Raw genomic sequence first — 60,948 nt, 5'->3', positions numbered from 1 at the left:
CTTGTGCCTGGGATATTTTGTAAATAAAACCTTCGAAGCAACTGTTCATCGTCTCCAGCCTGTATTGAGATAACCAACATTCTCACTACCCGAAATGAATTGAACCCACGGAGGAAGAAAGAGCACCCTTCCTCCATTACTGGGTACAAATGAAGCATGCCTTACCTGGAAATGTCTCTCCACATGACTCATTTTGTTATTTGAGAACTTCTTGCGACAAAGCGAACATGTGGGGAAGACGCATTTGGGGAAATGCGACAAGCAGTCCTCAATGAAAATCCAAAAGGGTGTCTTTCCTCTTTCTTTCTCCACAATTTTATGAATGTTGATCGGAAAACCTTACATAATTTTGGAGCATTTTTATTAAATGCATCAAAAGCACTAAGAAAAAAAACAGGGTCAAAATCACTTGTATTTTTTTGTCCACAGAGACAATTGTTTTGAAATATTTAACAATTACACAATCATTGAACAGGTACAATATTTACCAACAAATAAATAAGCAAAAAAATCTGTGAAAATAACAATGACATTTAATTTTGTAAAAATATTTAACAATATACAAATATAAAAACAATCATATGAACTGTGCAATAGGGGAAAGGGGATACAAAATAATTCATTTTAAAGGTGACTCTTTTTCCCCATAGGTTCTTTGTTGGTTGGTTAACTTTCAGAATGCCTCTGCTTCTCCACCCCCTATGACACAACAAACAACACATTATATTTTATTATTCATCTATTTTACCTAAATACCAGTGACCAGGGAGTAAATCACGATGATTTTGGAATAGTATATAGAGGCTTCTTCAGTCCTACCCCCAGGAAGTTGGTGTGTTCGTGGATCAGCTTTCGGATGTACTCGATCCAGTCTAGTTTGGTCTTAATGGTGGACGCCTATTGATTTGGAAGACAGGCAAAAGTTAACGTGGTCTTTTGGACCACTTTTGAAAGCCAAATAAGCATCCCATATTCACTGGAATTTCTATCACTGTATGAGTTACAGTGGTACCTCGAGATACGACCTTAATTCGTTCCGGGACTGACCTCGTATGTCGATTTACTTGTAACTCAAATGAACATTTCCCATATAAATGAACTAAAAACAAATTAATTTGTTCCAACCCTCTGAAAAAACACCCAATACATGATATTGGATTGGAAAAACATTTTCATTTGTTCTAATTCGCCATCTATTAACAAAGTAACAAATAACTTGTGGTTTAATTGTACTAAAATGTGTTTAACAGTACTAAAATTTGACGGATTTCGCGGAGGCGAGAGAGAGACGGACGGACGGGGGGGGGGGGGGGTTGGGGGGCTTTTATGCACGTCAATGCGTTCGTAACATAACATAAACAAGTTTAAATGAACTTGGATTACGATGCAGACACCCTCAAAAATAAGTTTAATCTAGCCTTACACTTAACTTAATTCAAATTTTGTTTTAAATTTTGATACCTTTCTTCACCCGGGTTGGCTCTATTTGCCCCGCCTCCACCCTGGCTTTCAGATCCAACCTATGAGGGTTGTTTGCTTTAGTATTCCCTTCAAAATATTCCAAAAATGATGCACACAAATGTCCTCACAATAGAATGACGCAAGACCACTTGCCAACAAGAAGTAGTATATACGCCATTCGCACTGACTAACGGAAAAAACACTGAAAAAAATGTAACGCTCCGCCCAGTGCTCGTAGAGACATTACACGAGGGAGTTGAAATCAGAGAGACAGTGCCCATGATGTTCTTATTAGCAGCCTCTCGCATTCCACTGTATGCTCGAATATCAAAATTTGTCTCGTATATCAAGATAATTATTTGCCAGAAATTTTACTCCTATATCAAATTGCTTGTACCGTATTTTCACAACTATAAGGCGCACATAAGTCTTAAATTTTCTCCAAAATAGACAGGGCGCCTTATAATCCAGTGCGCTTTATATATGGACCAATACTAAGATTGTTATCACGATAAAATAAAATAAATCAGTCGATAGGGTAAACCATCCTCTACAGCTCTCACAACTACGAGCAGCCCCTGACTGCTATTTTCCCCGTAGAAAAAGTACTGCGCAGTGACTGCTGGGATATGTAGTTCTTTTGTCAATACACCCAATGTATTGTTGCCTGTATACATCGACATCAACACAGCTTTACGAAGGGTGGCAGGCAGCGCCTGGCTAGTTACACTAGCTACTAGAGCTAGCTACCATTTGCGAATGGATTGTGGCCTGTATACATCAACATCAACACAGCTTTATGAAGGGTGGCAGGCAGCGCCGGGCTAGTTACGCTAGCTACTAGCTAGCTACCATTTGCGAATGGATTGTGGCCTGTATACATCGACATCAACACAGCTTTACGAAGGGTGGCAGGCAGCGCCGGGCTAGTTACGCTAGCTACTAGCTAGTTACTATTTGCGAATGGATTGTGGCCTTTATACATCGACATCAACACAGCTCTACGAAGGGTGGCAGGCAGCGCCGGGCTAGTTACGTTAGCTACTAGCTAGCTACTATTTGCGAATGGATTGTGGCCTGTATACATCGACATCAACACAGCTTTACGAAGGGTGGCAGGCAGCGCCGGGCTAGTTACGCTAGCTACGCTGGACATCGGCATCAACACAGCTTTACGAAGGGTTGCAGGCAGCGCCGGGCTAGTTACGCTAGCTACTATTTGCGAATGGATTGTGGCCGCCTGGACGAACGTATAAAACTCAGCGTTTTCGATGGACAATTGTTCAATTCGGACACAGAAAATGAGGACTTTGATGGATATGTGGGTGATGACGCGAGTACATTGTAAAATGGCTAAATAAAGTTCAACCGAACTCAGTTTTGCTACTGTTGCCTTTTTAAAAACGTGTTTTTAGCATGTGGGTGTAGCGTGTATGTCTAAGCTGGTGTATGTTTTGCCATGGCTGGCTGCGTCTATAAAAACGGTGCGTCCTTTGTGTGTGTAAAATACAGAAATAGCACTCGTTATTGACACTGCGGCTAAAAATACGATGCGCCGTATAGTCGTGAAAATACGGTATGTTGGGGCACTCGTATGTCGAAGTACCACTCACTGTACTTGTTTTCTGTTTTAACGTATTTTCCCACCTATAAAACGCACCATTGCGCCACTCCCCTGGGATGCTTTGAATGGATTTACCGTAATGCATGGAATGCGCGGGGAGGCTATTTTTAGGGTGAACGTCCACTGGGTTGATCGCAATAAGTAGCGTGCCAGCAAGAAATAAAACCAGTCACTCAAGCGGCCAGGGCCATACACAAATTGAATTTAGTGCACAGAGAACGCGCACCAACCATTTTAGAGAAAATTTTAGACTTTTAAGTGCGCCATATAGGTGTGAAGATACAGCACTTTCAAAGAGAGAGAGGAGCATCTAACCTTGAGAACAATGATGCTGTCCAACGTGCAACTCATCGACAGTGCAAACTTGCCGGGGTCTCCCTCCACGTGCCCTATCACATTTAGTTTGAATATCTTAGGCGGCGGCGTGATTATAATTTTCCCAGATTTTTTTCACATGTAAAATGGCGTAAAGGACTACTCACATTAACTTTTCTCTTAAAAATGTATTTTCAGTTTCCCTTGGTGTCCTTTGCCACCTTGCAGAAAACCAAGGTCTTCTCCAAGAGAAAGAGGTGTCTTTTTGGGCCCATTTGGAAGGGTGACTTCGAATTCCACACCTTGAAGGACTCCTCTAGGAGCAGCTCCTCTTTGATGCTCTCGTCAAACCTTGAAGGAGGGTCAAGTAGGCAATATTAGAAAATGATACCTCCACGAAAACCAAATGTGTGGTCATCTTGCCTGTGTTCATTTACCATCCACCAAGGAGATGCATGGCATCGTTGGTTGTCTTGGAAATATTAAGCATCACCTCCAGGGCTTCTTGGAGCTCGCTTTTCCTCTCACGACATTCCAGGAGGTTCTAAATAAATTGAAAGAGCTTTAAGACATTGCTTCCACAGAATCTCAGTTCGCCAAGTTCCTTTATGCATGTGCAACTGAAGCAGACATGTTGTTCAAAATCTTGTTTTCATAATACGGTAAAGTTATTTAACTTATTAATATTATTGTTTAATCAGACACAATTGGAACTTGTGGTTTTGCTGATTGTCACATATTACGAGTATGTAAAGAATGCAATTCATGTGGTTTACGGAATCCCGTATTTTCTCGCATATAATTCGCCCCTAAATTTGCTTTAAAATCGTTGAATTTTAAAAAAAATCACATATAAACCGCCCCCTGATTCACAATTTTCACCTCCATATTCATGGTTTTAACTGGGAGTATGTGTTACTTTGAAGGGAAAATAAGAAAAAATACTCACACAGGTTATTTCTGAGATCCTGTATGAATCCAAAGGATTGTCTGATGGATTGCACATTCCGAAAAGGTTGTTGCCTGTACGTGGATGAAATAAGTCATTATCAGAGTGGGGACTTGGAAAAGCAATGTATTCATTCACATGCAGATTTTCAGAAAAATACCGTATTTACTCGTATGTAAGCAGCACCCTTAAAATTGCCTTAATGTTGAATTTTACAATTTACAAAGGCCCTGATTTACAATTTTTGCCTCCATATTCATGGTTTTAATAGGGAGTACAAATGTGTTACTTTGAAAGGAAAATCTTAAGAAAAATCATCGCAAGTGGTATGTCTGAGATACTCTTTTTAAAGCAGATTATTAGGGTCAATATCATAAGGAAGTTTTAATATGCCTGTCTTTGTAAATGCAAAATATCAAATTATTTTGTTTGAAAAAAGAACTAAGTCTATCTTGATGAGAACCCAATGCTTTTTAATGACAGAAATTACAATTTTCTTATCACAAGTTTAAGATGTTGTGGCGGACAAATTGCTTATGTCGAAACCGATTTTTTTCGATGGTTCATATTACTGCAATAGTTGTCACTTTTGAACAAGAAATAAAAAGAAAAAAATCTAAGCAGAATTTTGTTTTATTTCATAATCATAAATGTACAATTTCCTTTCAAAAAGGAAATAACGCAAGTACAACCAGCAAGTGTCCGCACCGGTATAATGTTCACCAAGTCTCTGGGTGGAAAAATAGCATGATAAACATTACACAGGTATCAAGGCTGATATTTTAACGATCGACCGCAAGACCTTGGATCAGCCTTAAATACTATTGTGACTACCTACTGAGGAGTCTAGGGTCCTTTGGAGTGTGTAGGACACTGCTGAGGACTTTCTACGACACTGTGGTGGCATCTACAGTGTTTTATGCAGTGGTCTGTTGGGGATGCGGGAGCACGGAGAGGGACAGGAACAGGCTGAATAAGCTGGTCAGGAGGGCCAGCTCTGTTCTGGGCTGTCCTATGGACTCTGTGGAGGAAGTGGGAGAGCGGAGAATGCTGACCAGGATGATGTCCATCAGGGACAGCACCTCCCACACCCTGCATGAGTCTGTGGAGTCCCTCCGAAGCTCCTTTAGCAATAGAATGCAGCACCCTCATTGCAGGAAGGAGCGCTTCTGCAGATCCTTCCTCCCATCAGCTGTCAGGCTCTTCAATAAAAAAATGGCTGAGTGTTAAGACCTACCGTATGCATGCATGTACATTTATGTGTATGTATGTATATATGTGCTAAGCAACACGCTTATTTATGTATTTATTCATTAACTTACTTATTACCTATCTATTTATGTCTAAAATGCCTTTCCTATTCCTGCATCCTCACCCTCTTGCTACTGTGACAACGAAATTTCCCAAATACGGGATGAATTTAGTTATCAAATGTGCTGACATGGTAAATGCTAAGAACACATCTGTTAAAGCTACTCCCGTCTGGCCAGTCAGAGCACATTTATAACTGGCAAGCACAAGTGAGTTTTTTCACTTTTTATGCAAGATAGTTTTTCTTCTTGAATTTCATTCATAGGTGTTCAAATAAATTTCGTTTTGCGTTTTATCGGTTTATCTTTTTCCTATTTTGAAATAAATTACAATATGGGCCGCATTGTCTTGCGTCATGGTGTTTGGTCTTTGTCACCTTGCAGGTTCATGCATGTCATTTTTTTATGCGCATATAAACTGTACCCTTGACTCAGTCATTTTTTGTCCGACAAATGCGGCTTATATGCGAGTAAATACGGTAATATAGGCACAAAAACAAATATGGATACATAAAAACGTTTTAAAGAAATTCATCCCGTAATGGTTGTTTTCTTATGGCAAAACAGAAAATAACCAACTAATAGTAAATGTTAATTTGCCAACATCTACTGGAAAAAAAAGAGTATATCAACACTAAGTGTTGTGCGCATATAAGGCATTCCCTTGATCTAGTCATCATTTTTTTTTGTTACAAATACAGCATATATGCGAGAAAATACAGTAATACTAAAATATTTCCAACATTTTTAGGCATGTCTTTACCAGGACCGGATATCTGAAGATTCTCAGCACAGGCTTAACAAGGTAGGAGTTGATCGTGTTTGGGAGTTGAGGTTTCTGCTGAATATTCTGTTCAACACACAGAGAAAAGACTCTAAGATCATGAAAATGTGTCCTGAAGTCAAGTTTGACATTTAACTTACATCAAAATAGTTCAGAGAATGTTGAGTTTAGAGGATCGTGGATGGTTCTTGCAATAATCCACATACAACTGAAACTTCACAGCCTACAAACAGGATACATTTTTACTTTTTACGGAATCATTATGGGTCAAATGTCAGCGGGATAGTGGTTATGGATAAAGCAATAAATACCCATGTGACAAAGCAGCGTCCAACCTCCTCAGGCATGTGTTCATATTTCTCCAGTTCTTTGAGAAAGATGCTGAAAAAGAGATGGTTAATAAATACGTTTTAAAAAGTGAATGGCGTAGATCAACATCAAAGATTTATGAGTCTCATTTTATTAAATTAGAACGTGCATAAAAACGTTGCCTTACGTAAGCCAATGTTTTAAGAATTTACCAAGAGCAGCCTCATTTATTAAGATTTTTCAACTCTTTAAAAAACAAACACTCGAAACTTTGACATAAAAGGCTTTAGGTTTCATTTTTTGTGAAAAGTCACATTGTTTACTTGTGGTGGAATTCATATAGGTCCAGCAGGTTTCCAAAGATGGTGTTGCATTTTGCTGATTCCTGCAGGGCTCCTATAGTTGGTACGTATCTCCGATGTGAAAATCTGCCAATGGCACACAATTCACATGGTTAGAGATTGTCTAAAATAAAATGGATGGAAACAGAAAAGAAACTCACGTCAATGCGCTACACCAGGTCTTGCACGCATGTCTGCTTGAATCAGCTTTGCCACAATGAACATGCTAAAAATGAAAAAAGGCATGAATGTGCCAGCGACTGATCAAGCAAAGTAGGCATGGGTGAGAGGACATTTATAATTGAAAATAAGGGATATTATTGGCATTTACATCTTCCATTCAGAAACAAATAACAAAATAAATAATGATAAATAAATAAAAAATCCTACTTGTTAAATGATACTACAAAATTCACAAATGGATAATGAGCCACATACCTTTTTTTGGAAGCAGATTTTTTTTCTGTGTTTATCTTGAGTGTCGAGAATGACATCCATTTCGAATTTCACTGCGGTTAAGCCAGCGGACATTTGCGTTTTCGTGGTCAAATGAGCGGACGCTCAAAATAGCCCCCCACTGAATCCAAGCATTACGGTAATTCAATTCAAAACAGAAGAGCAGCGGCTAACTTCGTGTGCTTGTAGTGCTTTTAAACCTTTAAAAATACTCTCAACAGTCAAAAAACTGCACCATATAACTCCAGCATTTTCATTATTTAAATATGAAATAAAGTGTCAGGCTTAAAAAATACTTTACAAGTACAATATTATGTGAATCCCCCCTTTTTTGTCCATTTCATCATCCATATCACGCATCCTCGAAATGGTTGCGAGGGTTGCTATATGCGTACTTTGTTCAAGGTTGCAGGTCCCATTTTTGTGGTACTGAAAATCAAGATTTTTTTTCCGTAATTTCCAGGCAAGGTGGGTCAATCCTAGTAGACCTCCATGACTAATAACATACATAAAATAATGCAATTTCACGGATTAAATTAGGAGAAAATTGGAATTAAAATGCGTAGTAAAGGGTTGCGGGGGTTGCTATATGCATAGTTTGTTCAAGGTTGCTGGTCCCATTTTTGTGGTACTTTCCAGGCAACGTGGATCAATCCTAGTAGCAAACCAGGTGGCCAAGGCATGAGAGGCTGTTTATGATTTTAGCGCAATGTCTTTTTTGCCGCATCTGTTTTGTGTATACAGATATCTAGCTTAAGAAGCTTAAGATGGCGGCGCGCACTGACGCAGCGGCTTTATGCTCTCCAGTTCGGTGTCGTTCGTTATCTTACAGTCGCCAGGATTTAATCACTATCCGAAGGATATGCGATACATCCGATTTCTCAACAAACTCTCCGCGATCTCCGTGGCTAGCCAGCCCACCAAAAGCACGTCGAAGGCGGCGAAGGGACAGAAAACAGAAGCGTGGATGCCGGGCGGGCCTTGCTGCTAAGCTGAAACAACAACCACACCAAGCACCGCTTCCTAGTATCTTTTTGACCAACGCCCGATCCATCACCCACAAAATGGATGAGTTGGAACTTCGTATTGCTACCAACAGCTTTGTTAGAAACTGTAATATTATTATCATCACAGAAACGTGGCTACACCCGCATATCCCCGACGCTGCGGTATCGCTAGCTAGCCGAACGCTTTTTCGGAACGACCGTTCAAAAGAATTAACAGGCAAAAGCAAAGGAGGAGGACTGTGCATGTTTATACATAATGAATGGTGTTGTGACAATAGGATCATTGACACTCACTCTTCCCCGGATTTAGAGTTATTGGCAATACGGTGTAGGCCCTATTATCTACCGAGAGAGCTAACTGTCGTCATAGTAACGGCTATCTATATACCTCCGAATGCAAACGTTAACACGGCACTTAAGCTCCTGCTAACGGCTGTAAACAAACAACAGCTTGACCACCCCGATGGAGTTTTTATTGTCGCTGGTGATTTCAACAAGGCGTGTTTAAAGACTGTTTTACCTAAGTTTATTCAATACGTAAATTGTAATACTAGAGGAGACAAAACTCTTGACCATGTCTATTCTATCATCAAACATGCTTATAAAGCCACTTCCCTCCCTCACCTAGCTGGATCAGATCACCTCTGCCTATCTCTCACCCCCGCTTACACTCCACTCCGGAGGCAAACAACACCACAAATAAAGATAATAAAAACTTGGCCCGACGACGCACTCTCTCAGCTGCAGGACTGTTTTTCCCGCACCAACTGGGAACTTTTTGTACACGACAACCTCCAGGACTACACGGACTCTGTACTTTCTTACATAAAAAACTGCATTGACAACGTCACTCTAGATAAACAAATACGGGTTTTTCCTAACCAAAAACCCTGGATGACCAATGAGACACAGGCACTCATCAAATGCCGTAACTCCGCCTTTAGATCAGGGGACAAGATAAAATATAGAGCTGCCAGAGCTGAGCTGAAAAGAGGCATTAAAAAGGCCAAGGCAGCATATACCAAGAAAATTGAGGAGCACTTCACAGAAAATAACCCAAAGAAGATGTGGCAAGGAATACGACATATTACCAACTACAATAACAATAATATGTCTGTTAATGCAGATGCCTCACTAGCGGAGAAATTGAACCGTTTCTTTGCCCGCTTTGAGACTGACAAATCAGACCCAGTCTCAACACCCCCACCACCACCCTGCAGCAATTCACTCACGTTCCGGGAACAGGAAGTGAGACTGGTAATGCGGTCTGTAAACACCAGGAAGGCTGCTGGCCCAGACGGAGTACCTGGGAAGGTGCTCAAAGCCTGTGCTGACCAGCTGGCTGGAGTCTTCACAAACATTTTCTATTGTTCCCTGCAACAATCCATCATTCCATCTTGTCTGAAATCTGCCACCATCATCCCTGTCCCCAAAAAGCCAACCATTGGCAGCATGAATGATTATAGGCCTGTTGCCCTCACGGATGTGATCATGAAGTGCTTTGAAAAGTTGGTAGCCCGCCATATCAGGAATACAATCCCTCCCTCAATTGACCCTCACCAGTTTGCTTATAGAGCAAACAGGTCCACTGATGATGCTATTGCCATTGCTCTTCATACAGCACTGAGCCACCTGGAACACCATGGGAACTACGTGAGGATGCTCTTCATTGACTATAGCTCAGCCTTCAACACCATAAAACCGGACATTCTGACTGACAAACTCTCCCACCTTGGACTATCCTCTTCAATCTGCTGCTGGATAAAGAACTTCTTGACCAACCGACCACAGACTGTTAGACTTGGTCCCCACCTCTCTTCCTCCATTACACTAAGCACTGGCTCCCCTCAAGGCTGTGTACTGAGTCCTCTTCTGTACTCCCTGTACACATACGACTGTACACCCACCCACCAGTCTAACGCCATCATCAAATTCGCTGACGACACCACTGTGGTCGGACTCATCTCAGGAGGGGATGAGTCGGCTTACAGAGATGAGGTCAACAATTTGTCTTCGTGGTGCTCGGTGAACAATCTCACACTGAAAACCACGAAAACTAAAGAAATAATACTGGACTTTCGCAAACACGGCACAGATCTGGCCCCACTCCTCATAAATGGAGTATGTGTAGACAGGGTCCAGTCCTTTAAATTCCTGGGGGTCCACGTCACGGATAAGCTCTCATGGTCTACAAACATCACGGCAGTGGTGAAGAAGGCTCAGAAACGACTCCATTTCCTCAGGGTACTTAGGAAGAACAACTTGGCCACCAAGCTTCTGATAACCTTCTATAAAACCACTGTAGAGAGCATCCTGGCGTACGGCATCACAGTGTGGTACGCTGGAAGCACGGCGGCAGACATAAAGGCCATGCAGAAAGTGATTAACACTGCCCAGAGGATTGTCGGCTGCTCTCTGCCCTCACTGGAAGACATTGCCAGCCCTCGTTACCTCAGCAGAGCCAAGAACATCATAGGGGACCCTTACCACCCTGGTCACAATCTGTTCCAGCTGCTGCCCTCTGGCAGGCGCTATAGGTCCCACAAAGCACGGACAAATAGGCTTAAGGACAGTTTTTTCCCCACATCCATCAGAAATCTAAACTCGCGGTAACATAACACACATTCCCTTCTGCGGTAATATAAAAAGAGGTTTGGGTGGTGATCTGCCTCCTACTAGCTGACTGAAGTAAGGTAAGTGGAAGACAGTGAGAGGTAAGAGAGAGGTAAGCGACCTGTATCCACAATAGCAGAATGCCATTTTGCCGAGTAAACGTAGATTTAGGTCTTTTGCCGAGTAAACGTAGCTTATGGAGAAGCACCATCAATTTCGTCACACGCAGTTTCTGCGTGTGATGACAAGTAGGCTTTTTGTGTTGTGATAACGACAACAGGGGCCTATGTCCGATTATTATTATTAAAATAATAATGTCCGATTATTATTTTTATTAATGTTTTTTTCAGTACAAACCAATGCGTGTTACTTATACAAGCCTTAAACATACAAATGCACTTATATCAACCTTCAATATACTTATATAGGCCTTAAACATAAATTATTACAAAATATAGCACTGAATCAACTTACAGACAAATTCAACTTATGAACAATCGCTCGGAACCTAACTCGTTCGTAAGTAGGGGAGCGTCTGTATGTGCTTCACGGAGACCTGGCTGAATGAACTAATTCCGGAGACTCTCGTCTCCTTGGATGGCTTTCAGCTGGTGAGGGCAGACAAAGATGCTGAGGAGAGCAGTAGGAAGAAAGGTGGGGGACTAGCTGTTTTTATTAATAGTAGACGGTGCAGCCCCAGGCATATTACTGTGAAGGAGCAACTTGTGCACTCGAGATATCGAGCTAGTAGCTGTTAGCATCAGGCCGTTTTACGTTTTACATCCCCCGGGAGTTCTCGCACGTTATCGTAATAACTGCGTATATACCTCCCTCGGCCGATGCGACAATCGTTCGCGAGCTGCTCCACGCTGCTGTGTCCTGGCTGCAGACGCCACACCCCCAGTCTCTCCTTATCTCTGGTGATTTCAACCATGCTCCCTTGGCTTCTACTCTCCCCACCTTCACTCAGTATGTGAAGTACCACACCAGGGAACTCTGGACCTGCTGTATGCCAACACAAAGGAGGCATACAGCTCAGTCCTCCTCCCCCCACTGGGCCGCTCAGACTACAACCTGCTCCATCTGATCCCCACCTACATCCCTATGGTGAGGAAAGTAAAACCTACCACAAGGATCATACAAAGATGGACCGAGGAGACCAGCATGGTACTGAGGGACTGTTTTAAGACCACTGAATGGGAGGTGCAGTGCAATTCACATGGGAAAGACATTGACAGCTTGACCCACTGCATCACAGATTTTATTAACTTCTAAGTTGAGAACATTGTACCCTCCAAGAAGGTCCGTTGTTTCTCCAACAATTAGCCCTGGGCCACCAGGTATCTAAGGGCCCTCCTGAACAAGAAGAGGGCTTTTAGGTCTGGGGAGAAAAAAAGTCTGAAAATGGTGCAGAAGGAGCTGAAGAGAGAGATAAGGAGGGGAAAGACTGTATTATATTGATACTAGAATTGTTAATTGCCTCAGGTTATACAACTGTGTTTAACCACACCCCCTGGTGACCGTTGTGAAATACAGCGTGACCCGGATGGAGTGGTGTTGTGTGTCCGGTTCTGGTGTTGCAATAAAGAGCTACACGTGTGAACCCTGGGTCCGCCGTCTATTTCTGTTATGGTTATATTAACAGTTATATAAAGTGCAAAGTTATCGCAATTCGCCGTGGGCCACCAGGTATCTAAGGGCCCTCCTGAACAAGAAGAGGGCTTTTAGGAGAGAAAAAAAGTCTGAAAATGGTGCAAGAGGAGCTGAAGAGAGAGAGATAAGGAGGGGAAAGACCATCTACAGGAGGAAGCTAGAGAACCAACTCCAGAGAGCCAACACCAAAGAGATCTGGAGGAGCTTGAGGACCATTTAAGGCCATGGAGGCAACAGTGAGAGAGACCCAGAGTCCGGAGACAGGGAGTGGGCCAATGAACAAATTCAGTCCTGCCCCCAGTCCCCTGACGCTCCAGACCAGAAGCTACTCTCCCCCCTCTTTCTCCTCCCCCTCCCCCTCTTCCACCTGTCTCTGCATTAGTGTCAATCAGGTGATAAAACAGCTAAAGAAGATTGAGGCAAGGAAGGCTACCGGTCAGGACGGCCTCAGCTCCAGATTACTGAGAGACTGTGCGTATCAGCTTGGCAAAGTGATTCTGCGTATTTTCAACCTCAGCCTTAGTCTGCAGAAGGTCCCCACATTGTGGAAAACTTCCTGTGTGGTCCCAGTTCCAAAGACTGTGAACCCCAGAGAGCCAAACCACTTCAGGCTGGTAGCATTAACCTCTCACCTGATCAAGACATTGGAGAGAATCATCCTCAATCACCTCAGCCCCCTGATGAATGCAGAGCTGGACCCTCTGCAGTTCGCCTATCGTCCAGGCATTGGTGTGGAAGATGCTACCACCTACCTGATGCACAGGTCTCTTTCACACCTAGAGAACACGGGAAGCACGGTGCGAATGATGTTTTTTGACCTCTCCTGTGCGTTCAACACCATTCAGCCAGTCCTACTGGAGAGGGAAACTGGAAGAGGCTGGAATAAGGAACCACCTCTGGAAGAGGCTGGAGTAAGGAACCACCTCTGGAAGAGGCTGGAGTAAGGAACCACCTCTGGAAGAGGCTGGAGTAAGGAACCACATAGCCGCATGGATCATTGACTTCCTCACTGACAGACCACAATATGTGAGACTCCAGGACTGTTCGTCTGATGTGGTAGCTTGCAGCACGGGGGCCCCACAAGGCACAGTGCTCTCCCCACTCCTCTTCTCCCTCTACACATCAGACTTCAAACATAACACAGACACCTGCCAACTCCAGAAGTTCTCCGACGACACCACTATTGTTGGACGAGTGACAGACGGGAACGAACTAGAGTACAGGGAAGTCATCACAGCCTTTGTTGACTGTTGTAGGCAAAACCACCTCTACATCAACATCAGTAACACAAAGGAAATTGTCATCTATTTTCAGAGGAATCCTCAACAGACCACTCAGGTGAACATCCAGGGTACAGACATTGATAGCGTGGAGAATTTTAAGTACCTGGGTGTTCACCTCAACAACAAACTAGACTGGTCCACAAACATAGATGCCCTGTATAAAAAGGGGAGTGACATTCTCTGATGGAAGCGACCAGAGTTATGGAGCCGTGGTGTACCTCAGATGGGAGACAGCGACGGGCTTCAAAGTCAGACTCGTCGAGTCCAAGGCGAAACTCTCACCACTTGACCAGAAGGGAGAACTAGTAAAAGCTGAAATATGTGGCGCTGTCTATGCGGCTCGCCTCAGAAGATACATCGAAAAGCACAGTCGAATGGAGATTGAAAAATGGGTCCACCTAGTAGACAGTCAAACTGTGTTAGGAGCAATCCAAAGAGACAGTTACGGATATCAAACTTTCTTTGCGAACAGAGTTGGAGAAATTCAGAAGACCACGTCCGTTGACGACTGGTGGTGGATCCAGGGAGACCTCAATGTAGCGGACATACTAACAAGAGGAGTTGCCCCGGAGGACCTCAGAGAGGGCTCCACGTGGCAAGATGGACCAGAATTCTTAAGGCTGCCCATAGGAGAGTGACCAAAGAAGTCGCTGCCTATGCAAGGGAAGGAATTAATAAACTCCAAAGGAAATCTTTCACAGCAGTACAGACCAGGTCACAGACGAAAAAATACACGAGCGATGCACCATTTGCCGGAACAAGTAATCCGACCCATGCCACGAATGGGAAAGATCAGAGTATCCCACAAGAGGCTGCAAGCGGAGATGAGCCCTGAGCCTGAAGACCTCCAGCCGGATCTGCTGTGAAAGAACTGATCGATGTAAGGAAATTCAGCAGCCTAACCAAGTTGATCAGGGTTATAGCCTGGGTATGAAGAGCTGCAACAAAATGGAAGTGTATTGGAAAAAAACCCAACTACAAGTAAACCAAAGAGGCAGAGACTCTCATCAGACCAGATAAAGTCCAGAGCCAAGCAAGCTGTACTTACACTGAGTGAGTATGAAGAGTCGAAGAGGGACCTCTTCCAGGCAGCCCAAGAGGGTGCATCCTTCCAAGACACCACCCTCAACAGGTTGGCTGTATACAGAGGCGGAGACTGAACTCTTGGTCTGCGGAGGAAGATTTCAAATCTTCGACAACGACAAAACTGCCGTACCAATTTTACCCCATGATGCATGGATATCTTCTCTTCTGGCACAAGAAGCCCACAACGCAAACCATGAACAGCAGGCACACTCCTGCGTATGAGGAAGAAAGCGTGGTTTATAAGAGGCCAAAGATTGGCTCAGAAGATCGTAAATGATTATGTAACCTGCAGAAAAAACAAAGCCAAAAGATGCCAACAAATCATGAGTGACCTCCCATCCGAGCGAACGACACCAGCCAGGCCATTTCAATACGCAGCTGTGGACCTGTTTGGCCCTTATGAAGTGAGGGATGAGGTGAAGAAGAGAGCAGGACTCAAAGTATGGGGACTAGTTTTCTGCTGCATGGCATCCCGAACCCTACACACAGACGTTGTAAATGACCTGTCATCTGAAACGCCTGTCCCCATCAAGAAATTCGAGATGAAACTCTTGACCGAGGGGTTTTCGCTCATAGATAAAGCCATCGCACACTTCGAGCAGCAAGACCCAAATATTGAACGTTGCACAAAGGTTGCAAATCAATTGAATGATGCCATACAGTGCTACCGCATCATTTATGATGAAAAAAAGAAGAAAACTGTGCAATCGTCGTTAGATCGCTTCTTTCGGCCAGTTTAGGGTTAGGGTTTTCAAATGTATTTATTAACCATCTCTTTTTCAGCACCTTTCTCAAAGAACTGGAGAAATATGAACACATGCCTGAGGAGTTTGGACGCTGCTTTGTCACATGGGTATTTATTGCTTTATCTATAACTACTATCCTGCTGAAAATTGACCCATAACGATTCCCTAACAATTTAGCTTGTTTGTAGGCTGTGAAGTTTCAGTTCTATGTGGATTATTGCAAGAACCATCCACGATCCTCTAAGCTCATCATGGTGCATTCTCGGAACTATTTTGATGTAAGTTAAATATCAAACTGATCAAAACTTGACTCCAGGACACAAATTTTCATGATCCTAGTCTTTCCTCTCCCTCTGTGTTAAACAGTAAATTCAGCAAAAAAAACAATTGCCAAAAACGATCGCCTCCTACCTGCTGAAGCCTGTACAGATAATCTAAAAATATCCACTCGTGCTCAAGGTAAGTCCAAAAATGGTGGTAAGATTTTAGTATTCAGTAAACCAACATTAATTGCATTCTTTACATACTCATTATGTAACATTCAGCAAAACCACCACTTCTAAAGGTGTCTAATTAAACAACAATACAGTGGTACCTTGAGATACGAGCTTAATGCGTTCCGGGACTGAGCTCGTATGTCGATTTACTCGTATCTCAAATCAACGTCCCTCCAAAGCTCCTTTAGCAATAGACTGCGGCACCCTCATTGCAGGAAGGAGCGCTTCCGCAGATCTTTCCTCCCATCAGCTGTCAGGCTCTTTAACAAAAAAATGGCTGAGTGTTGACACCTACCGTATGCATGCATGTATATATGTGCTAAGCAACACAAATATTTATTTATATATTTATTCATGTATTTATTTATTAACTTACTAATTATCTATCTATTTAGATCTAAAATGCCTTTCCTATTTCTGCATCCTCACCCTCTAGCTACTGTGACAACGAAATTTCCCGAATACGGGATGAATAAAGTTATCCAATCCAATTCAACCCAATGTTAATTTGAAGCGAAATTTACCATGATAGATCAGAAAAATGGGACAAATTGCACGTGTAGCAAATTTAATTGCTGGACTTAGTTCAGGGCAAATTATTATTCGTTTTAAATATAAAAATTACAATCCAATGTCAATTTGAAGCGAAATTTACCATGATAGATCAGAAAAATGGGACCTGCAACCTTCACAAATTGCACATGTAGCAAATTTAATTCCAATTTTCTCCAAATGTAATCTGTGAAATTGTATAATTTGAGTTTCTGAGTAGTCAGAGAGGTCTGCTACTAGGATTGACTCACTTTCTCTGAAAACTGTGAAAACATTTTTATTTACAGTACAACAAAAATGAGAATTGCAACCAATACAAAGTGACGCATAAAACTTTTTTCTTAATTTAATCTGTGAAATTGCATAATAGTAGTCAGGGACATGAACAACTAGGATTGACCCACCTTGCTTGGAAACGATTAGAAAATTTTGATTTACAGTCCCACAAAAATATGGCCTGCAGCGTTGACAAAGAGCACATTACTATTTTATTCCATTTTTCCCCCAAATTTAATCTATGAAATAGCATATTTTTGAATTTATGAGTAGTCATTGAAGTTTAGTACTAGGATTGAGCTAAGTTTCATGGAAAAAAATTCTTGATTTACAGTATCAGAAATATTGGACCTGGAACCTTGGCAAAGTGCACATGTCTTAACTTTAATTTCAATTTTCTCTAAATTCAATCTGTAAAATTGCATAATTTTGAGCATGTGCGTAGTCAGGGGGTGTACTACTATGATTTAGCCATCCTGCCTGGAAATTATGAAAAAAATCTTGATTTACATGATGACAAAAATGGGACCTGTAACCTTGAACACAGTACGCATGTAGCAACTTTAATTCCCATTTTCTCTCAATTTAGCCTGTCAAATTGCATAATTTTCAGTAAGTGAGTAGTCAGGGAGGTGTAGTAGTAGGATTGACCCACCTTGACTGGAAACTAAAAATAAGACATTTTTATTTACAGTATCACAAAGATGCTGTCCTGCCGGTCAGGGGGATTCACATGGCATTGTACTCATTGACTGGAGTGTGTATGTTTAAACCATGGCACTCTTATTTCATTCATAAATTATTAAAATGCTGGGGGTTATATGGTGCTCTTTTTTGACTGCGCTATGAGCACACGAAGGGGTGGGGGGGTGTTAGTTGTTTGAGCGTCCGCTCATTGGAGCACGAAAACGCTGAAGTCCGCTAGCTTGACCGCATTCAAATTTCGGTATGGCAAGAGAGCCTTCTGATTCGGCAGGGTCCTCTATGATGTCCTCTACAGAAAATAAAGTAAAACATTATGAATAAGTATATCAATTTCTGTTGCATCTACTGACGGGCTAAACAACAAGATCGCAGAAGGTTCCTATTTTTATCCTCCAGGAGTCAATTAACAATTAAGAATAGGGGTCGGGAACCTTTTTGACAGAGAGAGCCATAAACAATTCATATTCTTTAATGTTATGTTTTGAGAGCCATCCTTAGAATTGAAAAGTAAAAATACATGAAAGTGGGATTTTTTTTTCTTTTGGGCATGTGACCACTTTTAAAGAACAAAAAGTCTCTGAATTCTTTTGACAACATTGTTATGCTGTTGCTAATTTCGGGACTCAGCTCCCTAACCAGTGAATTCCATATTTTACCTCACAGGTTAGTGGAAAGCGACATATGGCTCCCGAGTCATAGGTTCCCTACCCCTGATTCAGAAGGACGCAAAGTAAGATCTGCATTGTCAGAAAAAAATGTTTAGAAAAGCCCACAATTAAACGATAGCAAAATCTTTTTGTTAGCTCTTGGTACATTCAATTGGAGATTTCTAAGTCAGTTTCTCATCACTAGCATTTACAAACAGCAACAGGTGAACTTGCTTCAATCACTCGTTGGCTAAACTAAATACCGTTTGATATTGTTATAAAATAATGCAAAAGTAATTCAACTTACCTCCTCTTCGTTCAATCGTTGCAAACATTTTAGACGCTAACTGTTCCACGTGTGGTCTTGTCCAGTTCGTTTCTGCTTGTTCGGTTGTCGACAGTACTTCATCATAGGTCAAAGAGCGCTCTTTTATGACGTCATGCTCTATCATCTTTAGTTCAAGTTTAGCGCCAAACGGTGATTTTGCTAACTGCGAAGTTGCAGTTAAGAGAAAAACGATTACAATTTAATCTTAAAATTATACTCAAAAAGGAGCAGCAGAGAGAAAAACAACGTTTTTCCATCACAATAAATTACTCACGCTTTTTAAATGTGACATCGCAACCTGCTTCAACGTTGCGTTTCCTGCGTTTAGATTGATGAAACTGAATTCGTTGGGAAAATGAAAGAGCAATTATCTTAAAATAATAATTCATTGCGCAACAAAACAAAGCGCATTTTCTGTTAAAGAAACAAAGCGTCGTGTTACTCTCTGTATTTTCCAGAATTTGAAATGACAGTGGCTCATTGAACAAGAAAAATATAAGTAGTATATGTAACTTGTATTTTAATGCAGTATAATCAAATAATAAAGTAATATCAATTGTGTTGGTGAACACCACCCCACCCACACACACATTTCTTTTAAAATATTTAACAATTATATACATAATGATTGAACAGATACAATATTTGCCAACAAACAACCCAGAAGCCATCTTGTGCCGTAGAAGTTCACTCACCCGACTTCTGCGCAAGCAGGCGCGGGTTCGATTCCCACTAGTGGCAGTTATGATTGAAAGTGCGGATGGTCCTTTGTCTCTCTGTGTACCCTATAACTGACTGGCGACCAGCCTTAGGTGTAGTCTGCCTTTCGCCCGAAGACAGCTGGGTTAGGCTCTAACAACACCCGCATCCCTTTCGAGAATGTGCAGTATTGAAGATGAATGAATAAATAACAGCAAAACATTCTGTGAAGATAAGACATTTAATTCTGTAAAAATATCAAACTATATACAAACGTCTGTAAGCAATCATATGAACTGTACAATAGGGGGAAGGGGATACAAAAATATTCAATTTAAAGGTGACTTTCTTTTATTCCATACGCTCCAAATATATTTAACAACATATGACTGTCCACAAGCAATAAAGTTACAAGTCTAAAATATTTAAATACAAACATTTAATTAATTCAATTTAAAGGTGACTTTCTTTTATTCCAAGTGTTCTTTGTTTGGTTGATTAACTTTAAGAATGCCTTTGTTTCTTGATGCAAGCTTTAGGTCGGGTGTCATCATGTGGCAATCCCCAATCTTATTGGAGGCGGGCTCGTCAAGCTTTTCAGGGCCACTGAAGTTCACCGCTTTCACATGGACTCTCAAATGTTCTTCACCCCTTAAAACACAATAAACAACACCTCTTAAATTCTGTTATTAATCTATTTTAACCAGGCAGTAAGTGACATGATGAACGTATGTGTAAATAACAAATTACTATCCTAATTACTATCTTAAATCCTAATCTCAAAACATTAAAGCAGGTCCCTGTACTTCTAGAAATAAATTCTTACATTTTCTGTATGGCTTATCCCCACAGATTTTGAGGGGGGTGCTGGAGCAAATCTCAGCTAAATATGTCAGGGGATAGATACCCTAAACCTGTGGCCAGCCAATCGCAGGCCACATGGAGACGGAGAACCATTCACGCTCACACTCATACCTAGGGGCAATTTAGAGTTTTCAAAAACGGGGTACCCGGAGAAAACCCATGCAAGCCCAGGGAGAAGATGCAAACTCTACACAGTAGGCACCCACCTGGGATCGAACCTTCAATCCCAGACCTGTGAGGCCACAGTGATTAAAAAAACACTAAGCATGAAGTCAAATCTCAGAAATTTCAGTCCCAAATCTTGACAATTCCGGTTTGATTTAAGCAAATAGTCAGCGCTGCAATAACTTCAATTCTTTATTACTTACGGCTGCGTCGTATCCAAAATTGGCACATAGGTTGGAATGCAGGAAGTATAGCAAGTCATTACACACGTCAAATGGGAGGGCCAAGAAAGCAGCTATAATTCGTCTTTGTTTTTTCAAAAAACTGTTTACTATTGACCAAACTATTTTCTATCGTGGAACCAGTTGGGTCAAGTACACTGCGCTAACATTTTAAGTCGATAGAAAAAAAAAAGTAAGACAATGGCTCATTTAAAAAAAAAAAACTTAAGTCGACTCAGTCATGACTCATAACACCACTTTTAGTGTGTAGACCTAAACCAAAAAGTGCCTGTATATTGTAGGAGTGTACTTCAATACCTCTGGTGCTTGAATTTAGGAATATAAAGAGGCTTCTTCAGTCCTGCCCCCAGGAAGTTGGTCTGTTCATGGATCAGCTTTCGGATGTGCTCGATCCATTCCAGTTTGGTCTTAACAGTGGATGCCTATTGATTTGGAAGACAGGCAAAAGTAAAATGTGGCCTTTTGGACCACTTTTGAGAACCACATAAGCATCCTAAACTATTCGCTGGAATTTCAATTACTCTAAGAGTTACAATATTTGTTTTCTGATTTACTTTCAAAGAGAGAGTGAAGAGCACCTAACCTTGAGAACAATGAGGTTGTTCAATGGGCAACCCATCGAAAGTGCAAACTTGCGGGGATTCCCTCCACGTGCTCTATCACATTTAGTTTGAAGAGCTGAGGAGGCAATGGGATTATCATTTTCACAGATTTTGTTCATATAAAAATGGTGTGAAGGATTACTCACTTTAAGTTTTCTCTTTAGTATTTGCACTTTCCCTTGGTGTCCATGGCCACCTTGCAGAAAACCAAGGTCTTCTCCAAAAGAAAAAGGTGTCTTTTTCTGCCCATTCGGAAGGGTGACTTGGAGTCCCACACTTTGAAGGACTCCTCCAGGAGCAGCTCCTCTTTGATGCTCTCGTCAAACCCTGAAGAAGGGTAAAGTAGGCAATGTAAGAAAATGATACATCAATGAAAAGCAAATGTGTGGCCATCTTGCCAAGTGTTCATTTACCATGCACCAAGGAAAGATGCATGGCATCATTGATTGCCTTGGAAATGCTAAGCATCACCTCCACGGCTTCCTCGAGCTTGCTATTCCTCTCACACGTTTCCAGGAGGTTCTAAAAAATGAAGAGCATTAATAACATGCTTCCACAGAATCTCAGTTCACCAATTACCTGTACAACAAATAAAAAGAATTCCCATTGCAATAGTATCCTGTTTTTGGTGTTTTTTTCAGAAGGTTGGAGCCAATTAATTTTTTTTAGTTCATTTCTATGGGAAACGTTGATTTGAGATACGAGTAAATCGACATACGAGCTCAGTCCCCGAACGCATTAAGCTGGAATCTCAAGGTACCACTGTATTGTTGTTTAATCAGACACCTTTGGAAGTGGTGGTTTTGCTGAATGTCACATATGAGTATGTAAAGAATGCAATTAATGTTGGTTTACTGAAGAACACTAAAATCTTACCACCATTTTTGGACTTACCTTGAGCACGAGTGGATATTTTTAGATTATCTGTACAGGCTTCAGCAAGTAGGAGGTGATCGTTTTTGGCAATTGGTGTTTTTGCTGAATTTACTGTTTAACACAGAGAGAGAGAAAAGACTAAGATCATGAAAATTTGTGTCCTGAAGTCAAGTTTTGATCAGTTTGATATTTAACTTACATCAAAATAGTTCTGAGAAAGCACCATGTTGAGCTTAGAGGATCGTGGATGGTTCTTGCAATAATCCACATAGAACTGAAACTTCACAGCCTGCAAACAAGATAAATTGTTAGGGAATCGTTATGGGTCAATTTTCAGCAGGATAGTAGTTATGGATAAAGCAATAAATACCCATGTGACAAAGCAGCGTCCAAACTCCTCAGGCATGTGTTCATATTTCTCCAGTTCTTTGAGAAAGGTGCTGAAAAAGAGATGGTTAATAAATACATTTGAAAAAGTGAATGGCATATACAGACGCTCCCCTACTTACGAACGTTCGAGTTACGAACAACGGTACATACGAACATGTCTGCGCATAAGGCATATGTCGAAAAATGTTCGGAAAGAGATGCTGCAAGTTAGATTTTGTATTGTGCGCCTTTTTCCGAGTAGTGCTTCTTTCCGCCGCTAATATCGACGCTTGGCGCTGTGAGAGGGAGGAGGCTCAGCAACATGTCGAGGAGGAGGAAGAAGAAACGCCTGTCCCCATGAAGAAATTCGAGACGAAACTCTTGGCTAAGGGGTTTTCGCTCATAGATAAAGCCATCGCACTCTTCGAGCAGCAAGACCCAAATATTGAACGTTACACAGAAGTTGCAAATCAATTGAATGATGCCATACAGTGCTACCTCATCATTTATGATGAAAAAAAAAAAAAGAAAACTGTGCAATCGGCGTTAGATCGCCTCTTTCGGCCAGTTTCTAGTAAATCCTCCAAGGAAGATACTCATCAACCCTCATCTTCTTCTCCTCGACCCTCAACTTCTTCCTACATTGAAGTTACGGAGGAGGAAGTAACTTTTGAAGCCCATTCCAGCGACGACGAAGACCCTCTTATGATATAAAATCCTTCTCCTCCTCCACCATCTCCTTAAGCATCGAGTACATCTTCCAAAAGTAAGTTAAACTTCATTTTATTTATCTTAATACGTACATGTACAATACTGTGTGTTACTTTTACAAGCCTTAAACATACTTATATAAACCTTCAATATACTTATATAGGCCTTAAACATAAATTATAATACAAAATATAGCACTGAGCAACTTACAAACAAATTCACCTCACGAACAATCGCTCGGAACGTAACTCGTTCGTAAGTAGGGGAGCGTCTGTATCAACATCAAAGATTTAGGAGTCTCAATTAAATAAGAACATGCATACTAAAAAAAATATTTTAAAGTTTTAAGAATTTACTAAGAGCAGCCTCATTTATTAAGATTTGTCAACTCGTTAGAAAATATAAACACACCCAACTTTGACATAAGAGGCTTTAGGTTTCATTTTTAGTGAAAAGTCACATTGTTTACTTGTGGTGGAATTCATATAGGTCCAGCAGGTTCCCAAAGATGACGTGTTGCATTTTGCTGATTCCTGGAGGGATCCTATTGGTTGGTCCGCATCGCCCATGTGAAAATCTGCCAATGCCACACAAGTAACTTGGTTAGAGATTGTCTAAAATAAACTTACGTCAATGCGCTACACCAGGCCTTGCACGTGTCTGCTCGAATCATCTCTGCCACAACGAACATGATAAAAATAAAAAAAGGCATGAATGTGCTAGCGACTGATAAAGCAAAGTAGGCATGGGTGAGGACATTTACAATTGAAAATAAGCGATATTATTGGCATTTACATCTTCCATTCAGAAACAAATAACAAAACCTCTATAAATAATTTAAAAAAAACAACTTTTTAAATGATACTACATAATTCACAAATGGATAATGAGCCACATACCTTTTTTTGGAAGCAGATTTTTTTCTGTGTTTATCTTGTGTCAGGAATGACATCCATTCACTGCGGTCAAGCCAGCGGACATTCATTTTTTCGTGGTCAAATGAGCGGACGCTCAAAATAGCCCGCCTGCTGAATCCAAGCATTACGGTAATTCCATTCAAAACAGAAGTGTTGAAACAGCGGCTGACTTCCGTGTGCATGTAGTGCTTTAAAAAAAACTCAACAGTAAAAAAACTGCACCATATAGATCCAGCATTTTCATTATTTAAAAATGAAATAAAATGTCACGATTAAAAAAATACCCACTTCACTACGCAAGTACAATATTATGTGACTCCCCATTTTTTTCCATTTCATCCTCCATACTGCGCATCCTCAAAAGGGTTGCGGTTGGTTGCTATATGCGTAGTTTGTTCAAGGTTGCAGTTCCCATTTTTGCAGTACTGTAAATCAAGATTTTATGTAATTTCCAGGCAAGGTGGGTCAATTCTAGTAGACCTCCATGACTAATCACATACATAAAATAATGCAATTTCACGTGATTAAATGAGAAAATTGGAATTAAAATTGCTACATGTGTACTAAGTTCCTGGTCCCATTTTTGTAGGACTGTAAATAAAGATTTTTTTCAGTTTCCAGGAAACGTGGGTCAATCTTAGTAGCAAACGTCCCTGACGACTCACAAATAAAATTATACAATTTCACGAATTAAATTTAGAGAAAATTGAAATTAAAATTACTACATGCGTACGTTGTTCAAGGTTGCAGGACTCATTTTTGAGTTACTTTAAATGAAGAATTTTTCAGTTTCCAACCAAGATGGATCAGTCCTAGTAGTACACCTCCCTGATTACTTTCAACCTCAAAATTATGCAGTTAGACATATTAAATTTTGAGAAAATCGGAATAAAAAAATGCTACATGCGTACTTTTTGTTCAAGGTTGCAGGTCAATGTAAATTAAGATTTTTTCATAGTTTTCAGGAAAGGTGGGTCAATCCCAGAAGTGAACCTACGTGACTACACAGTCTCAGAATCTTTGCAATTTCACAGATAAAATTTAGAGAAAATTTGAATTAAAATTCCCACATGCATACTTTGTTCAAGGTTGCACTTTTACAATTTTTGTGGTACCTCGACATACGAGCAATTTGAGATAAGAGTAAAATTTCGAGCAAATATTTACCTTGAGATACGAGAAAGCCAGGTGGCCAAGACATGAGAGGCTGTTTATGATTTTAGCGCACTGTCTTTTTTGCTGCATCTCTTTCGTGCATACTGCTATCTACGAGCACTGGGCGGAGCGTTGCATTTTAATGTGTTTTTCCCCCGTTAGTCAATGCATCATAATACAAAGTGAACAAAAATGGATCCAAAGCAAACAGGTAAAATGAAGACTTGTGCAAAGAAAAGGCAAACAATGACAATCAATATTAAGCGCGAAATAATTGAAAAATATGAGTGATGTACGTGTCACGGAGTTTGCAATACGAGCTCGGCAATACGAGAGGAATACTTCAACCATATGCACCATCCTGAAGCAGAAGGACGCGATTAAGGACAAGAAGCCTTCCAAAGGAATAACTATAATTTCCCCCGGCGCAGTGACATTCATTTTTTATCCCAAGATGGCGCCATCATGTGGCAGCCGGTGGCAGTATCTCTGTCCACTTTTAATTATTTTTTGCGTTTTACAGCCTTTCCATCATTTTTTATTACATTTTAATATTCCTTAATTCATTCCTTTTTACTTTACTTTGTACCGGGTGACCCAAAAAGATGCGTACCCATATTTTATTCGATAAAAGTTCATTAAATTTCAATATTTTCCTAATGTTCTTGTGCTTCTTTACACCAAAACAAAGGAAAGACATGATGTTTTGGTTATTTATAGCAGAGCATGGTATAATTTTAATGGTCCGGCCCACTTGACATCTCCCTAGGCCGTATGTGGCCCACGATGCGAAATGAGTTTGACACCCCTGCTTTAAAGCGGGTCATGGCTGGTTCGAAAATTTAAAAGAAAAAAGATCTGGAATACACTCGGTTATTAGACAAGGGGAAGCAGCAAGTTTCAATTTGAAAGCCGCGGTGCAATTCATCAACACATTTGCCTTGATTATCACCCAGGAAAGTTACATCCCCCAACAAGTGTTCAACTGCGACGAAACTAGTCTTTTTTGGAAGAAGATGCCAAGGCGAAGATTCATCATGGCAGAGGAGAAGGGACTACTGGGGTATAAACCTATGAAGGACTACTTAACTCTAGCCTTGTGTGCCAATGCCAGCGGTGACTGTAAAATCAAGCCGCTGATGGCGTACCATTCGGAGAACCCACGTGCTTTCAAGAGACAAAATATCTCGAAAGAAAAACTCCAGGTGATGTGGCGTGCTAATTCTAAAGCTTGGGTTACGCATCATTTATTCACAGAATGGTTAATCTGTGCTTTGTTCCGGCAGTCAAAATGTAATTGACCGAGAAAAGCCTGCCAATGAAATGTCTCCTGGTCCTCGACAATGCCCCTGGTCACCCTCCTGGTCTCGAAGAGGAAATTGTTGATGAATACAACTTCATCAAGGTCCTCTATCTACCGCCCAACACCACGCCATTCTTCCAGCCCATGGACCAACAAGTAATTTCAAACTTGAAGAAACTGTACACGAAGTATTTATTCAAGAAATGCTTCGATGTGAAGGCCCGCGGTGGGTGTTGACGCGATGTGATTTCTGCCCAGTGCTCTGAATGTCAAGCGCTGCTGGACTAAATTACTGCCCAAGTCTGATGACCTGAGCGAGCTGGAGGAAGTAGCAGGATGGCGGCCGATCACAATTGGATCCATGGTATTAAGGTTGTTTGGACGTATCATTACAATGAGGTTAGTAAAAGCGTGTCCGGTAAGCCCACGACAGAGGGGGTTCTTGGCAGAGGCTAGCGGTTGTGCGGAAAACCTGGCCATATTCAAGAGATGCGTACAGCGGGCCAGGCGTGAGGAGTCACCACTAGCAGTAGCGTTTATTGACTTTGAAAAGGCATTTGACACCATCGCTCACAAGCACATCCAAAGCTCATTGGCCACACGTCAAATTGATGAACAAATCATCAAAATAATTGGGAAATTGTACGATGGATGTTCAACAGTGATCAAGTGTGGGGGGACATTAACCCAACCCATTGACATGAAGGTGGGGGTTAAGCAAGGTGATCCTTTATCGCCTCTACTATTTAACCTGGGTTTAGACCTGCTTATTCGGACACTAGAAAGGAGCCGACTTGGCCTCAGACGTGGTGACGCTCAGACAACAACGCTAGCCTTTGCCGATGACTTGGTAATACTCAGTGACAGCTGGGATAGGATGAAAGGATGCATTAATATTCTGGAAAAGTTTTGTGATGATACAGGAATGCGAGTCCAGCCGAAGAAGTGCCACGGGTTCTTTCTACACAAAGGTGTGGTGAATAATTGTGAGCCGTGGAGGATAAAGGACAAGCCGATTCATCTAATAGATGCGGGTGAGACTGTGAAGTATCTGGGAGTGCAGGTAGGTCCGAGTTGTGGCATCGAGGAGCCCGACATCATCCCGGTGATGGAGGACTGGTTTAGGAGAATAGACAAGTCCCGACTCAAGCCGTCGTAGAAGGTAAGAATACTTAATGCGTATGCTATGCCTAAAATAGTCTACAGGGCGGACCATGGAGAAGTGCCGATCACTACGCTAAAGGTGGCGGACAGGATGGTGAGGCAGAGGATAAAGAAATGGCTGTGCCTGCCAATGTCGACAGGTGATGGCATCATCTACTCGCGAATGAAGGATGGAGGGTTAGCGACCACGCGACTAGCCAGAGCGATACCACTCAACCAGGTTAAAAGAACGTGTAAAATGGCAAAGTCCGATGAAAGGTGGGTAAAGGAAGCGGCATGCGAGACCGTAAAGAGCAGTGGATGGAGAGGTAAGTGGAAGGGAGCGGGAGGTGCGATGGAAGATATGCCGGTGGTAAATAATGAGGGAGAGGTAGTCAACAGGGGAGGAGGGCAGATATCTCATCCAGATTGGCAAAGTGATGAGATGTTAAAGTGGGGTGCACTTAAAGTACAAGGGGTAGGCATTGAAGTGTTTAAGAATGATGCGACAAGCAATGCGTGGGTGGGGAGGCCCCACATTGTGGGATTTGACGAGGGGTATTACTTGAAAGCGTTGGCCCTAAGAGCAGGGGTTGTCAGAACCAGGGAGTTCATGGCAAGAGGGAGACCTAAAGGTGAGGCGACGTGCAGGAGGTGTAATGCGGAGTTGGAATCATGCTCGCACATCCTGGGTACATGTCCGCTAGTCCAAAGGAGCAGGATCCGCAGGCATCATGAGGTATGTAAGATGTTGGCAGAAGAAGCTTTAAGGTGCGACTGGGAGGTTACGAGGGAGTACAGGCTCAACACACCTGGAGGGGATTTGAGAATAGTTGACCTGGTATGTGTTAAAGGATTGGAAGTAATGATTATCGATGTTACAGTGCGGTACGAGTTTGGCCCAAAGACCCTGGAGGATGCAGCGAAAGAAAAGGTTGAGTATTACACACCACTAGCGGAGCAGGTCGCAAGAGAGGTCGGAGGAGTGCAAGCTAAGGTGAGAGGGTTCCCGATTGGGACCAGGGGTAAGTGGTTCAGTGGTAACTTCCGAGTGCTAAAAGAACTAGGGGTGACTAAGCGGAGGGCTAAGGACCTTGCCAAAGTGTTAAGTCGAAGGGTTGTAATGTTATCCCTTGATGTTTTAAGGGATTTTATCAGGGGCTACGACGATGAAGGTAAGCTGAGGGCAATGTGAGAAAATGCAGTAGAGTGATGGTAAGATCTAGGCTCCACCTGGCCCTGATGTAAAGATGGCGTTTAGCTATCTGCAAAGAAAACGTGACACAGCGGACGCTGTGGTGTAAATAGATGTATATAATGAGTGCAGTGTAAGTTATTCTAAGTAGCGCGTGTCCTAACTTATATAAGTGTGTGGTGTGAAATATTTATAGAGTGTGTGGTGCGGCAGTATAATCGCCGGTGGTTCAGGTAAGTATTACTCAGTGTGGGGTGATTGGTACTCAATGTTGCGTTATTCGGCGGAATATAGCCGACGTCTTGTCATGTTAAATTATGATAGAGTTAAAGTAAGTTGGTATGTATATATAGAGCCGACGATAGCCGAGTATTACTCAATGTGTGTTTTTCCGGTTAAATTGAGCCGATGGTGTGTTTTGTCAATATGATAGAGTTAAAAGAAGTTGGTAATTACATATAGAGCCGACTATAGTCTAACTTAGCATACGGGGAAATTTAAAATTAACAAAATAACGTAAGGTTAAAGTAAAAGGGGCATGGCAAATGTCTGCCTGTTAGTGTTAAAGTTTAAAATGACGTAGATAACTTTGTGACTTAATGCGATATAGTGTAGAAGTAAATCAAAAGGGGCATGGCAAATGTCTGCCTGTTAGAGTAATGATTAGAGTCCGGAAATAGTAAAACTAACATAATGACATAAGGTACAGTTAAATCAAAAGGGGCATGGCAACTGTCTGCCTGTTAGTGGTAAAGTGTTAAATAACCTGATAACTTTAAGACATAATGTGATATAGGGTAAAAGTAATTCAAAAAGGGGCATGGCAAATGTCTGCCTGTTAGTGTAATGGTCCAAAGCTAATTTTTAATCATAGCAGTAGAGCATAGCGTAAAGATAAATAATAAGGGGGGGGTGTAGTGATAAATGCCTAATAGTGTAATGGCCATACGACGTTTAATGGAAAAGCGACGACTAGTGGCAAAGTAGAGCATAACGTCTAATTTAAATCAGCAAGTAGGGGCATGTAACAAAATTGAGTAAAGTAATTTGAGGGTTGTGTGGCAAATAAGATGTTTAATAGGTTAAAGGCCCAGCAGCGCTTAATGGAAAAGCGATGACGAGAGGCAAAGTCGAACATGACTTTTGGTAAGTAGGTAAGTAGGTAAAATAAAAATACAACGTAATAGAGTAACGCTAAAATAATGGGGGGTGGGCAAGTATGATGCCTAATAGTGTATTTGCTAGCGGCGTTTAATGGAAAAGCGGCGACTAGTAGTAAAATGAAACGTAATGTAAGTAACAAACATAGTAGGGGTTTTGTATTTAAGTAAGGTTAAAATGGTATTATGATGTAGGATAGTATCAATGCGGCGGCCAATAACGTAATCAATGAGTGGCGTTTAATAAAGTGGTGGCTAGTGAATAACAGTAAAAGTACCCAATTTAACACTAAATAAGAACATGTAGTAGTATGTCTACATGAACATGAGCAGCATATTCACAGTATGCTGACAATAGGATAGGTCAATTGGATATAAGTAGAGCATGCAATACGGGACGAATACCCAATGATAACGCAGCCCTCCCTTGGTTCCTGAGTGGGGGCATGGTGTCTGGTTCTAGTGCTGGCGGAGATAAAATCGGGTTTAGGACCCGCGATCTGCTGGTACTGGTTCATGTGGCCATGTCGCTGTTTCAGACAATGTGGTAGCCTAGCATCGAGCGGGGATAGGCTCCTGCTATATGGCGGGTCAGGTGCCTAACCTGGCGGGTATGGTGACTCTCCTCCTGCCGCCCAAGAAATTGGACCTCGTCAACTCGTACAGGATAGCGACTGGCGGCGTGTCGCGACTCCCCAAAGTAGCCAAATGCCTCGTCATCTAATTAACACAAATCTAACACTTTGTGAATTTTGGAAAGACCACTTTAATATTGTCCATTGCTTGAAAACCATTAACGATGCATGGCAGGGTGACACACAACGAACTCCTAATACAGCATGGAAAAAATTGTGGCCAGCTTCCGCTAAGACTTTGAAGTGTTCGAAACAGCAGCCCCTGCTGTACATGATGAACTCATTGTCATGGATGATATCGTGTCACTTGGAAATTCCTTGCGGCTGGAGGTTAACGAGGCAAATGTGAATGACCTTGTCGCCGAGCACCACTAAGAACTGATGACACAGGAATTAATCGAGCTCCAGGAGAGTGAACATTTGGAGGTGTTGCGGGAACTCAATAGCGAGGAAGAGGTGGAAGAGGGGGACCGCCTGGCTACAAAGGATATCAAAGACATGCTAGCGAAGTGGCAAGAGTTTTCTGATTTTGTAGAAAAGAACCACCCTGACAAGCGGTCACGCGTTATCCTATTGTGAGGACATTTGTGCGCGTCATTTTCGAAATATTTTGAAGGGAAGGCAAAAACAAACAACCCTCAATGAGTTCCTTTTAAAAACTCCTGCTGAAAGTCAGGGTGGAGGCGGAGCAAAAAGAGCCAACCTGGAGAAGAAAGGTAAATAAAAATTAAAACAAGATTAGAATTTAGGTTTTGGGTAAAGTTAGATTAAACATAGTTTGAGTGTCTGTATATATTAATCCAAGTTCATTTAAATTTATGTTATAAGTTAAGTTATGTTACGAGCACGTTGCCATGCAAAAAGTCTCTGTCTCCCTGTCCCTCTCTCTCCCCTCCGGGAAAACGGTCTAATTTTTGTACTATTAAACACATTTTAGTACCGTATTTTCACGACTACAAGGCGCACATTAAAGTCTAAAATTTTCTCCAAAATAGACAGGGCGTCATATAATGCAGAGCGCCCTGTGTGAGCTCCGAGCTCCGGAGCCTGACTGAGCACTTTTTGCCGACACGCTTCTTATATAGAGAAGGCGGACGTTGGTGGGGAAAGGATTGCGGAGGGTGTGTGTGGGAGAAGACGCTAAAGCCATGCCCCTACAAGGTTCCTATATATACACTAGTGTGGGCATGTGCTCAATTGCAAAACGAAGAATGAATTATACTACAAAGAGGCACGCTTATGAAGCTCAGTTCAAGCTTCAAACCATCGATTATGCCAGGGGTCGGGAACCTATGGCTCGCGAGCCAGATGTGGCTCTTTTGATGATTGCATACGGCTCGCAGATAAAACAAAATATTCTCACTTGTTTTAATCCATCCATCGATTTTTCACTGCACATGTCCTGTTCAGGGCTGCAGGAGCAATTGTCAATTATTTTAATTGGATGATACTGGCCTACGTTTGCAGTTGCTGGGTAAAACAGGTAAACACCCTCTTTTGAATCAGTCTGAGACTGCGTCTGCTCGGTCATTAGCTCAAAGCTAACCCTTCGACGAAGAAGATGGCGAAAAGAAAAAAAGTCGACGAGTATCGTACATTTCAGGACAAATGGACCGAAGAATTCGCCTTTGTGGGGAGAGCAGGTTCTGCGGTGTGTCTAATTTGCAATGACAAAATTACATCGTTAAAACGGTCGAATGTAAAGCGGCACTTCAACAAGCGCCACGCTACCTTTGCATCAAAATACCCTGCGGGAAAGAGCAGAAAGAAAGCGTGCCAAGAGCTTCTGAGCAGGGTGCAAGCTAGCCAGCAGCAACTCCGCGTATGGACCCGGCAAGGTGACTATAATTCGGCTAGCTTTGCTGGTTCTTTAGCAATAGTGAGGAACGGAAAACCATTCACAGATGGAGAGTATGCTGAAACGTTCATGCTGGATGTAGCCAATGAACTTTTTGATGATCTTCCGAACAAAGACAAGATAATCAAACGGATACAAGACATGCCTCTGTCGGCAAGAACTGTTCATGATCGTACTATCGTGATGGCAAACAAAGTGGAGGAAACGCAAGTGAAGGACATAAATGGAACGCCGTTCTTTTCTCTGGCTTTGGAGGAGTCAACAGACGTGAGCCATTTGTCGCAGTTCAGCGTGATTGCAAGATATGCTGTTGGTGACACACTGCGCGAAGAAAGTTTTGCTGTTCTGCCATTAAAACGGTCCACAAAAGGTGAGGATTTATTCAAGTCTTTCATGGAGTTTGCTCAAGAAAAAAGTCTACCTATGGATAAACTTCTGTGTGTACTGATGGTGCTCTGTGTATGGTGGGGAAAAACAAAGGATTTGTGGCGCTTCTCCGTGAACATGAAAATAGACCCATCCTAAGTTTCCATTGCGTTTTACACCAGGAGGCACTTTGTGCTCAGATGTGTGACAAGCCGTTTGGTGAAGTGATGTCGCTGGTCATTCATGTGATCAACTTTATTGTTCCCCGAGCCTTAAATGATCGCCAGTTTAAAACACTGCTGGATGAAGTTGTAAATAACTATCCTGGTCTGCTTTTGCACAGCAATGTGCGTTGGTTGTCAAGAGGGAAGGTGCTTAGCAGTTTTGCGGCTTGCCTGAACGAAATTCGGACTTTCCTTGAAATGAAAAGCGTCGGGCATCCTGAACTAGCCGACAGAGTGGCTCCTCAAGTTTTACTATATCGTAGATCTGACTGAACATCTGAACCAACTCAACGTGAAAATGCAAGGCGTTGGAAATAGTGTTATCCCTTCAACAAGCTGTATTTGCTTTTGAAAACAAGCTGGAGCTTTTCATCACGGATCTTGAAACAGGTCTTTTACTACATTTTGAAAAACTGAGCCAGTTTAAAGATGCATGCACAGCAAGTGAGCCCATTCAAAACCTTGATCTCCACCAGCTAGCTGGCTGCACATCCAGTCTCCTACCGTCCTTCAAAGCACGCTTTGGAGAATTTCATGAGCACACTCATCTTTTTAAGTTCATCACCCATCCAAACGAGTGTTCAGTGAACACAGCCGACCTGAATTACATCCCTGGTGTCTCCGTCAGAGATTTTGAAGCAGAAGTGGCTGACCTGAAGGCCTCAGACATGTGGGTGAATAAGTTCAAGTCACTGTTACAGATTACAGTAATGTATAGTGACACCTAGTGGGTCATCACTTTAACATATTCTCAGTTCTACCCATAATGCCATGCGCTGTTGTTTGTTGCCATTCTAATAAAGACACGATCTGAAACATGGTGTCAGGAGTGGCTGGCTAAAAAAACTAAAGCAATGGCAAGCGGTATGATTCCGGCACCGGAGGGCATGCAGATGTCCGGGAATTTGGCAAAGAACTGGGACGTTTTTCGTGCTGAATTTGAGGACTTTGTGTTAGCCACAGGGCTATACGAGAAACCTGAGGAGGTTCAAGCTGCCGCCCTGAGACGGCTAATGGGTAAAGAGTGCCGCCACGTCTATATACAGATGCTCCCCTACTTACGAACATTCAACTTACGAACAACGGTACATACGAACATGTATGAAAATTGCGTTTAAGTCGAAAAATGTTCGTAAGTCCAATTTTGTATTTCGCGCCTTTTTCAGAGTAGTGCTTCGTTCCGCCGCTAATACCGACGCCTGGCGCTGTGGGAACGCAGCTCACCCAGCATCTACCTTCCTCTGCCCAGTTCGTTGCAGTGCGTAAGTTGCGCAAGTTGCGCAAGTGCGTGACGTATTTTGAACGTATCTCCAGTGAGCAAAGAACCTTTTTCATTTTTATCATCAAATATCTTGTGCATCCATTACATTGAATATGGTTGGTGAAAAGAGAAAGGCTTCTAGTGAGGATGGTAATGCAAGGAAGAGGCAAGCCATTTCATTTGAAACAAAAGTGGCAATAATAAAGAAGCTTGATGCGGGCGAGAAAATGGTGAGCATTGCACGGGCGTACTATTTGAATCGTTCGACTGTCAGTACCATTTATAAACAGAGATCGTATAATGGCACACGTGAAAAGTGCAGTGCCGATGCAATCGACGATGATTAGCAAAAGAAGAGGGAAAATCATAGAAGAGGTGGAGAAACTTCACATCATTTGGCTCGAGTATCAACAGCAGCGGCATATTCCTCTGAGCCTTATGCTCATTCAGGAGAAGGCCAAATCTCTCTTTGAGGATGTCAAGGCTAAGGCTGGGGAAAGCGCTGCCAAAGAAACGTTTTCTGCCAGCAACGGGTGGTTTTTCCGTTTCAAAAAGAGGGCTAATCTCCATCACGTGTCCGTGTCCGGAGAGGCAGCATCCGCGGACAAAGAGGCTGCCGAGCAATTCCCCCAAGTGTTAAAGGAGATCATTGAGGAGGGTGGCTATTCGGCTAAGCAGATCTTCAATGTCAACGAAACTGGTCTTTTTTGGAAGAAAATGCCAGAGAAGACCTACATTAGCCGTGAGGAGAAGACTATGCCCGGATATAAAACGGCTAAAGATCGCCTAACCTTAATGCTTGGGGAGAATGCCGAAGGGAGCTACAAGCTGAAGCCGCTGCTAGTTTACCGGGCAGCTAACCCTCGAGCCCTGAAGAACGTGACGAAAAGCTCTCTCCCCGTTATCTGGATGTCAAACAAGAAGGCATGGGCGACACTCGCTGTATTTGAGGACTGGTTCTTCCACCATTTCATCCCAGCAGTGGCTGTGCCTGAAGGCAGCACCCTTCGGTGCGGTATATGTCGAACCTCAGCAATGGGAAAGGTTATGGAACGTATGGTGACCAACAGATTGATTTACCACCTGGAAAGAGAAGGGCTCCTGACACCAGAGCAATCCGGTTTCCGGCCGCAAAGGAGCACTGAAGACCAACTCCTACGACTTTCACAAACAATCAGCGACGGTTTCTAGGCCAAGCCGATGCAAAGAACGATGCTGGCGCTGTTCGATTTCAGCAAGGCATACGACCTAGGTTTGGCGGGATGCTCTACTCTGGAAAATGACCCAAGTGGGGCTACCACACACCGTTGTCAGGTGGGTGCAGAGCTGGCTATCCAACCGAGTCAACTTTGTCACATTCGGCGGACAGAGAAGTAAGATTGGGATCTTTCGCCAAGGGGTACCACAAGGGTCGGTCATCTCGCCAATACTCTTCTTGATATAAGTGAATGACCTCACGAAGACCCTGCCCAGTGGCGTACACAGCAGCCTCTTTGCAGATGACGTGGCATGTTACACCCAAGCGCTGCAACTGGAGACTGTCCAAGAACAACTTCAAACTGCGGTAGATGCCATATTCGGGTGGAGCAAGAGGTGGAAACTTACCTTAAATGCATCCAAGTGTGAATGTACTTTCTTCTCCACAAACTCACACGAGACGAAGTGGCAGCATACTGATGCTGAATATGGACCATTGTTAAGTCGATAAGTCAGTTTTAGCCGTTGGAGTCAGATGCCAAAACTTATCGTCTAACACAGTGGTTCCCAAACTATCTTACCTGACGCCCCCCTTCTTGCTTCCAGTAGACCCGCACGCCCCCCCTCCCACTTCCTCTTTTGCTCATGTGACCTTATTTTATTTTATTGCATTTATTTCTTAGCATTGTTCAGGAAAACAGATCTCTGTTAATAGAAAACGGGTTGGACCGTTGGACTGCTATAATCATATTTCGCATGTATTTAATGGCAGATATTTGTTCTTTGATTTTATTATTCTTATAATCTATTTAAACATTTTTTTAGCAGATGACTTCACACACCCCTTGAATTCTCTTTACGCCTCCCTAGGGGGGCACGCCCCCCAGTTTGGGAACCACTGGTCTAACAAGTCCCACAAAAATGTGGCCTGCAGCATTGACAAGGAGCACATGTACAATTTTAATTCCAATTTTCTCCAAATATAATCTATGAAAATGCATAATTTTGAATTTCTGAGTAGTCATTGAAGTTTACTACTAGCATTGCCCAAGTTTCTTGGAAACTATGGGGAAAAAAAATACAGTATCAAAAAAATTGGACTTGGAACCTTGACAAAGTGCACATGTAGCAACTATAATTTGAATTTTCTCTAAATTAAGCCATCTTGCCTGGAAATTATGAAAAAAAATCATAAATTGATTTATATGACCACAAAAATTGGACCTGCAACCTTGAACACAGTACGCATGTAGCAACTTTAATTCCAATTTTCTCTAAATTTAACCTGTCAAATTGCACAATTTCCAGTAAGTGAGTAGTCAGGGAAGTGTACTAGTAGGATTGACCCACCTTGACTGGAAACTATTAAAAAAAGACATCTTTATTTACAGTGTCACAAAGATGTTGCCCTGCCGTTTCGGGGATTCACATAATATTGTACTTGTGGAGTTAAGTGTGTATTTTTAAATCATGGCTGTTTATTTCATTTGTAAATAATTAAAATGCTGGAGTTATATGGTGCTCTTTCTTGACTGTGCTACGAGCACACGAAGGGGGTAGAGTTGTTTGAGCGTCCGCTTATTTGCGCTCAAACGCTTAATTAAGCTAGCTTGACCGCATTCAAATTTCGGTTTGGCAAGAGACCCTTCTGATTCGGCAGGGTCCTCTATGATGTCCTCTACAGAAAATAAAGTAAAACATCATGAATAAGTATATCAATTTTAGTTGCATCTACTGACGGGCTAAACAACAAGATCGCAGAAGGTTCCTATTTTTATCCTCCAGGAGTCAATTAACAATTAAGAACAGGGATTGGAAACCTTTTTGACAGAGAGAGCCATAAACAATTCTTATTCTTTAATGTTATTTCTTGAGAGCCATCCTCAGAATTAGAAAGTAAAAATACATAATGGTCGGATTTTTTTGTGGTCATTTCACCACTTTTAAAGAACAAAAAGTCTCTTAATTCTTTTGACAACATTGTTATCCTGCTGCTAATATAGAGACCCAGCTCTCTCACCAGTGGTTTCCATATTTTACCTCTCAGATTAGTGGAGAGCCACTTATGGCTCCCGAGTCATAGTATCCCTACCCCTGATTTAGAATGACGCAAAGTATAATCTGCATTGTCAGATTTTTTTTTTTTTTAAGACCACAATTAAACGATAGCAAAAGCTTTTTGTTAGCTCTTGGTACATTCAATTGGACATTTCTAAGTCAGTTTCTTATCACGAGCATTTACAAACAGCAACAGGTGAACTTGCTTCAATCACTCGTTGGCTAAACTAAACAGCGTTTGATATTGTTAGAAAATAATGCAATATTGTAATTCAACTTACCTCATTCGTTCAATCTTTGCAAACATTTTAGAAGCCAAGTGTGCCACGTGTAAAAAGTCTTGTCCAGTTCGTTTCTGCTTATTCATTAGTCGACACCGTAGGTAAAGGAGCGCTCTTTTATGACGTCATGCTCTTTCCTCTTTAGTTCAAGTTTAGTGCCAAACACTGATTTTGCTAACTGTTAAGTTGCAGTTTAAAAAACACGATTCCAATTCATTCTTAAAATTATACTCAAAAGGAGAAGAAGAGAGAAAAACAACGTTTTTCCATCACAATAATTTACTCACACTTCTTAAATGTGATGTCACAACCTGCTTCAACGTTGCGTTTCCTGCGTTTAGATTGATGAAACTTTGAATTGGTTGAGAAAATAAAAGAGCAATTATCTTAAAACAATATTTTATTGCGCAACAAAACAAAATGCATTTTCTGTCAAAGCAACAAAGCGTCGTGTTACTCTCACTGTATTTTCTAGAATTTGAAATGACAGTGGATCATTGATGAACAAGAAAAATATATGTAGTATCCTATGTACTGTGTATTTTAATGCAGTATAATCAAATAATAAAGCAAAATATCAATTGTGTTGTTGATATCCGTCCTCCTTGCGAGTAAAAATCCAAAAGGGTGTCTTTCCTTTATCTCTCTCCACACTTTAATGAATGTCGAACAGCAGTTTGGAGAAGTTGTATTAATTGCATCAAAGAAAAAAGAAATTCTGGCATCAAAATCATTCTTCCTACCACTTCATGTCTACACACACATTTCTTTTAAAATATTTAACAATTATGTACATAATAATTGAACAGATACAATATTTGCCAACCTCATAAATAACCTGGAAGCCACCTTTAGTTGTAGAGGTTCATTTGCCTGACTTCAGTGCAGGCAGGCGCGGGTTAGACTCCCCCTAGTGGCGGTTTGATTGAAAGTGCGGATGGTACTTTGTCTCTTTGCGTACCCTATAACTGACTACTGAACTAACTAACTGAAAACTATGAAAAAAATCTTAATTTACATTGACCTACAACCTTGAACAAAAAGTACGCATGTAGCATTTTTTTATTCCAATTTTCTCAAAATTTAATATGTCTAACTGCATAATTTTGAGGTTGAAAGTAGTCAGGGAGGTGTACTACTAGGACTGATCCACCTTGGTTGGAAACTGAAAAATTCTTCATTTTAAAGTAACTCAAAAATGAGTCCTGCAAACTTGAACAACATACGCATGTAGCAATTTTAATTTCAATTTCCTCTAAATTTAATTCGTAAAATTGCATAATTTTGTTTGTGAGTCGTCAGGGACGTTTGCTACTAAGATTGACCCACCTTGCCTGGAAACTGAAAAAAAATCTTTATTTACAGTCCCACAAAAATGGGACCAGCAACTTTGAACAAAGTACACATGTAGCAATTTTAATTCAAATTTTCTCATTTAATTCGTGAAATTGCATTATTTTATGTATGTGATTAGTCATGGAGGTCTACTAGGATTGACCCACCTTGCCTGGAAATTACAACAAAAAAATTGATTTACAGTACTGCAAAAATGGGAACTGCAACCTTGAACAATTTACGCATATAGCAACCCCCACAACCCTTTCGAGGATGGAAGATGAATGAATGAATAAATAAGAGCAAAACATTCTGTGAAGATAACAGACATTTAATTCTGTAAAAATATCAAACTATATACAAACGTCTGTAAGCAATCATATAAACTGTACAATAGGGGGAAGCGGATACAAAAATATTCAATTTAAAGGTGACTTTCTTTTGTTCCATACACTCCAAATATATTTAAGAACATAGCAATAAGTTACAAGTCTACAATATGAAAAATACAAACATTTAATTAATTCAATTTAAAGGTGACTTTCTTTTTTTCCGAGTGTTCTTTGTTTGGTTGATTAACTTTCAAAATGCCTCTTTTTCTTGATGCAAACTTTAGGTCGGGTGTCATCACGTGGCAACCCCCAATCTTATTGGATGCCGGCTCATCGAGCTTTTCTGGGCCACTGAAGTTCACCGCTTTCACATGGACTCTCAAATGTTCTTCACCCCTTAAAACACAATAAGAAGAAATAAATTATTTTCCTTTTCTGTATAACTTATCCTCACAGAGGTCAAGGGGGGTGCTGGAGCAATCTCAGCTAAATATGGGCACCTGGCAGGGGATACCCTAAATTGCAGGGCACATGGAGACGGACAACCATTCAAACTCACACCTAGGGGCAATTTAGAGTATTCAAAACCGGGGTACCCGGAGAAAACCCATGCAAGCCCGGGGAGAACATGCAAACTCTACACAGTAGGCACCCACATGGGATCGAACATTCGATCCCAGACCTGTGAGGCCACTGGGCTGCCCTCTAGAAATATACTTTCCAAAAAGTTTTGTAATGACTAAAAACCACTCTAAGCATGAAGTCAAATCTCAAAAATTTCAGTCCCAAATTTTGACAATTCCGGTTTGATTTAAGCAAATAGGCAGTGCTGCAATAACTTGAATTCATTATTACGGATGTGTTGTATCCAAAATTGACACATAGGTTGGAATGCAGGAATTATAACAAATCATTACACACGTTTTCAAAGAACTGTTTACTTTTGACCAAACTACTTTCTATCGTGGAACCAGTTGGGTCAATTACACTGCGCTAACATTTTAAGTCGAAAGAAAAAAAAACAGTAAGACAATAAGACAATGGCTCGTTTAAAAAAAAAAAAACTTAAGTCGACTCAGTCATGACTCATAACACCACTTTCAGTGTGTAGACCTAAACCAAAAAGTGCCTGTATATTGTAGGAGTGTACTTAAATACCTCTGGTGCTTGCGGAACGTGTCTGTGCTGGATTTAGGAATATAAAGAAGCTTCTTCTCCCGTCCACAGGAACTTGGTCTGTTCATGGATCAGCTTTCGGATGTGCTCGATCCATTCCAGTTTGGTCTTAATAGTGGGCGCCTATTGATTTGGAAGACAGGCAAAAGTTAACGTGGCCTTTTGGACCACTTTTGAGAACCATATAAGCATCCTATACTATTCGCTGGAATTTCAATTACTGTAAGAGTTACAATATTTGTTTTCTGTTTTACTTTCAAAGAGAGAGAGAAGAGCATCTAACCTTGAGAACAATGATCTTGTTCAATGTGCAACGCATCGAAAGTGCAAACTTGCGAGGGTTTCCCTCCACGTGCTCTATCACATTTAGTTCGGAGAGCTGAGGAGGCAATGAGATTATCATTTTCACAGATTTGGTTCACATATAAAAATGGTGTAAATGATTACTCACATTAAGTTTTCTCTTGAAAATGTATTTGTACTTTCCCTTGGTGTCGTTGGCCACCTTGCAAAAAACCAAGGTCTTCTCCAAGAGAAAGAGGTGTCTTTTTCTGCCCATTCGGAAGGGTGACTTGGAGTCCCAAACTTTGAAGGACTCCTCCAGGAGCAGCTCCTCTTTTATGCTCTCGTCAAACCCTGAAGAAGGGTAAAGTAGGCAATTTAAGAAAATGATACATCAATGAAAAGCAAATGTGTGGCCATCTTGCCAAGTGTTCATTTACCATCCACCAAGGAGAGATGCATGGCATCATTGATCATCATTTCTGTGTTTATCTTGAGTGTGTCGGGAATGACATCCATTTCGAATTTCGTTATGGCAAGAAAGTCTTCTGATTCAACAGGATCTATGATGTCCTCTTTAGAAAATAAAGTAAAACATCATGAATAATACATACATACATACATTATTTACTTTATTTAAACATGATTTAATCCTCCAGGAGTCACAATAACTTAGAAGGACACAAAGTATGATATGCATTGTCAGAAAAAAAATGTTTTAAAAAGCCCACATTGAAAAGATAGCAAAAACTTTTCGTTTTCTCTTGGCACGTTCAATTGGACATTTCCAAATCAGTTTTTCATCACTAGCATTTACTGACAACAACAACAGGTGAATTTGCCTCCATCACTCGTTGGATAAATTAAACTGCATTTATGTTGTTAGAAAATTTTGCAAGTGTAATTTAACTTACCTCCTATTCGTTCAATCATTGCAATAATTTGAGAAGCTAACTGTTCCATGTTGGAAAAGTCTTGTCCAAGTAGTTTCTGCAGGTTCCGATGTGAGTACTACTGCATCTGACTGATTTTCATTCGGATGTTGTTCATATCTCGGGGTAGTCATCAAAGACCAAAGAGCGCTCCTTTGACGTCATCCTCTTTGATCGCGAGTTCAAATTTAGCGCCAAACTGTGATATTATAATCAGCAAAATTGCAGTTAAAAACGATTACATTTTAATCTTAAAAATATCCCCAAAAATTGGCAACAGAAAAAAACGACGTTTTTTTTCCATCACATTGAATTTTCCCACGCTTCTTGAACGTGACGTCACAACCTGTTTCAACGTTGGGCTTCCTGAATTTAGATTAATGAAACGTTTAAGTTCGTCCAGAAAATAAAGTAGCAGTTAACAACCTCATACTAATATTTTAGTGCGCAACAAAACAAAGCGTTGGTCCGCCCTGATGAATCTTTTATCCTGAAAAAAAAAAACGTGTTGAAAGATACACAAACTGCTGTTATAGTCTGTTGCTTTTCAGTTGAAATTCAAGTTGGAAAGATTTGAGCCACACGCTAGCCTGCCAATGCTAGCCCTACCACAAATTCGATCTCATCTAACATGTTGTTGTTTATACAGGCCGAAATTTGTGTTTAAGTTGGTGGACTAAATATTTTGATAATACTGCATTAAAATACAAGGTACTGCATACATTTCTCTTGTTCATTAATGATTCACTGTCATTTCAAATTGTTTAAAATACAGTGAAAGTAACACGACTTTTGGTGTTTTAACAGAACTTTCTTTGTACTATTAGCTTAGTTTCTTTCTGCTAGTTCTTTTTTGGAACTGTTAGATGTACAGTTTTAGCACCTATCCCTAATTCCTTAACTCAGTCTGATCCCATCTAACAACTGTGCATGTTCAGCATCGAAGGAAGAGAACAGGGTTTGCGAGTTACTCCACATATGGTTTATTCCAGATATTGATCCTTACAGAGCTCCGGGCCCCCTCCCAAATAATAGTAAACCAGCTGCGCGTCGTAATGCACAGTGGAGGATGAGAAAGACAACGGTCCACACCCGCGTTTGCACAGTTATAGTTAAACAAAAATGAATATTCATTCGCTGATTCTAATGATATTCGGACTGTCCCACGACGATCCTACAGGGGTGTCCTCTCCTGAGATCTGCTTGTCCGCGAATCCACGTCTGGCTTGGTCGCTCCCTCCGCAGGAATTCCTTTGTTTCTGGTATCATCTGGACCATCGCCCTCTCCGCGGGGATCCCTTTGTCCCTGGTTTCATCTGGACCACTTATCACCGGGACCACTTGTCACCTGGACCACTTATCACCGGGACCACTGTCACCTGGACCACTTATCACCTGGACCACACCTTGAAGCAGAAACTCAGACAAAAGACCTTTTGTTCATTGTAATTGAGTTGAGAACAATAGTTTTAATCCTACTGTGGTACTATATCAAAAATGCAACAGCTACAATAAAATGAAGGAATAAAATATGTCATATTCTTCATTCCCTCTCTTGGTCTCCCAAAAGAGACCATACCGACAAACAACACACAAGTTAGTAAGAAAAAACTAAGAAGCACTACGTTAGTATAAGAAAAGAAACAAAGAAGCATCACATTAGTGTATCCATGAACACATGCTCGGCGGTGGTTGCAGAGGGATCAGTTTGTAGCAATTGAGTATACTGACCTTTCGGATCTGGTCCCACTGCCCTATCGATCAAACGAATAACCAGAGTACGAGCCATGGGGATGAGGCAACATCCACAAAGACTAAGTAAAGTCGTGAAAACAACAACAGATATGAAGACATTTCCCATCAAACCTTTCCAGGTACCGAACTGATCCATCCTTCGGTCCCAGAGTGAGTCACCCACACCTGAATGGTCTGCCATCTTATTAGTCAGGGTTCGGAGGCCTTCCAAGGCTTTGGTGAGACGTCCATTTGGAGCCGTGTTATTAGGGATGAAAGTACAACATGAATCACCAAAGATAGCACATACCCCACCCTTCTCGGCCAATAACATGTCTAATGCTATACGATCTTGGAAAGCCATGAGAGATGTTGCCGCTAACTGTTCATGTACCGCCTCAAACGACTCAACAGTGTAATTGCCAAGTCGCTGGACATTGTAATGAATGTAATTAATGCGATCAACATTTTTGTTAGGGGTTACCCAAATTAGAAGACTTTCGAATCCTGCTGAGACCTGATCAACAAGTTTATACTCATTTGGAACGCCACGGGGGATGCCTGTGGCGTCAATATAGGCTGAGTTACCCATCCAGGTGGGTGATGCCCTCTTGTTGCGATGCAAAATATCCTTCAGGCTTGAAGGTAATTGTACTCCAGCTGTGAGATTCACTGGGGAAACAGAAACCGGAAGCAACAAAGACACCAAAGAGCACACACCAGAAGCATTTGTGGGTAATCTATCATACAACTTATCGCTTCCACACCATAACCAGATGTCCGCTCGGGATAAGGGGTGTGGTACCGGAAAAGACATATTTAATACACACCAATCAGACTGAATGCTTCCCAATGATTTTCCAGTCCCCTTTAATTTGAGACAGGTAAAATTTTGTCGTGCTACTGCTTTATCAAAAATTGGTTTCTCTTTATCCTCTTGGGCAAGTGGGAATATCGAATCGTACTTAGAACAATTAAATTTCGGGTTATTGTTTTTTAGAAGGTCCACAATACATTCATTTTCGACTGGGGCCGAAACAATACGGAGTACGGGTCGAGCACCCATACACACGAGGCAATCATTTTGGATTTTGCTGGCAGCTTGCTCTGCCATTAACAGCCAATTGTTAGATCCTGCCGTAATACCTGTAGTCATTCTAAACTAATCGTCCACTGATGGTTCGCCATGGATTATGCGGACCTTACTCGATTTAGGGGACACGATTGATGGAATCACCTTGCCGGTTTTCGCCCGAGTAGTACTAGGTTTTTTACACATCCCCACTGGCCAGCATGGATCGGTATCCGAGGACCATGCACACAGGTTCAGGAAGCTACACTTTGTGGACGATGAAGTCCAGTCACCCTCCCTCCACAGAGGTAAGGTGCCTTCCGACTCATTTATCCTGAAATACAAACCAGAAGCATCAACAGAGAAATTTGAAACCTTCTTTTGCCATTTTTTAGCTATTTTTGACCAGCCATAGGTACCAGATGACCAGCGGGTCGACTGATCCACCACTACGGTGTGTGCCCAATCACCCCCTGAGTCCTGGTACGGCCTAGCATCCATATACCATTTGTATTTGTTTCCCCAATCCGAACCCTTTCCATTCCTTTTCGAATATAATGCTGCGTATGGAATAAACATACGAATTTCGAACGATCCGTTGTAACAAAACCATAGCCTATTGTCATTCATTCCCTTTGGATGCGTTTGGTCTGTCAGGTACTGCACCTGACCCTGGGTGCAAGGATCATAACTGGCCAGCGAAGAACCCCCATACCCTACTGAGTTTGTATGTTTTTTAAATCGCTTGTGTACCAGTGGTGTCCCATTTGTTGGAGATAGTGGTGTCATTGGAGCCACATCCGTCTGATTGGAGATCGCCCAACAGGAGTATGGCATACACATGTGGAGTGCTCCTTCAAAAAATAACAAGAGAAAAATTAAAACAATAATCAATAAGCAAACACATCCTGTACCCCACTTCCCTCTCTTGGACTGGCACAAATGCAGTCCAGACCAGGGACTAGGTGTCATTTTAAAATGTATGTGTCCTGTCCCCGGGAGAATCAAAGGCCGCCTTTGGAGAATCCGCCTTTGATGTACGAGCAGTCACTTTGAAGGGACCGGTCCACCTGGGCTCCGACCACTTCCAGGATATAACCTTAAGAAGAACGTGGGTTGAGATCGTGGGTTCCTCCTGTGGGTGATCACGTACAACTGCAGCCGCCTCCTTTATCTGTGAAGAAATATTAGATACCAGAGAATGCAATTGAGACCAATATGCTGCATGTGAGAGATCGGGTAATGGAACCTCTTCATATGGGGTGATGGAGGAACTAGGACCGGGCATCAGCCGGCCCGTAAGTAATTCAAATGGGGCAAAATTTGTGGTTTTGTTTATGGTTTGACGAATCGAGAGTAGAGCCAATGGGAGGGCTTGAAGCCAAGACATTTTAGTGCCGTACATTATTTTTGCCAATTTCTCTTTCAATGTACGATTCATTCGTTCAACCTTACCTTGGCTTTGTGGGTGGTAAACACAACCAAAACGATGTTTAAGGCCTAACATGCTTTCAACCTTCTGTAGGGCCTTATTGTTAAAGTGAGTACCATTATCCGATCTAATGAGTGCAGGAAAACCATGTGAAGGGATATAATGATTCACCAAAGCCTTAATGACTGCTGCCGCGTCCTCCCTAGCACATGGATATGCCTCCGGCCAATGAGAGAATGAATCTACAATGACCAGGAGGTATCTTTTACCGTTTACTCGTTGTGTCATGTCAGTAAAGTCAATGGTGATCTCAGCCCCTGGCCAGAGGGCTGGATGAAAGTCACCAGGTCTGGGTTTAAGGGTCGGTTTGGCGTTGAACAACATACATGTCTTACAGTCGTTGACGTGTCGCCACACAAGGGAAGACAAGTGTGGGTGCCACCAGTTAGTCAATTTAGTCATCATCGCCTGGGGGCCCACGTGAGCAGATGAGTGGGCCTCCGCCAAGACAGACACAGATAATGGTCCCATCGGAATTACAGGACATCCTGTGGGACCCACCCATACACCATCCACACGTTTCACAGCACCCGCATGCGCCCACACAGTCCGTTCCTCCGGAGAGGCCGATTGCTGGGCCTCCAGAATCACATCCACAGACAAACTCTCATGCACTGGATCTGAGTGGTGGTTGGATTCCAATTGAACCAGATTAGAAGGATTATCTACCATATATCCAGCTACTGATTTTGTTAATTGATCCGCCGCATGATTACCTCTAGCTACAAAAGATGAGGACTTGGAGTGACCAGGAACCTTAACAATCGCCAATTGGGACGGAAGGAGCATGGCTTTGCGCAGGCGCAACACGATATCCCGGTGTGCAATGGGTTGACCCTTGGCCGTTTTATAATCATTTCGTTCCCATTCGGGGAGATCAATGACAGCAGCCGAAACTGCATAAGCCGAATCACTATAAATGGTAACCGGATGACCTGCTGCGGTCTCCAAAGCAAAACAGAGGGCCAACAGCTCAGCCGCCTGGGCAGACTGATTAGCTGCCTGAATAAAGGATGCACAATGCACGAAGTCATCTCCCTTACTTTCCACTACGGCAGCCGCCGCATGTAGATGTCCCGAATGGTCTCTCCAACAACAACCGTCTGTAAACATAATACGACCGGATGAAAGCGGTGTGGTAGCGAGGTCAGCCCGAACGTACCTTTGGTGATTAACCCGCATAGCACATTCGTGGGGTCCTAAATGGATGTTATCCGCCATATTGATGCCTGTGTGAACGTAATTAATGTTTGGAGCTGTTAGTATACGTAAAAGTCTGGACTGTCGAAGCGATGATAATGTAAATGATGACGAAGCCACATACGCCGATACCCCATGATCAGTCAAAACGTATAGGGGATGTCCCATCACTGTATGAGCTGTTTTAAGAAGCACTTTAGCGAGCCCTGCAGCATAACGAGTGCACTCTGGTTGACGAAGTTCAACCCTATCCAGTGCTACACTACAATACATCAATACCCGCCTAGTCGCTGGAACCTTCCATCTATATTGTGGCCTGTGGATAATGACACTCTCATCTATTTCTAACGTTACAGGTGGAATTTTAACACAATGGCCCACATCAAATGGTCCTGATGACCACAACGTGTCCGGAATAGTCTTTAACATATCCTCTGTCTGGTGGTGATCAGTCAATTCCCTGCCATGTTCCCAAGTCAAGATTTGTTCTTCCAAAATGGAGGAGTTTAACGATGGAGTCTGTGGGTCAATCTGATAAGAGTCATGCATTTTGGAATAAGTCAATCCCGGGATGTCAGTGGACTGCCAGTTAGTTACTTTAAGAAGTTTCTTGACCATTGGACCGAGTTGGCGAGCTTCATGATCAGGAGACAGAGCCAAGGTAATGTGTGGGTCGGCTGTATCCGACATTTTGTACCATACTTTTTGCGATTCGTCCAAATCAACATATGACGCTACACCTTCTGGACCCACAAAGATTTTGGTGGTTTTCAGCTGCCAGGGCCTTCCAAGAACCTTTTGAAAATGGTCTCGATAGATTAAATCATCTTCTATGTCATAAAACAACGTACAATGAAAATCATCCATGGGTGGATGGTAAGGCCGAAGTGAGTCAATGAATGATTTCCACTGGTAATAAACAGACAACAGTCCCCCCGTGGCCGGAGTTTCAGGCTCAAGACGTGACCAATAGATCATTGCTACCTCTGAATCTTGTTGCAAAGGACACATCAACCACTATCCACATGTTCGTACTGGTTGTGAACACGGAATCTTTGCACCATTTGGTAAAGTCACTGTGAGGCCATCCGGCCCACATAAGATGGTAGCTCCAATAGACATCAACAAGTCTCTTCCCATCAAATTGACAGGTGTTCGGGGTGAATGAAGATAGGAATGGAAGAGAGTCTGTTTTAAGTGGGGGATTTCAGTTCGTAGAGGTCTGGTAACAGGCAGAGCTTGAGGAGACCCCGAGAAGCCGACCAAAGTCACGGCTGCTGAGGAGAGACAACTGGCAGCGAGCGGGATGTTGAAAGATGAGTGCGTTGCTCCCGTGTCCACCAAAGCTGATGTTTGTACGCCATTGACTCTCATCTGAAGCATTGGGTCTGCCGTTCCACTGCTTCCCGAGCTTCTCGGGCACCTCTATTCGGAGTGTTGAGGATCCCCTGGTTCGTAAGAATCATCTCCGCCGTGGTAATATTGTCCAGGTGGCTGGGCCGGCTGCTGCGGCCGCCATGGTCTGCCAGTGCCTCGTCCTCCCCCACGCGTAGGCCGCTGCTGTTGTGGTGGGCCATACTGCCATGGTATGGGTTGCCGTGAGAACGGTTGTTGCTGTTGCCATGGGAACGGTTGTTGCTGTTGCCGTTGTTGACTGGGGCAATCACGTCTCCAGTGTCCACTACCGCCACACACAAAACAGTTGCCTTGTTGGCCTTGTCCCGAGTACCCTCCTCCCCGGCCACCAGAGCAACCATGCCCCCGACCACCGTATCCATGACCAGCACCTCGCGCCCCACCATATCCCTGAAACATCTGTGCGGATTGCTCTGTCTTTTCCTGCTTAAATTTTTTGGCTTCACTATGTAATTTGGAAAGTTGGAGTTTCAACAGAGCAGAGGTCAAATTTTGTGATTCGGCTTTTTCTTTTATCTTCTCGTTATCATATATCTTACAATGGTGAGCTAGGTGATGTTTAAATCTAGGTTCGTCACCTGTCAACAAGTCGGGATCCTTCCTCAACTCTTTTTTAACCGGTTCTGGAAGACCCTCGACAATAGCTGTTCGGAATAAGGTTTCACTCTCAAATATGCCAGATGGATGGCGACCGGTGCTTTCTATCCAGTCTTTAATACATTGTTCATAATGCACCGGACCTCCCACTCCATCGGTGTATGGGAACACGGTTGGAGCCAAGTCATGGGGTCGTGGGAAGGCATTTTTAATTGCCCTGAACAAGGCGCCTGACACTTGGGTCAATGGAGTGTCGTGTGGATATCTTATAGTTGCTGCTTCCTCCTCTATCATTCGTACCTGATGTTGAGTGCAGGATGCTGATATGGCCTGTCTCATGTCACCAAGTGCACAACTCTGTCCACTCATTAAAGCCAAGAATTTCATCAACCATGGACTTCCTCCCCTCGCCAGAGGAGGGAGTTGTTCAGTCAATGCAGCCACATCTCTAAGAACAAGTGGCTCATATATCATGCCTCCTCCCTGAGGGCGGAGGGGAAACATACCTCCAGATGTGGCTTGTACCCGCTTTGCGCTGGGCTTTGGTTTCCTCCTGGCAGTCCTGTCTGATGTTTCATTCGCCCCACTGTTACGTGGGCGAAGGGCGATATGAAATCCAGAATCTGGTGGAGCCTGTCTGTACATGTCCACTCTCTCTTTCTCTCTTTCGTCTGGAATGTCTGAGTCACTGTCTGAGTCATAGTCTGATTGTAGATTAGCGTCCTCAAACAGTATAAGATGGTCAGTCAACTCACCTTTTCCTTTCTTATTACGTTTCTTTTCTTCATTTTTCTGTCGAGTCGCTTCCTCTCTGCACTTCTGTTCTCTATAAAGTCGGTCTCTTTCTGTTACTTCTGCATCGTCCTCTCGATCAGTCAAGTCACCGCTGGTCTGTTTTGGTATATCTTTTGTATTTTTGAGATTACATGCTGTTCTTATGAGGTCTTTTGCCTCGGAAGACATGGCTTCCTCCTCGTTCTCAACGTCGAGGATTATCCGTCCACCTAAAGTCACTACTGGTGCTTGTAGGGACATACCGTAAGGTCTTATTGGAGCTTGATAATTCAGTAGGGGTGCTGAAGGTACAAGAGGGGGCATCAAAGTCAAAGCTGGTTTGAGAGGACCGGTGCGATATATTGTGGGTTGGGTTAATGTATGAGAAATGCCACCAGAGTACGTCACAATATCACCTATTTGCTGCAATGTGTCATTAAATCCACTAGGTGGCGCCACAGTACCACCTAATTTTCCAGAAGCAGATTTCTTACCTTTTTCCATAGCCTGTTGACGCCTCACTGTGGCCAAAGCTGTTGACGCAATCACTAGGTTATGTATTGCCAATCTATGTAGTTCTAACTCCTCCTCCTCTCTCTTTATCGGGTCACGCCACCACCAATTCACTTCTTTCTTTCGCTTTTGTATTACCACCTTCTTAGCTGTGACGTCACACTCTATTTTTTGCAACACTACGGCCAAATCATTCATATTCCATTCGCGCTTTTGACCTGTAAAATGCACATTTCCTTTCAACGTACAAAATTGTTTCTTCAACTCGCGTCTCATTTTGGATTGCCCCTTCTTTTGAACCCCACTCAGAACCTGTGCTTCGACTTCTCCGTACAAACTCATCAATTCATTCCATTCTCCGTCTGCATCATTCTCCATTCTTCTTTTAACACACACACACAAACTCCATTTTCCTTCAGCGTCTTCCTCCCCATTCTTCGCAACACACACACACATTCTTGTTCAAGCGCTCCTAGCATTTTTACCAACGCAGTCATCACAAATCACCGGATAAATTTAGAATTTTAGTATATTCAATTCTAGGAATTAAGAAATTTAGAATTTTAGTATATCCAATTTAGAATTAGGAATTTTTATTAGGAGCAATCCTAAGAAAAAAACATCTGTGGACCCAGTCGTTTCCCTGCTGAAGACTTAAAAAATAAGTTTGCTGAATTTTTCTTACAATTAAGTAAAAGGTCTCCAACATAAAACCTTTTTACGGAATCACCTTATTCCATTGTTTTCATACGAACGTTTCCCTTTATCTCAAAACGACCGTTCTGGAATCCCCAATCACTGATTCCAGATATATAATCACGGAAATGTCCCTGAACAAATACTCGTGTTATATGAATCACATTTCTACTGTGACTTCTACTCTAAAAAATAAGTTTGCACAATTTTTGTACGGTTAAGTAACAGGTCTTATGCATACAACCTTTCGGAATCTTAAAAATCCCTTCTACTCTAAAAAATAAGTTTGCACAATTTTCGTACGGTTAAGTAACAGGTCTTATGCATATAACCTTTCGGAATTTTTTTAAAAAAATCCCTAGAACACGTTTCTACTGTGACTTCTCCATAATTTAATAAATCCAATAGCAGAATTTTGACAGTTAAGTAACAGGCATTCCGCTTACCTTTTAGATTTCAGGCGCCCATCAGAGAAGTCTCCATAGAAAGATGCCGAGTGTTTCAAATCCAGACCACTCTTATAAACATCACGTTCACGACGTGCTTCGAAGTCCGCGACTTCGGCGGGGTTCCCCTTCCTTAATCCCACGTCCGCGACGTGTCACGTTTCCAAACGTTTTTCCTTTTCCTAATAAATATCACTCCTCGGAATCCCTGACTCCGGCATTAACCATTAACCGACCGACCTCTATTTGTCTACGCAGCCTCTCTCCTCCCTCGACGCACGTCGGGGTCGCCAAAATTGTTAGATTTACAGTTTTAGCACCTATCCCTAATTCCTTAACTCAGTCTGATCTCATCTAACAAATGTGCGCGTTCAGCATCGAAGGAAGAGACCAGGGTTTGCGAGTTACTCCACAGATGGTTTATTCCAGAAATTGATCCTTACAGAGCTCTGGGCCCCCTCCCAAATAATAGTAAACCAGCTGCGCGTCGTAATGCACAGTGGAGGATGAAAAGACAACGGTCCACACCCGCGTTTGCACAGTTATAGTTAAACAAAAATGAATATTCATTCGCTGATTCTAATGATATGCGGACTGTCCCACGACGATTCTGGAGGGGTGTCCTCCCCTGAGATCTGCTTGTCCTTGAATCCACATCTGGCATGGTCGCCCTCTCCGCAGGAATTCCTTTGTGTCTGGTATCATCTGGACCATCGCCCTCCGCGGGGATCCCTTTGTCCCTGATTTCATCTGGACCACTCATCACCTGGGACCACTTATCACCTGGACCAGACCTTAAAGCAGAAACTCAAACAAAAGACCTTTTGTTCATTGTGATTGAGTTGAGAACAATAGTTTTAATCCTACTGTGGTACTATATCAAAATGAAACAGCTACCATAAATTAAGGAGTAAAATATGTCATATTCTTCAGTATGTACCGTGTATTTTAATGCAGTATGATCAAATAATAAAGTGAAATCAATTGTGTTGTTGATGTCCGTCCTCCTTGCGAGTAAACATCCAAAAGGGTGTCTTTCCTTTATCTCTCTCCACACTTTTATGAATGTCGAAAAGCAGTTTGGAGAAGTTTTATTAATTGCATCAAAGAAAAAAGAAATTCTGGTATCAAAATCATTCTTCCTACCACTTCCTGTCCACACACACATTTCTTTGAAAATATTTAACAATTATGTACATAATAAATGAACAGATACAATTTTTGCCAACCTCATAAATAACCTGGAAGCGACCTTTAGTTGTAGAGCAGGGGTGTCCAAACTTTTTGCAAAGAGGGCCAGATTTGGTAAGGTGAAAATGTGTGGGGGCCAGTGTTCCCTCTAAGCTGCGCGCGTGCGCAATTGCGCACTACTCTCGTCCTCGCTGCGCAGCAGCAATCATATGGCGCGCAGTAAAAAAAATTAAAAAAAATCGGATTTTTTTTTTTTTTTATTTTATTTTTTTTTTTTTATTTTTTTTTTTATTTTTTTTATTTTTTTTTTTTACCCCTTTCCCCATGATGGCGCCGTTTAAGCGGCAGCAAGTGGCAGTAGCTCTGTCCACTTATGTTTTTCGTGTTTTACAGCATGTTTTACATGAAAAACGGACAGGTCGCCGAATGAACGTTCGGCGGAACGTCCATTCGGCGACCTGCCCGTCTGTCAAACGTCCGTCGGCGAAACGTCTTTAGGCGAATCATCCGAGTACCGATGATGTCGCTCACACTGGTACTCAGTGCGCTCAGGGAGGTTGACTTTCTGCTCAGACCAACGAAAAATTAGAGGGAACATTGGTGGGGGCCGACTATTTAGCCTGACATTCTTTGAATGTAGTAGTAGTAACTAACCATGGAAATTTGACCGTTATGGTTTTTTTACGGTGGAACAAACAGAAACAAATAAATCCGTTCCTCTTGTTTGGCCCTTCAGACTCTGGAGGTCCAGAAGCTCTTCACTCACGTTCATGTCATTGTCCACTCCTCTTAAAAAGATCAGTAACTGAGCGGTGTCGGACGCATCCGTGCTTTCATCGCACGCTAACGAGAAAAAGTCAAACTCAGTTCCTTTTGCCTCTAACTGTCTCTTAATATCTAATGAAACGTCTTCAATTCTACGTACGACAGTATTACGAGCCAGGCAAATATTGGCAAACTCTTGCTTCTTCGCGGGACAAATTTTCTCAACCATTTTCATTACACAGTCTTTAATAAATTCACCCTCAGTGAAAGGTTTGCAGTGCTTTGCAATCAGCGTTGCCACTTCGTAGCTTGCCTTTGTGGCATTTTCATTTGACTCACGGACTCTTGTGAAAAAGCTTTGCTGTGCCGTTAAAACAGCTTCCAGTTGCTTCACTTTTTCACCGCGTTTGTTCCCAGTTAGCTTGTCGTAGCTAGCATGTTTTGTCTGGTAGTGCCTCTTGATGTTGAATTCCTTGAAAACAGCCAGTCACTTGGCAAATTAGGCAGACACAGTTGTTTCGTATTTCAGTGAAAAAATACTCAAATTTCCACTTGTCCTGGAAGCGGCGGCCCTCGCGGTCAACTTTCCTTTTTTTGTTTACAGACGCCATGTTAGAAATGGGCTGGGCTGAAACGATCACGCAAGGTCAAGGGTCACGGCGGCCAGAGTGCGGCCACAGGGCTACTGCCATCTTCTGGTGAAATGAAAAATATGAAAAATAGCTTTTTGTACACATGTATTTTATACTGTGGTCAACAGTGCTGGCGGGCCGCATATTATTGATTTCATGATGAAAAAAAAAAAAAAAAATAAAAATAAAAAAATAAAAAAAAAATAAAAAATTCATGATAGAGGCCGCGGGCCGGTAAAAATTTGTCCACGGGCCGCAATTGGCCCGGGGGCCGGACTTTGGACAGGTCTGTTGTAGAGGTTCACTTGCCTGACTTCAGTGCAGGCAGGCGCGGGTTAGACTCCCCCTAGTGGCGGTTTGATTGAAAGTGCGGATGGTACTTTGTCTCTGCGTACCCTATAACTGACTACTGAACTAACTAACTGAAAACTATGAAAAAATCTTAATTTACATTGACCTACAACCTTGAACAAAAAGTATGCATGTAGCATTTTTTTATTCCAATTTTTATCAAAATTTAATATGTCTAACTGCATAATTTTGAGGTTAAAAGTAGTCAGGGAGGTGTACTACTAGGACTGATCCACCTTGGTTGGAAACTGAAAAATTCTTCATTTAAAGTAACTCAAAAATGAGTCCTGCAAACTTGAACAACATACGCATGTAGCAATTTCAATTTCAATTTTCTCTAAATTTAATTCGTGAAATTGCATAATTTTGTTTGTGAGTCGTCAGGGACGTTTGCTACTGAGATTGACCCACGTTGCCTGGAAACTGAAAAAAAATCTTTATTTACAGGCCCACAAAAATGTGACCAGCAACTTTGAACAAAGTGCACATGGAGCAATTTTAATTCCAATTTTCTCATTTAATCCGTGAAATTGCATTATTTTATGTATGTGATTAGTCATGGAGGTCTACTAGGATTGACCCACCTTGCCTGGAAATTACAACTAAAAATTTGATTTACAGTACTGCAAAAATGGGACCTGCAACCTTGAACAATTTACGCATATAGCAACCCCCACAACCCTTTCGAGGATGTGCAGTATGGAAGATGAATGAATGAATGAATAAATAACAAGAGCAAAACATTCTGTGTAGATAACAGACATTTAATTCTGTAAAAATATCAAACTATATACAAACATCTGTAAGCAATCATATAAACTGTACAATAGGGGGAAGTGGATACAAAAATATTCAATTTAAAGGTGACTTTCTTTTGTTCCATATGCTCCAAATATATTTTACATGTGACTGTCCACAAGCAATACGTTACAAGTCTACAATATGAAAAATACAAACATTTAATTAATTCAATTTAAATGTGACTTTCTTTTTTTCCGAGTGTTCTTTGTTTGGTTGATTAACTTTCAGAATGCCTCTATTTCTTGATGCAAGCTTTAGGTCGGGTGTCATCACGTGGCAATCCCCAATCTTATTGGATGCGGGCTCATCGAGCTTTTCTGGGCCACTGAAGTTCACCGCTTTCACATGGACTCTCAAATGTTCTTCACCCCTTAAAACACAATAAGAAGAAATAAATTATTTTCCTTTTCTGTATAGCTTATCCTCACAGAGGTCAAGGGGGTGCTGGAGCAATCTCAGCTAAATATGGGCACCTGGCAGGGGATACCCTAAATTCCAGGGCACATGGAGACGGACAACCATTCACGCTCACACTCATACCTAGGGGCAATTTAGAGTATTCAAAAGCGGGGTACCCGGAGAAAACCCATGCAAGCCCGGGTTGAAACCTCGATCCCAGGCCTGAGAGGCCCCTGGGCCGACGTCTAGAAATACACTTACAAAAAATGTTTTGTAATGATTAAAAACCACTCTAAGCATGAAGTCAAATCTCAGAAATTTCAGTCCCAAATCTTGACAATTCCGGTTTGATTTAAGCAAATAGGGAGTGCTGCAATAACTTGAATTCATTATTACGGATGTGTTGTATCCAAAATTGACACATAGGTTGGAATGCAGGAATTATAACAAGTCATTACAGACGTTTTCAAAGAACTGTTTACTTTTGACCAAACTACTTTCTATCGTGGAACCAGTTGGGTCAATTACACTGCGCTAACATTTTAAGTCGAAAGAAAAAAAACAGTAGGACAATGGCTGGTTAAAAAAAAAAAAACTTAAGTCGACTCAGTCATGACTCATAACAACACTTTCAGTGTGTAGACCTAAACCAAGAATGCCTGTATATTGTAGAAGTGTACTTAAATACCTCTGGTGCTTGCGGAACGTGTCTGTGCTGGATTTAGGAATATAAAGAAGCTTCTTCATTCCCGTCCACAAGAACTTGGTCTGTTCATGGATCAGCTTTCGGATGTGCTCGATCCATTCCAGTTTGGTCTTAATAGTGGGCGCCTATTGATTTGGAAGACAGGCAAAAGTTAATGTGGCATTTTGGACCACTTTTGAGAACCACATAAGCATCCTATACTATTCGCTGGAATATCAATTACTGTAAGAGTTACAATACTTGTTTTCTGTTTTACCTTCAAAGAGAGAGAGAAGAGCATCTAACCTTGAGAACAATGATGTTGTTCGATGTGGAACGCATTGAAAGTGCAAACTTGCGGGGGTTTCCCTCCACGCGCTCTATCACATTTAGTTCGGAGAGCTGAGGAGGCAATGAGATTATCATTTTCACAGATTTGGTTCACATATAAAAATGGTGTAAAGGATTACTCACATTAAGTTTTCTCTTGAAAATGTATTTGTACTTTCCCTTGGTGTCGTTGGCCACCTTGCAAAAAACCAAGGTCTTCTCCAAGAGAAAGAGGTGTCTTTTTCTGCCCATTCGGAAGGGTGACTTGGAGTCCCAAACTTTGAAGGACTCCTCCAGGAGCAGCTCCTCTTTTATGCTCTCGTCAAACCCTGAAGAAGGGTAAAGTAGGCAATTTAAGAAAATGATACATCAATGAAAAGCAAATGTGTGGCCATCTTGCCAAGTGTTCATTTACCATCCACCAAGGAGAGATGCATGGCATCATTGATCATCATTTCTGTGTTTATCTTGAGTGTGTCGGGAATGACATCCATTTCGAATTTCGTTATGGCAAGAAAGTCTTCTGATTCAACAGGATCTATGATGTCCTCTTTAGAAAATAAAGTAAAACATCATGAATAATACATACATACATACATTATTTACTTTATTTAAACATGATTTAATCCTCCAGGAGTCACAATAACTTAGAAGGACACAAAGTATGATATGCATTGTCAGAAAAATATGTTTTAAAAAGCCCATATTGAAAAGATAGCAAAAACTTTTTGTTTTCTCTTGGCACGTTCAATTGGACATTTCTAAGTCAGTTTTTCATCACTAGCATTTACTGACAACAACAACAACAACAGGTGAACTTGCCTCCATCACTCGTTGGATAAATTAAACTGCATTTATGTTGTTAGAAAATTTTGCAAGTGTAATTCAACTTACCTCCTATTCGTTCAATCATTGCAATAATTTGAGAAGCTAACTGTTCCATGTTAGAAAAGTCTTGTCCAAGTAGTTTCTGCAGGTTCCGATGTGAGTACTACTGCATCTGACTGATTTTCATTCGGATGTTGTTCATATCTCGGGGTAGACATCAAAGACCAAAGAGCGCTCCTTTGACGTCATCCTCTTTGATCGCGAGTTCAAATTTAGCGCCAAACAGTGATATTATAATCAGCAAAATTGCAGTTAAAACGATTACATTTTAATCTTAAAAATATCCCCAAAAATTGGCAACAGAAAAAACGACGTTTTTTTTCCATCACATTGGATTTTCCCCACGCTTCTTGAACGTGACGTCACAAGCTGTTTCAACGTTGGGCTTCCTGAATTTAGATTAATGAAACGTTTAAGTTCGTCCAGAAAATAAAGTAGCAGTTAACAACCTCATACTAATATTTTAGTGCGCAACAAAACAAAGCGCTGGGCCGCCCTGATGAATCTTTTATCCTGAAAAAAAAAACGTGTTGAAAGATACACAAACTGCTGTTATAGTCTGTTGCTTTTCAGTTGAAATTCAAGTTGGAAAGATTTGAGCCACACGCTAGCCTGCCAATGCTAGCCCGACCACAAATTCGACTATATCTAGCATATTGTTGTTTATACAGGCCGAAATTTGTGTTGAAGTTGGTGGACTAAATATTTTGATAATACTGCATTAAAATACAAGGTACTGCATACATTTCTCTTGCTCATTAATGATTCACTGTCATTTCAAATTTTTTAAAATACAGTCAAAGTAACACGACTTTTTGTGTTTTAACAGAACTTTCTTTACTATTAGCTTAGTTTCTTTCTGCTAGTTCTTTTTTGGAACCACTCACTGTTTGAGTATTGGCCATTCCATTAATTCTTAGATAACCCATCTACATAAAGAATTTTACTCTGAGGTTAATAAATGTTGGGGTTATTCTGGATAATATTATAGATGTATGCATTTTAATTACTTTTGTATAAGAGTGTCTTTAATTTGAGACTGGGGCAAACTCGAGGTCACCCTGCTGGCTCCAGCTTGTTGACATAACACCTCACCCTCCAAGGACTGTTTACTGGGAGATACACCTCGCAACCCAGACACCCAGATGCAAGTTCGCAATGAAGATCTGCAAAGGACTCATAAATTGCTTTGACTGGGACGCCGGCAGTTTACCTTATAAAGAAATTATTATGCTTATACTGCAAATTCTTACGCAGGTGTTTTGGTTTTGATCTAATATGAGCAGTTGTTTTTTTACCTTAATGGTGTTATTCGGTTAGCTTATGCAATTGTTTTGAATCAGATTACATTAAATGTTTTGAGTATGTCGCAACTAAATGGAGAGAAGAGTATGCCGCTCTTCAGAATCCTCTTGAACGAAGGCGAGTTATGAGTGATTCTCCTTGCAAGTTGTAACCAGTGTATGTTTAAAGATGTCTTCCATGTTAATTTAATTGTATTAATAATTAATCCAATAACCCGGAAGCCACCTTTAGTTGTAGAGGTTCACTTGCCTGACTTCAGTGCAGGCAGGCGTGGGTTAGATTCCCCCTAGTGGTGGTTTGATTGAAAGTGCGGATGGTAGTTTGTCTGTTTGTGTACCCTATAACTGACTGGCAACAATCCTTAGGTGTAGTCTGCCTTTCGCACCCCCGCAACCCTTTCGAGGATGGGCAGTATGGAAGATGAATGAATGAATGAATAAATAACAAGCGCAAAACATTCTGTGAAGATAACAGACATTTAATTCTGTAAAAATATCAAACTATATACAAACGTCTGTAAGCAATCATATGAACTGTACAATAGGGGGAAGGGAATACAAAAATATTCAATTTAAAGGTGGCTTTCTTTTGTTCCATACGCTCCAAATATATTTAAGAACATATGACTGTTCACAAGCAAAAAGTTACATGTCTAAAATATTTAAAATACAAACATTTAATTAATTCAATTTAAAGGTGAATCTTTTTTTCCAAGTGTTCTTTGTTTGGTTGATTAACTTTGAGAATGCCTCCGTTTCTTGATGCAAGCTTTAGGTCGGGTGTCATCATGTGGCAATTCCCAATCTTATTGGATGCGGGCTCGTCAAGCTTTTCAGGGCCACTGAAGTTCACCGCTTTCACATGGACTTTCAAATGTTCTTCACCCCTTAAAACACAAGAAGAAGGAAAAAATCTTTCATTTTCTGTATAGCTTATCCTCACAGAGGTAAGGGGGGTGCTGGAGCAATCTCAGCTAAATATGGGCACCTGGCAGGGGATACCCTAAATTGCAGGGCACATGGAGACGGACAACCATTCACACTCACACTCATACCTAGGGGCAATTTAGAGTATTCAAAATCGGGGTACCCGGAGAAAACCCATGCAAGCCCGGGTTGAAACTTCGATCCCAGACCTGAGAGGCCCCTAGGCCGCCGTCTAGAAATACACTTACAAAAATGTTTTGTAATGATTAAAAACCGCTCTAAGCATGAAGTCAAGTCTCAGAAATTTCAGTCCCAAATCTTGAAAACTTTGGTTTGATTTAAGCAAATAGGAAGTGCTGCAATAACTTCAATTCTTTATTACGGCTGTGTCGTATCCAAAATTGGCACATAGGTTGGAAGGCAGGAATTATAACAAGTCATTACTCATGTTTTCA

The 60,948-nt window shown here is 41.8% G+C and overlaps 2 protein-coding genes and 2 long non-coding RNA genes across 10 annotated transcripts; all 4 read right to left on the bottom strand.

Annotated features, from left to right (window-relative positions):
* Positions 1-365: 365 nt before the first annotated feature.
* On the bottom strand, positions 366-9,964 carry LOC144067518 (uncharacterized). Of its 3 annotated transcripts, XR_013297959.1 has the most exons (11): positions 7,532-9,964; positions 7,255-7,319; positions 7,076-7,180; positions 6,755-6,824; positions 6,423-6,509; positions 4,350-4,423; positions 3,824-3,944; positions 3,568-3,751; positions 3,401-3,474; positions 820-897; positions 366-699 (listed from the first exon to the last, which is right to left on the bottom strand). XR_013297959.1 is itself a non-coding variant. In XM_077591338.1 (7 exons), the coding sequence occupies exons 1-6, from the start codon at positions 7,622-7,624 to the stop codon at positions 4,355-4,357; spliced, it is 489 nt and encodes a 162-aa protein (XP_077447464.1). In that variant the 5' UTR covers positions 7,625-9,964; the 3' UTR covers positions 3,786-3,944; positions 4,350-4,354. The 3 variants fall into 3 exon arrangements, 1 of the variants encoding a protein (XP_077447464.1); XR_013297960.1 differs by lacking the exons at positions 6,755-6,824; positions 7,076-7,180; positions 7,255-7,319; positions 7,532-9,964 and adding an exon at positions 6,584-6,665 and having other exon boundaries at positions 373-699; XM_077591338.1 differs by lacking the exons at positions 366-699; positions 820-897; positions 3,401-3,474; positions 3,568-3,751 and having other exon boundaries at positions 3,786-3,944.
* A 9,918-nt stretch (positions 9,965-19,882) lies between these two features.
* LOC144066891 (triple functional domain protein-like) lies at positions 19,883-36,487 on the bottom strand. Of its 3 annotated transcripts, XM_077590306.1 has the most exons (11): positions 24,370-36,487; positions 24,100-24,145; positions 23,940-24,047; positions 22,761-22,830; positions 22,590-22,679; positions 22,409-22,501; positions 21,928-22,036; positions 21,661-21,841; positions 21,496-21,590; positions 21,210-21,334; positions 19,883-20,292 (listed from the first exon to the last, which is right to left on the bottom strand). In XM_077590306.1, exons 2-6 carry the CDS (start codon positions 24,141-24,143, stop codon positions 22,499-22,501), a joined length of 315 nt encoding a protein of 104 aa, XP_077446432.1. In that variant the 5' UTR covers positions 24,144-24,145; positions 24,370-36,487; the 3' UTR covers positions 19,883-20,292; positions 21,210-21,334; positions 21,496-21,590; positions 21,661-21,841; positions 21,928-22,036; positions 22,409-22,498. The 3 variants fall into 3 exon arrangements, with proteins under 3 accessions (XP_077446432.1, XP_077446431.1, XP_077446430.1); XM_077590305.1 differs by having other exon boundaries at positions 24,100-36,487; XM_077590304.1 differs by lacking the exon at positions 24,100-24,145.
* Positions 36,488-37,116: 629 nt separating this feature from the next.
* On the bottom strand, positions 37,117-38,310 carry LOC144066904 (uncharacterized). Its single transcript, XR_013297784.1, has 2 exons — positions 38,224-38,310; positions 37,117-37,562 (listed from the first exon to the last, which is right to left on the bottom strand). It is a non-coding gene; the product is annotated as an uncharacterized LOC144066904 (long non-coding RNA).
* A 4,929-nt stretch (positions 38,311-43,239) lies between these two features.
* On the bottom strand, positions 43,240-50,917 carry LOC144067440 (uncharacterized). Of its 3 annotated transcripts, XR_013297944.1 has the most exons (3): positions 50,547-50,916; positions 50,298-50,483; positions 43,240-46,260 (listed from the first exon to the last, which is right to left on the bottom strand). It is a non-coding gene; the product is annotated as an uncharacterized LOC144067440 (long non-coding RNA). The 3 variants fall into 3 exon arrangements; XR_013297946.1 differs by lacking the exon at positions 50,298-50,483 and having other exon boundaries at positions 50,829-50,917; XR_013297945.1 differs by lacking the exon at positions 50,298-50,483.
* Between the last annotated feature and the right edge of the window lie 10,031 nt (positions 50,918-60,948).

Source organism: Stigmatopora argus, chromosome 21 (assembly GCF_051989625.1).
Source record: "Stigmatopora argus isolate UIUO_Sarg chromosome 21, RoL_Sarg_1.0, whole genome shotgun sequence".
In the NCBI taxonomy this organism is placed as follows: domain Eukaryota; kingdom Metazoa; phylum Chordata; class Actinopteri; order Syngnathiformes; family Syngnathidae; genus Stigmatopora; species Stigmatopora argus.
Note: the sequence above shows the minus strand (reverse complement) of the source record. Positions and strands in the feature narration are given on the sequence as shown.

Excerpts from the sequence above, each read along its gene's own strand:
- LOC144067518 (XM_077591338.1), bottom strand. The coding sequence starts at position 7,624 with ATGTCCGCTGGCTTAACCGCAGTGAAATTCGAAATGGATGTCATTCTC. Across the intron at positions 7,320-7,531 it reads AAATCTGCTTCCAAAAAAAG|CATGTTCATTGTGGCAAAGC; the intron begins GTATGTGGCTCA and ends TTTCATTTTTAG. Across the intron at positions 4,424-6,422 it reads TCTTCAGATATCCGGTCCTG|GCAACAACCTTTTCGGAATG; the intron begins GTAAAGACATGC and ends ATCCACGTACAG.
- LOC144066891 (XM_077590304.1), bottom strand. The coding sequence starts at position 24,569 with ATGCACACGGAAGTCAGCCGCTGTTTCAACACTTCTGTTTTGAATGGA. Across the intron at positions 24,048-24,369 it reads AAATCTGCTTCCAAAAAAAG|ATTTTCACATGGGCGATGCG; the intron begins GTATGTGGCTCA and ends TGGCATTGGCAG. Across the intron at positions 22,680-22,760 it reads GACGCTGCTTTGTCACATGG|GCTGTGAAGTTTCAGTTCTA; the intron begins GTATTTATTGCT and ends TCTTGTTTGCAG.